Source organism: Sciurus carolinensis, chromosome 13, assembly GCF_902686445.1.
Source record: "Sciurus carolinensis chromosome 13, mSciCar1.2, whole genome shotgun sequence".
NCBI classification, from domain to species: domain Eukaryota; kingdom Metazoa; phylum Chordata; class Mammalia; order Rodentia; family Sciuridae; genus Sciurus; species Sciurus carolinensis.
The window spans coordinates 77,692,709-77,764,797 of record NC_062225.1 but is presented as its reverse complement, the minus strand read 5'-3'; positions in this window follow the sequence as shown (position 1 = coordinate 77,764,797).

The window sequence follows — 72,089 nt, the reverse complement described above, 5'->3', positions numbered from 1 at the left end:
TTATTTTAAGCTCTAAAGAGATATGAATGTAGCTCAGTGATAGAGCACCTGCCTAGCATGTGTGAAATCCTGGGTTCTATCCACAACTGTGAGGAAAAAAAGTTAAACTCTAAAGACATGGTTCTAAACTGAGGGTGAGTTTGTACACCCACCCCAGGAATATTTAGCAATATGTGGGGATATTTTTTGATATCACCTGGAGGGTGACTACTGGTCTCTATTAGGTGAAGCCTAGGAATGGAGCTAAATATTATACAGTGCACAGGAGAGTCCATTACAGTAAATAATCACCAGGCTCTTATGTCTTTAACACTGGGTCTGAGAAGCTATAAAAGAAGGTTGATAGCTCTGCTCAGAGGTATTGATTATCATAAGCAACCCTACAAGAAATCAAATTTTTCAGAGCATGGGATTAAAGGCTCTCCACTCATTTGAAAGAGAAATAGAAACAGATGAAAATAGGTAGAAAGAAGAGAGTACATATAGAATGAGAGAAGTGTGATCCAACCTATGCAAAAAGTAGGTATTTACAAAGAAAAGAATGATGAAAGAAACAATGAGGTGTATAATAGATAAAAAGTTACCTGAACTAAAAGACCAATTGGCTCTATAGGTTAAGAAATCATCATCATCTTTGGAACAAAAAGTGCTTAAAAATTCAGTTGTAAAATTTCATTCACAATAGCCTAAAATACCAACTATAAAACCTAGAAATAAATTGAACCAAGGAGGTGAGAGACCTCTGTAATGAAAACTATGCAACTTTGAAGAAAGAAATTGGAAAGACCTCCCATGTTCATGAATAGGCATAATTAATATTGTTAAAATGGCCATACTACCAAAAACCACATACAGATTCAATGCAATAAAAACACCAATGGCATTTTTCACAGCACCAGTAAACAGTTCAAAAATTCATTTGGAAAAATAAAAGACCTGGAATGGCCAAAGCAATTCTAAGCCAAACAAACAATGCTGGAGGTATCATAATACCTGACTTCAAATTATATACAGAAGTATGGAAACAAAAACTGCACGGTACTGGCATAAAAACAGACATATAGACCAATAGTACAGAATAGAAGATAAAGAGACAAAGTCACACATCCACAGTAATCTGATCCTTGACAGATGTGCCAAAAAACACTGGAGAAAAGACAGCCTTTTTAAGAAATGCTGGAACAACTGGTTATTCATATGTAGAAGAATGTAACTAGACCCTATCTCTCACCCTGCATAAAAATAAACCTAAGATGGATCAAAGCCCTAGAAATTTACACAAGAAAATATGCAACTCCTAGAAGAAAATGTAGGAGCAACACTCCAACATACAGGCACAGGCAAGGACTTTCTCAATAGCACCCCTAAAGCTCAGGAAATAAGGCCAAGAGTCAATAAATTGGGTGACATCAAACTTAAAGTCTTCTGCATAACAAAGAAAGTGGTAATGTGAAGAAAGAAACTACAGAATGGGGGAAAATATTTGTTAGCTAATAGTCTAATTGAGGGTATAAAAAGAAATACATGAAGAAGTCAAAAAACTTTACACCAAAAAAGTCAAATAAACCAATTAATAAATAGGCAAATGAATTAAACAGACACTTCTCAAAAGAAGAAATACAAATGACCAACAAATATGTGAAAAAATGTTCAACATCATTAGCAATTAGGTAAATGCAAATCAAAACTACAGGGAGATTTCATTTCACATCAGTCAGAATGGCAGTCATCAAGAATACAAATAATAATAAATGCTGGAGAGGATTTGGAGAGAAAGGAACACTTTTAAATGGTTGGTGGGATTTTAAATGAGTACAACCACTATGGAAATCAGTATGGAGGTTCCTCAAAAGACTAGGCATGGAACCACCATATGGCCTAGCTATACCACTCCTCAGTATTTATCCTGAGGAATTAAAGTCATCATACTACAGTGCTACCCACATATCCTTGTTTAAAGCAGCACAATTCACAATAACCAAACTATGAAACCATACTAGGTGTCCATCAGTGGGTGAAAGGATAAAGAAAATGTGCTATATATACACAATGGAGTTTTACTAAACCACAAAGAAAAATGAAATTATGTCATTTGTAGGAAAATGAATGGAAATAGAGACCATTATGTTAAGCAAAATAAGACAAACTCAGAAGGTCAAGTGTTATACGTTTTCTCTCATATGCTGAAGCTAGAGAGGAAAAAGGAAAAGAAAGGTGAATGCAGATCTCATGAAAATCAAAGGGAGATCAGTAGAAGAAAGGGACTGGACCAAAAGGCGAGAGTTAGGGAGGGTGGTGAAAGTGCTGAGGAGTGATACTGACCAAATTATATTGTTATATTGTGTATTGTGTGCACTTACAAGTATGTAACAATAAATCCCATCATAACATACAACTGTAATGCATCAATAAAAAAAATGTGGCAAAAAAGAAATTTAGTTGTAAAAATGAGATAGTTTTCAAATAAACAAAAATCAAGTTGGTAAAATGCCAAAACAAATATCACATAGACAAACAACAGAAATCCCTGGAGCAGTGTCTTTTGAAATTTAAGGAGAGGAGACTTCAAGAAAATAAAAATGTAGTTATTCTGAGTAAAAGGAGGAGAGGTACTGCAATATCATACTTGTAACTAAAAATTAATAATCCACTAAAATTATGAAAATCAAATGAATTATTTATTCATAGCTTCATAATTTTAGAAATTAATATTAGGAATAATATTTTTGTAAATCAAATGGTTATTACCAGTACTGTTTTAAACACTTTTTATCTTTTCAAAGTTCCTAGTATATATATATATATATATTTTTTTTTTTTAATTCACAACTTGGTATATGTAGCAAGAGAAGGAAAAGACAACACATAAATATTTTAAAAAGGAAATTACATAACTATCTATCAAAACTAAGATCAAATTCATCCATTTTTAAACCATCAGCTTACACTGAATAAAAGGAGTAGTTTTCCAGTGAAAAATAATAACACTATCATAAAGAGAAATTTCCATTCATGATATTTTTTTCTTAAATTTATAAAACCAAATCTATTGTGAATACAAGGTTGGGGTAATGGAACTACTCTGATTTTTAAAATATAAACCTGTTTTTTAAAATCCTAAACTTAGAAAAGAATAAAATACTTAAAAATGTTTTATAAACACAACACAATAATTAATACAGTGGAAGTTATTTAGATAAACCGAGTACTTTACCAGAAATCGATGATATAGTTACTTTAAAAATCCCTTTTAGATCACAAAAGAATCACTAAAAAGTTACAGAAATCTGGAAATTATCATATAATACTCTGTGACTTCAATGACACTTAGGTACACAACTGGAAATATTAATAAGAGTTTAAAGAACAAAGTTCAGTAGGAAAAGTACTGTGATTACCTTAAACATGTGAGGGAGAGAAACTTCTGTTAACAATTCAGCAATCATAAGAATTCTTTTTATCAATATTTGTGGAATATCGCCAAAGCTATGCTCAGAGGCAAATGTACAGTCCTGAATGCTTTCATTATTCATTAACAAAAATGAGCATCATTAATCTAAGCTTTCCACTTCTATAAAATAATGCAACAAGCCTGAGGGCAGAAGAGGAAAAAAATATTGAAATGAACTGATTTGATACATTCAAAGTAGGACATTTGAAAAATAAATTGGAGATTGATTCTGTGGGGTAAAGAGAATATAATGAGTCAAATAGGCAAATAGATTGCTGCTTTAATTAAGAAAAAAGAGCAAAATCCTAAATATATGAGTTATAATGAAAAGGTATATTTCAACAGATAGAATGATCATTAAAAATGAGATGTTTTATGTGAGACTGATCAAATAGATTTGAAAAACGATGAGAAAATATTTTTATGGGCATTTTTAACTGTTGAAAAATGAGTCAAGAAATCTTGAAAACAAAAATTTCTAGTACATATTGTAAAGTATGGAAAATAATCAAAGACTTACTACAGTCTGATTGCTTTACTAAGTATTTCACTTGGTTATTATTTAGAAAATAATTAAATATTTCACTCCTTGGAAAAACATAGAAAATTTGCCCAATTATTTTATGAAGTAATGTGACCCTGAGAAGCAAACTATCGTACTATCATTCACATAACTTTTAATTGTATATCAGTAAAATTTATCAGTGCTGTTGCAAAAATTCCAAATAAAATACCTACAAATATTATATTAGTAAAGAATTGATGATACCCAAGTAGGATTACTTCAGTAATGATATCAGGAAACTATTCTTTATGCTTTTTTAAAATTTTGATTCATTGTACATAAATGGGGTTTAACTTTTGTGTCTGGTTGTACACAAAGTAGAGTCACACCATTTCTATAATCATACATGTACATTGGGTGACAATGTTTGAAGGAAACTATTTTTAATATATATATATTTATATATAATCATGGATCAATGTGTTTTTCAATATGGCATCTGTTCTCAATTTACATGTTAGTTATGAGTTCTCAGTCATTAAAATAATATTATGACTACTGGCAAATACTTAAGGTGTTTTTACTTACATAATTTTATAATAAAATCCTCTACTATTTCTGCCACTATTTCACATTGTTTTAAATCTGTAACTAAGATCAGGAGACATGAAACACAAGTAGAATCTTCAGTTATTAAAAAATAAGACAAATATCAATGTGTATGTTGTTTCCATTAAATCATGAGGTAATGAATGTGATTCAAGATGTTAATGAAGACAAACACTTCTAATATACCTACAATAACAAATTGAAAGATAAAAGGAAAAATAGACCATGATGCAACAAATCATAGAACATATGGAACAACTTGATAAGAAAGATGGAGAACTTACGGAATTTAAAAAAATGACTAGGCATATAAGACATAATGAGATACACCACATTTCTAGACCATATTTCTAAATGAGGATCTAAAACATTGTGAGGATGTATGTCTACTAATATCAACGTAAAATTTTAAGATAACATTAATAAAGTTTTAAATTATATTGTTTTATTCTTTCTGATAGGACTAGGTTTATTATATTCATATTATATGAATATGATCTTTTATTCGTATAATATATAAAATTATAAAATTACAACATCTAAAAGATAATTGAATGGTGCAAGAGCAGAACACATGCTAACTGAATATACTAGTAAGTCTTAAACTACAGTACAAAATTTATTAGAATCCAGCTTTGATAAAGTAAACAGCACACATCAATAGGGAATCAAGAAATTAATCGGAATATGCTGTTGAGAAAATGGTATAGTATAAAAGAGAATAATAAAGTAAATTTTTCCACCATGGAATTCATTAATATATATTTTATATGTTTAAATTACTGTAACTGGTTTAAAAATAATTATACTCTCCCCAAAATCTAGTAAACACACTCATTGTACACGTGTGTATGTTTATATGTGTAGATAACATAGATGTTGAAGTATACGTCAGCTAAAATATATCTAAGACAAGAGTTCTGTAAAACCTGGGTTGGAAAATATACAGATGATTCTAGTTATGTTAAATTATAGGAAGAGGAAATATGTACTTTTATGTATATATGAAGATATTTAAAGGTATATGTTCTGCAATGATACACACAAAACTGATAAGATTATTTGGGAGGATAGTAAGATTTTAAATTTCTACTTTTGTTTTTCAATATCTTACAGTAAGAAAAATGATTTTATTTTGTTTTAAAGATAAAAATTAAATTTAATGGAAAATAGCATATCAAGATCATTGCATTAGATGTGAAAACACAATTTGTCAATTAAAAACAAAAATAAATTTATGAAGCAAATGGAAAATTAAGACATTACTCTATCACATATTTTCACCTCATAAAGACATTTAACAAAAATTTCTGACAAGTAACTCAGTACAGAATTGGTTGGTACTCAATATGTAAAATTTACAAAGGCCAGAAAATGTGTTGTAAAGATCAGTTTCACAAGGAATCAAGGAATCAGGGTTGCAAACTAAAGCAATATTGATTTTTCACTCATCACATTGAAAAAGATTTTTTTTAAATATATTCCAATACTAGAGGGAATGTATTTTATGAATAGTTCAATACATTGCTCTTGGGAGTGTGAATTTGGGTGCTCTTGGGTGATCTTACTGTAGAACAGTTTCTAAAATTCAAAAATTTTAGTAGAAACTTCTGGTGTTCCAGCTTTTTTTTTTTTCATTTTGACATATCCATTTATAAATTAAATACTTCAGGACTTTTCTGTACAGAAAAGCAAAGCTTCATTAAAACATAATTTTTTAGTGAATCATCCTTTTATTTTAATTTTTACCAACTGCATTTTGATTCCTTTAATGCTAAGTGAAATAAGCCAATCCCAAAAGTCCAAAGGCCAAATGTTTTCCCTGATAAGGGCATGATGGTCCATAGCAGGGGAGGTGGGGAGGGGGAGTGAGAGAAGAATAGAGGAAATTTAGATTACGTAGAGGGAAATAAGAGAGAGGAGGGGGGTTATGAGAGATGGTGGAATGCAACAGACATCATTACCCTGTGTACATGTATGATTACACAAATGGTGTGACTCTACAGTGTGCACAACCACAGAAGTGCAAATTTGTACCCCAGATCTTTGACTTTGATTATTCTATCTCATTTTTTAAAAGGAGGGAAATGGGTAAGTATTTGTGAAATGATGACTAATGATTTATCATTGGACAATAAATGAAAACAGTGAAAATTCACAGCAATAGAGAGTCACAAAATACAGAGTGTTTTGACCAGGCAAATTAGCTGCACTAAAAACCATGTTGTAAAAGACTATCTACCATCCTCACCATAGTTAAAAAGTAGAATACAAAACTGCCTGACATTTTTGTTTTATTTAATGTACACACACACATAAAAATACTCCAAAAAATATTTGAAGAAAGTAGGACAAGATGTCAAAGTCCCATACGAGTCAGTGTCCAAGTAGGTGCAGACACGGAATAAGGAGTTATAGATTATGGCTATCTATCCATATATGAAATTACATGTGATTGAAGTTTCTATTCATTTTCTTCATCAAAATTTTCTTCTCTTAACTGTTTCTCTTTTTAACTAGTACCCACTGTTTTTTAAAGTCACAAAAAGAAAATGAGTATACAAAGGAAATGAAGTACAAATGACGTTCCCACCCGAGAAGTTGCCTGTTTTGGTGACTGCATTCACTAAACATTCAAAGAAGCAACTTCTGTGACAGACCCTGGGGGTGCTTTGCAAGCATTCCTATGAGCCATCTAATGATTAATATTCATGAATTCTCACAATGCATTGCAAAGTAGGTAAGGAAGCATCCCATTGTTTCAAAAGCAAGCCCTGCCCAAAGCCCCTCTTTCACCAATCTTGTCAAAATTGTCAAATTTCCCCCATGCTGTAAATGACCATAGCAATCATTCTTCTTCTTCTCTTGTATTGAAAATAAAAGACTATAATAATCAGGAAGAACTTTACCCAAAGGGGAATCTGACATGTCCATGTTTTTCAGGACCAACAGAAGATCTTCACAGAGTTCCACACTTCCCTTCCACCAATTGATCAATGTTGGATCAGACACCAAGCCCTTTCATTAATTATTTAAACAAATATCTATTAAATACCTAGCTTCTAGGTGTTGCAAATATAGGAATGAGAAACAACAATGAAAAGCAGATAGAAAAAAATGATTCTGACTTTCAGGGGCTCATAGTTTAGTATATTGAAGATGAACCTTTCCCCCTTTTTCCCTTCCCAGACCTACAAATAACCCATTTAATGGTGTCCTTAAAGGGTTAGGTCTTTTCAAGTTCCCAGATCAATCTGAACATAAAATGAATCGGATACAAATAAACACATAAGTATTGGTAAAATTTAAACACATTCCTAGGCAATCTTGTTTTGGCCCTATCTACCCTAGCTGTGGTCTGACACTGTGTCTAGGTCTCCAGACTGCTAATCAGTCCCTAATTCTAAAGTTTCCATAACTGTGCAATATGGTAACAGTATCCACATGTGGCCTATAAAATTAAAATTCAAGTTCAGTTCTCATCACACTAGTCACATTTCATGTGTGAAAAACCTCTTGTGGCCAGTGGCTTGCATTGGGTTGTACAGACTTAGAACAGTTCCATCACTGTGAACCCTTTATTGTGTGACTCTGTTCTATAGTTTTATTGGAATCTTCATTGTTCACTTACTTTTAGTAGAAATTTTTCCTAACTTACAAACGGTTTCCAGATCTTCTTGTCTAGTCCTCCACAGTTAAAAACTTTTCCCCAACAACCCCAATCTGCTGTTCATTATTGTAATGCTCATATCACCACTGTTGAGTGCCTAAGGGTTTTCACTGTGTTCCTACCAACCATGGATCAGACCCATGCTAATTTCTGAACTGTGACTGAGTTTGCCATGCATTGCTTAAGAAAGCAGTATGGCCTACTTCCTACTTCAGTCCAATAATACCATCATCTATCTACCATCATTTGTGGTCTCACTGTGTTGTCAATCTGCCCTGAACCTCCCATTTCATCAAAAAGGAAATGGCTTTACCTGTAGACCTGACACTCATTCATAATTCTTTTAGTTCCCACGTGGTCTTCCCTTATATTGTACAACTTATATTCCTTGTATGAAGGCTTTCTCCTATTCCCTTCAAAGAATATCTTTCCCAATGAGCATGATTCTCAAGACTGTAGCCTTCTATTTTGCAGAAATTAATACTGATCACCATAAAGGACCTACATTTTATGGATTTCCTTGAACCCTACAATTTTTGCACCTTGCTACACTTACAGAGTCTTTGACCCGATGAGATTCCATGGCATCATGGTGGCTTGGTGGGAGGTCTTTTTCCAAGTTATCTTTCCTCAGCCACTTTTAGGTCCAGTTTGCTGCTAACATACAGGCCTCATATCTAAGTCTTGACTCATTCACTCCATAACATCAAAAGCTTGTTATTTTTGAGCACAGGGTCTGTATGAGGCAGTATGCTACATGTGTATGTACAGTAAGAAATGAAATATTCATGGAGATCACTATATATGTAAGTTACTTCTGTTATAAAGAGGAACACTAATCCAGGAAAGGAAAGTAGGAGAACATAAGAAACAAACAGACAAACTATTTAACAGGAATGATGACAAAATATAAAGTTAGATGTTTTGTTATGTAACTAGTCTTCACATGTTATGTTCATTTTTTTTTTTTTTTTTTTTTTTTGTAAAAATATCTATGGTAAAGGATGACCAGGGAAAAGAACAGAGCAAAATCTCTTATCCGCTTCAGCAATTCGAACTGGTCTAATAACCTGAAAACATTCTCTAGTTGCTCCTCAAATCAAAGAATTCAGGAACCTATTTCACCTCTAGATTGATATGGACCATGAGTAAACTTTTTATTCTTAGATTGGTCTCTTCTGAGCATTAATTATTAATTATTCAGAATTATTATTTATGATCTGGATATTAAGAATACAATGACCAAGAAAGCCATAGCTCTTGTTTTCATGCAAATAAACAGACACATAAATATTAAAATATTTGGTCACGAGAAGTGCTAAGAAAATTAAAGCAGACAACGAGAGAGTAACATTTATTTTTAGATTATCCAAGGCCCACCTTTTGGAAGTGGTCACATCTGAGCAGAGACAGAATGACATGAAATGGAAAACCTTGTGAATGTCCTGGGAAGAGTATCCAAGCAGAGGAAACCATCCAGAAAAACCCCAAAGTAGAAGAGTGACATGCGCTGATTTTTGTTTTAAGATTTCTCTGAGTTCTGTGTTGAATAATAGACTTGTGCAGAAAAGAAAGACAGAAGCAAATACACCATTAAGAGAACACACATTCCCAACTCTATTATCAAAGCTATTGTAAGTCGCAAATGGCCTTTATTTGTGAGTGATCTTGGTCCCTAAGTAGAATGTATTTTTCTTATCTATGCCCTGTAATCTAGTCTCAAGAATATACATGCCCATGCATCTGTGTTTTTGATGTGAAGCCTAAAAGCTCGATCACAATATTTTGTGAGAGAACAGGAAGAATAGTTCAATTGGATAGTGTGCAGCCCTCAATTATTAAATCATGGCAGTGTTGACTAGAAGCTGCATTGGCGACTCTCTCCTTGTTGTTGGTATTTTTACATGAAAAGGGCAACTCCAGCATGACCCTCCTCCTGTTGCCAAGAATAAACCCAGCTTTCCCCAAGCTTAGCAAGACTGCTGTGCTTCTCATCCAACTTCACAGCATTTGTGGGAACTGTTCTTTTTCTTTTCCTTTTCCTTTAATTCAGAGAATGCCTGAAGACATTTACCCTTTACAACTAAAGAACCCTGGGTAAGGCCATAAAATTTATATTCATGCCAACTTTCCTAATGAGAGTAAGCCTACAATTTCTTCACTTAAATGGCAGAATGGTAAACACAGACAAAACACATTAGTTACCACTAGCAACTGTATCAAAATTAGCAAATGTAGGTTATACTTGAAATATTGAATATTGAAAAAAATTCATACATATATATCATATTTTAATAATCATTTTCCCAGTATGAAGTCTCAATGTGGCTTGATGGGAAGATCTAAAAATAGACATATTCTTTGCATAAAAATCAGTTGCAATGAGTTAGCTATAAGCTGAGAAATCTTAAAACAGAGCTGGTAGTAAAATAGAGTGTGATTTGATTTTGCTTTCACAAAGATGTTATTTTCTATATTATACATCTTGAATGTATTGGTAATAAGCCTGACTGAACTTAAGTTCCTTTAATTTTACTGTGATAAATTGTTTTGACTTTAACCATTATGGGCTTTGACCTACAGATTATGAAAAAGATTTAGCTCTCTGCAACAGCATTAGCAGAGAGATTTAAGTTTAATGTTGACAAATCATTTATTATATTGCATGTCACTTTTCCTCATATGTAACTACATATGAGGATTTTAGCACTTTCCTATGTATATTGATTTTGACTAATGAAAGAAGCTCATAAAGGTGACTATTACGTGCTTAAGTAACGGGTCTATTTGTGGAAAAATTTTTCTTGACAGTTTAAGAAAGTGCTATTACTTTTTGCCATTCGCATGTTGTAATTAATATAAATAATTTAATAATTAAGTTTCATCAAAGTATTCCCTAGTTCCTAATATGGAGACAAATATGAGGTTTTTGCTTCTTGCTGAAGGTTCTCCATTTCACAATGATGTTCTTAGGAGTAGATAAAAAGTGAGAGATTAATGGTGTTTAAGGTAAAAAGTGGATAGCTTATTAACCTACATAGTTTATGTGTGGCTTTTGAAGATTTGAGACTTATCTAATCATGGGGATGGTTGAGGCCCTGGAACCTTGCCATCAGCACAGTGCTTTGCCTTAGATACATCCATTTTGGTCATTATTCTCATTAACTTGGACTATGTGGCAAATGAATCACAGTTGAGCTTTACTTCTGCCACTCACAGGTGAAGTCAGATAGCATGACATCTTGAATGCACCTTTAGGGAATCTTTGTACCATTTAATGAGATAGTCAACAGTACTTTGCACCAAATGGTTAGGAAAGTCATGTTCACAGTTCTAAATTTCTTAATTCACATAGCACAATCAATTTGAGAAGGCCATACTATATCATAATCAATGCATTTCTCATTATTTTATTTGTCCAGAATTAAGAAAATGCCATCTTTGAAAGCATGTGCATAATGCTAAAAGTGCTGGTGGAGAGAAAAGAATTGTGCATTAATTGAGCACGTGCTGTATGGCACACATTGGGATAGTTGATGGAACCCAACAGCAAATGCTTATTGGGCACTTGTAATGGATCTTTTCATTGTGTTACCATCTTGTCAGGATCAACTAAACTGAATGTGTAATCTAAAATATCAAGGAGAGAGTTGTGAGAAAGGAGGTAATAAAAATAAGGCACAAATTGGGGCCAAGAAACTTGGCAGGATAATGGATTCTGTTTATCTTCTGGGAAATGTTTTCCTATGTTGATGAACCAACGTGGAGGAATTCCCTGGGTGCTTTCACACTCCGCAATCCTCCACATCCTTCTCAAGAAAGGGTTACGTGGCCTTTCTGCATGGGTTATGTGGCCACTGCCAGAATGGCTGATTAAAGCCACCCCTTGTGTGCTCACCAAAGTGTACTGAAAACAATGGGTGACCTGGAGAAGGTGGAAAGCAGAAATCTTCAAGGCATCTGGGATTGGATTATACTTAATAGTTTTCCTTATATAGACCTGTGAAAATCTATTTCTGATCAACTCCACTCTTGGTGGAAGCCTTAGTTCCTGATAAACAGGAGGGGACAGAACAATAATCAGGGGGAATAGGGATACTGAGTTCCTGTTCTGCCTGCAGTCTGGAAGGCACTGATGGCTGAGCACTTAAACACTGATATGGTTTTATACTCCATGTCCCTGTGGCAATCCCCTCTGTCATGTTCAGAAATTAATACATTTTGCCACACGAATATAGTTGATTGATTTGCCATTTTCTTGTACATTTTTCTGGACAAGTTCTATGTTTGTAGTACATTCAACTCAGGAAAATGAATAACAAAACAAACTCAGTAAGTTGAGTATGTATTTTAACAAGACATTATTTATCTTTAGGATTACATTCTCATAAAAACCTCTTCAAATTCAACAGGGCAAGTGTCACAGTTTACATTTTCTGTAGATAAAAAAACTGAGGCTCAGAGATGGTAAATGATACCCCAAGGTCACATAGCTATTAAGAGATAGGAATTAGATAGCAGGAGATGTTTTTCTCATTGTCATGGAATCAGCCACGGTGTCTAGGAGTCCAGTTTGATTTCACCATGCTGCGTTCTGACCCTGCCTGAGTTGCTGTCTGTATTCCTGGTGTACATATTGCTGCTGAGGCTGTGTTCTACAGGCCTTTTAACTAGCTCAAGAGAATTAATTCTCAACCAAATAGCACCACATCTGTCACTAGGGGAGGCTAAAGAGACAAGGACACATGTTAGACTTCTAAGGAACTGTCCAAATGCTGATATTCACAATTTTAGTGTGCATAGAGAACAGAGAGAATTTGATTCTGTAGCTACTTTGCCATTTTGCCTGATTCAGGTAACTGTTTATCCTCATGTACTGGGAGAAAGACCAGTCTCCATGTGGAGTATTTTTTTTGGTGTCCATAAGTAGCAAACTGAGAAAGGAGGGCAATAAAGAGAAGAGATATCAGATTAACTAGAGGAAGTCTGCTACAGGAAGTCTGACACAGTCCACTAAAAGTGCACATTAACCTATTGAACTGGAAAATGACAGATGCTCAGAGGATCATGGGGCCTGTTCAAAGCACACAGGAGCCAACCTGTGGACATCTGAGCTGATGAAATCTGGAACAATCTGGGCCTCAAGATGGATAATAGAAATGGGTTATATCTGAAGAAAAAGCAACATCTGTGCATATAATTAAGTAAAGCTGGGAAGATTTTCCTTTACAGTGGAATGTTACCAACCTAAATGTTATAGAAGAAATGATGGAATTTAAAACTCAGTAATGGATATTAAACTTAGCAGATGAGGTTGGTGAGAGATAGGGGGTTTACATGATCTCAAACATAAACTAATTGATTTCTCTTCATAAATTATTCTAATTAAAAAGAGAAAAGAATAATCATATGGTAAAGAACACCAGTTTAACCAAGTGATCAATGCTAACATCACCAATAAAACAAAATTGTGCCTCTTGCTATAACCCAATGACATAGATGTAAAATCATATGTGAAATACTTCTGCCAAAATGTGTGACCTGAATCTATGAGTACATATTAGACAAACAAAAACAAAGGCAATTCTACTAAATAATTGACATATGCTCTTTAAAATTTTCCAGGTCAAGAAAGAAAAATAAATAAATAAAAGGCTGAATGATATCCAGATTAAAGGATAACAAAGATGCATGACAACAAAAACTCACATATATCTCTGGATTAGTCCTTGTTTTGAGAAAAAGTAGTTTATAACAATCAGAAATATTCTTGGGAAGCATACACTGAAGTACTTATAAATAAATTTACATGATTTCTCTAACTTACTATCAACTATGAGAAAAATAATATGTATTTATCCTGCAATATAATATATGAGAGGGAGGGAGAAAGAAAGAAAAGACAAAATAATTTGAATATAAATGATTGGAGAATCTGAGAAAAATCTGTGTTTGGTTTCTTATATTATTCTTGCATTCTTTCTTTAATTAAAATTTTATAAAAATTTTTAAAAACACAAAAAATAGGTATATTTTTTTTCCAATTACGTCCCATACGTGGAAGTTTTATGCTATAGTTTGGATCTTCAATATCCTCCCAACAGCTTATGTGTTAAAAGCCTTGGTCTCCAGATTGGTGCTTTTGGAGGTGATGGACCTGTTAAGAGGTGAGGCCTAGTAAGAGGTCTTTAGGTCATTGGGTGTATACCTGAGGGGAATATGGGACTATGGCCCCTTCCTCTCCTTCTCCCTTGCTTCCTGGTAAGTGACTTTCCTCTGCCATGTTTGCTGCCATGATATGCTGCCTTGACAGAGAAGCAATGAGGCCAATCAGTCATAAACTGAGATCTCCAAACAGTGAGCCAATATCTATCTTTTCTTTTTATAATTTGAGTATCACAGTATAATTTGTTTTAGGAACCAAAAAGTTGACTAGAACAGCAGGTAAAATTTCAGCTAAGTTGATGAGCTAAAGCACTACTGAGAATAGATGGAAAAAATGAAGTGAAATAAGGGATATATAGACCTTGTTCAGTTGGCTCAGACAGACAGAAGAATTTTCATGAGGACAATTTGTAGAACACATCTCATAATTAGCTACCATATTCATGTCTCAATAACTGAGACTATTAAATCACTTTTTCTTCAATTGTAAAATAGGATCACAATAACTAAGTCCCAAGGGTTTTGGTAAGTTGTTTAAAGTAATAGATACTCAGAAATTGAGAATGCGCCTGAAACTCAGAAAATGTTCAATGGATAAAGTCCATTTAATACAGCTATAGATTTTCTAGATTTTCTTTTATCACAAGTATAAAATATCTAGTTCCACCCAAAGGACATGCAGTCTCAAGCCATGAAAACCTCTTCCTGAGGCCCAGGCTACCATTTCAGAACCCACAAGATACAGCTTCTATCATAACCTTAAAGGGAAGAAATATAACACTTGTGAATTAGGATAATAATGAGCACTTTTCTTCCCATTTCAGAATTATTCAAATGTATAGTCAATGGATCCCAGTGGAAGCATATTTTTCTCTAATTTCTGCCTGAAGACTTTGTACCACGTTTCTCCCTTAGAACAAACATAGGAAAGTGTTCTGGGAAAGAGTATTTTAGTGAATCAATAAGTAGAATGTTTTCTTTAAAAGAGCTACAAATTCTTTCCATGTATTTTTTTTTTCCTTAGAAACATGGGTGCACATGTTTAGAATCTAATCAACCCAATTAATAGACTCCAGTGGCAGAAAAGTGAATTGTGAACTAGGATTTGGGCACTTCGGTATTCCTTCAATGATGGGCACTTCTATTGCTTGGTGATATTCTACATTTATCCTCCAAATGTAATGGGCACCAGAATTGTGTTAAACACGAAGGACGTGCAGTAAGAAGTAGAAAAACACTCCAGCACAAGTCATGCTATGTGGAAGATACACTCCATATTCATGAAGCATGAAAAATGCAGTGTGATACAAAAGGAAAATGTGCAACTTACAGCACATGCTGTACTGATCAGATCTGAGTGGACCAAATGGTGTGACCAATGATTCAGAGATCTGAGTACAAGGGGAGGGATGCCATCAGAGTTTTAAGATCCATGCTGTGTTAGTATGATCTCCAGACTCTTAGTTAGTTTCATCCATGTTACTTCCAGTTGTTTTAAGTATTCAAGTGATGTCTAAAATAATCAAGTGATTTGCTAAAATAATTTAGGGTGTGAATTTCTTAAGAATACTTGACTCTGGGTTTTGAGTAAGGTTGGCAAGTCTGTTGTTGCTCAACTTGACCTAGTTACTCATAAAAGTGCCTCCTTTCCTTTGTGAAGGCTGCGGAGTAGAATTTCCCACTTATGTCCATTGGTTCCCATGACAAGTCAATCAAGTAGCAAGCCTGGGGGGAAATAAAATTCAGTCATGCATTAAATAAATATCTGCTGAATGAAATAGGCAGTTTTGGGGGGATAGAAAGTAACATGGAAATAGGACTAAGTCCATAGCTTACTTTAAATCACTTTAAATTCTAACTCTTCCACCTTTAAAAAGTGTGACCTTGCTTATTGCATCTGTAAAATGGAAGCATTAATCCCTGCAGAAGCCATTGCACAGAATTTTTATGAAGGTGACATTAAATACATACACCTTGTCTTCCTAGATTTCCTTGTCTTCATTTTTTTTAGTAAAATCATATTATCCATGTTTTTCATTACTACATTTTTGCTTATTTTATACCTTTGCTGTGTATTATTTGGTTGCCTGATATCTGTGACCAATGCAAAAATAGAAATAAAACATATCAGACACAATACAACTATTTTTCAGAAAAGGCTAGATATACTCCTGACTGCACTGAGTGTCATTTAAGACTGAGGGCAAGATAGATCACAAAGGAAATAGTTCCAAAGTACAATGTCCTGGAGTGGTGTCCATAGAGCTTATAAAACTAAAATCCTTCCCAATAAAGACTCTCTAGGAGGCCCTGTCTCTACAACATCATAGTGGCTACTGCCTCTTGGGTCAAGTGAAATCAATTGTGCTATTGCTATTCTGGTCATTATTACCTGAGCCAAAGTCAGTTGTGTTTGGTCTGGCTTAAAAAAAAACAAAAAACAAAAAAAACAAAAACAAAAACAAAAAGGCTTAAGTTCTTGTTCAAATAACAATGTAATCTCAGTTCCCAGGTCAGTATTTTACACTTAATAGGTTGTTGAATTATTACTAAGAACATTCTGGTGAAAATTCTGCTCAGTGTGGTAGTCAATATTGGTGAGTGACAAGCTGATCCTCAAAGATCCTGTCTTTGAAGGTGTGAATGTTAGGTGACTCATGATAAGCCACTCAATATCATACAATTTATTGGTTGGTAGCCTAAATGTTTTTTTATTTTGTTTTGCTTTGATTTTTGCCACTGAGGAGATACAGTTTCATGACATGAGCTGTTTCTTCGTTCCAGGCTAGAATCTTCTTACTAATGTAACTTGGTAATATTTGTCCTTGCAATTATTTCAAACAGCAGAATTATTACAAAGATAAGAACAAATCTTCCTTTGGGTGTTCAGTCAAGAAGACATTATTGGTTGCATCTTATTGCAGGAGTGCTTTCCATACCATTTCTACCATTGCAGCATAGAACGTTTTGTATCAACCTGTGCACGAGCCATTTGTGAGAGGTACTAGCAGAGGGTTTGCACTGGACAGGGGAGGCCCTGACTAAATAGTTTTCTTTCTTGCACAGCAGCAATAATATCAGAAATGGCCAAAACAATAGAAATACCCTAAGTGAGTTATCTCATGAAAGCTAACGGTCTCTGCGCTTTACAAACTGAGTTTAAAAAATACAATTCTTTGCAACAAAAAGAAAAAAAAAAAGAACTTTCATAAAAAGAAGTGATCTTGCTGCCAGAGTCATGATAGAAGGAGAATTACAGAGTCAGGACCAGGAAACAGGAATAAAATCGAAATAGAAACCACTTCATGGGAAAGTATTAGTGTTATAATGAATACAAGATCCACAGTACAATTATTTCTGGATATCACCTTTGATTCGAAGGTGTCTGTATTTGGCAAACTGAATATAAATCAAATCAGTGGTGTGTGCTCCACAATCATTTTCAACCAAAGACTTGCTATCTTAATTTTGATATTTAACTTCTAATTTAGGGAGAGACACATGATCACCTGTACCTAACCAAAGTTGTAATTGCTATGTTTATGCCAATATTGCACAAGTAAGACACCAGTCCTCTCTAAAGGGTGTCATACAGATCAGGCCCCTTCTTGCTTGATAGGGCAGTGCTGTCCAGATGCTGAGTATGCAAATGTTTTTCCCTGGCCTCCTCCTTCCTACTCTCAAAATCTACTCACCCACCAAGTTCTGCTCACATCTTTCTTTCCCCATGAGGCTTTCCTCACCAGCAGAGCTGGAACCTAGAACCATCTTTAACTAAATTATCATATGCATTATTATCTACTTTACTTTTTATCATTGTTTTATAAATGCTCATATTAATTTTCTGGTGGAGAGTGGTCTCCTCAAAGGATAAGGATGTTTGTTGTTGTTTTAGGGAGTTTAGTTTGTCTCTATTTAGCAGAGAACTGATTCTGAAGCAGGGCAGCAATAAGAAGTCATTGTATGGATGGAAAAGAGGCAAATAACTATTTAAATGCAACTATGTATATGAACATATTTTCTTTGGGTATATGTAATGGAGAAATGGATGGCAGTGAAATAAACCAAAGATCAAAGAATTTCCTCTGCAATGTCACCAAGGGTCTGGTGCAAACTACTTGCACAATTCAGCATATGGAATTGAAGAAGTCACTTAGGGAGCAAAAGGGATGGATCAAAACCTTGGCAAAATAAGATAGAATGGTCCTCTTTTTCTCTCACGACCACCAGCCCAGAGTTGAAATGGTAGTGTGAGTATAGCACTTACTGTGTGTCATTTAGTAGCAACAGTTACTTGTATATTAAACAACTTTGGACAACTTTCTGTATGTGAATAATAATTTACTAGCTTATTCTACAGGGACAATTTTAATCCTAGAGGGAGTTAAGAGTCATGCCCAGAAATATAGCCTCAATCCCCAGATTTGTGAGAATATGGAGCCAGGGGAACAACTACTCCCTGCCCTGCAGCACCAGTTTGGCTCGTCTGCTTTGGCTTACCTTAAGTGCCCCTGATTGGAAAAACCACATGCAGATGAAGAAGCAAAATTGATATTCCTCTGCTCTGGCTTCCAGAAGTCACAATTATTGGACCAGGTGGTAGATATATAGTGATACATGGTTTACTTTACAGTGTTCCCAGTGAGATTTAAAAAAAATGAAATGATATTCACAGAATGTACTATTAACCATTTAAAATGAAATGTTCAGTGGGAATTAGTACACTCACAATGTGTATTCATAATACCTATTTACTTGCAAAATGTTCCTATCACCCTGAAAGGAAACCCCAGAGACATTAAATGGTTCATTCCCATTTCACATGGTGCTCAGTCATTGGTATTCATCAATGTGTGTTCTATCTCTATGGATTTACAATATGTCTGGTTTGTTTCACTTGTCATAATATTTTTGTGGTTTATCCACATTGTAGCATTTTTCAATGCATTATTCCTCTTAACATCTAAATAGTATTCCACTATATTTATATATTATTTTTTATCTGTGTGTCTATTGATGAGCACTTTGGCTGTTTCTCCTTTTGGTTATTGTGAATAGTTTTGCTAAGCACATAAATATATACATAATTATTTGATTAATGGTTTTCAATTATTTAGGTACAAAATGTACAGTTCATAGGATAATTCTATATTTGGCTTTTTGAAAAACTGTCAAACTATATTACATCATGGATGAATCATTTAATATTCCTAACCAAAAATATGAGCTCCCTCACCATTGTGACTTATTTGCCATATTTTGATCATGGTTATCCTTGTGGTTTTTATTTGCATTTACCTAACAGCTAATGAAGTTGAACATTGGTCTATATGCTTGTTAGTCATTTGCATAATTTCTTTGGAGAAATGTCAGTTCACGCCTTTTGTTCCCTTTGAATTGGGTTGTCTTTTGGTATTTCAGTCCTCACAGTTTTTTAATGTATTCTAGATGCAAGTCTCTTATCAGATACGCATCAAAGAATAGTATTTATGGCCATAGAATATTTGGTTCACAATCTGTGTTTAACTTTATTTCAGGAATTTAAATATGTCATTCATTTACTCTTGGCTTCCATGGTTCTGATTAACCATCTGATAATCTTACTGAGAATTCCTCTGAATGATGAGTCACTTACCTTTCTGCCTTCAAGATTCTCTCCTTGTCTTCGTCTTTTGACAGTTTGATAATAACGTGTTCCAGTGTGATATTTTTTGTGTTATCTTACTTGAAGTGTTAATTTTCATGTGTGTAGATTCATGTATTTCATCAAATTTGTGAATTTGGGGGTCATGATTTCTTCAAATATTCATTCTGCCCTTTTTTATCTTTCCCTTCTCCTCTGGGCATAATGCATCTCTTGGTAATCTTGATGACATCCATGAGTCCATTTTCTCTCTTCACTTTATACATCAAAAAAATTGAAAATGAATCAATAAGAGAAGGGAGAAGAAAAAAAGAAAGAAAGAAAGAAAGAAAGAAAGAAAGAAAGAGAAAAAAGAAAGAAAAAGAGAAGGAAGGAAGGAAGGAAGGAAGGAAGGAAGGAAGGAAGGAAGGAAGGAAGGAAGGAAGATAAAGAAGGTAAGGAAGAAAGAAAGGGGAAAAAAATCAAAGAAAACTTTCTAAATCTTTCTGGTTCTCCAACCGGATAATTTCAATTTTCCTATCTTCAAGTTCACAAACTTTTTTTCTCTTTTGCCTGCACAAGTCTGCTGGTGATCCTCTCTAGTGAGTTTTTTACATCAGTTGTTATTCAGTTCTAAATTTTCTACTTTATTTCATAATTTCCATCTTTTATTGATATTCTTATTTTGTTCATACACCATGTTCTTGGTTTCCTATACTTCTTTGTCTATGGTTTCCTTTAGCTCTTTGAATTTATTTAAAAGAGTTGATAAATTCTTTATCTAGCAACTTTAATATTGGCTTTTTTTGAAACAGGTCCTCTTGTTTCTTTCCCCTTATAAATGGGTCATGCTTACCTGATTGTTTGTATTTGGGGAGTGGGGGTTGAAAACTGAGTATTTTCAACATTTTATTGTAGTAACACTAGAAATCAGTTTTTCCTTCTTTAGCATTTGATGTTGTTAATATTTAACAGATTCAATGGTACATTCATTTAGTGGCATTTCTAATATATTAACAAAAATGACATTCCTCGATATTATGTCACTAATATCTTTTTTGTTATTTCAGTTATAAGATTTTTTTTAAATATGAGGAGCCAAAATGAAAGAAAAAAAAAAAAAACAGGAGTCTAATCTTTGCCTCTTGGTCTCTGAGCTAGGAATTTCCTCATCACTAAGCCAGGTAACCTCTAACCTTAACCTCCTGCATATGTGGAGCCCATAGATCCACCAGAGGTGGGATTCTCTGGTTTTCTCCTGAGCATGCATCTAGTCTTAGGCAGATGTGGTATTCTTTGTCCTGTATTTGCAATTGTCTTTGTGAGCTATAATCTATCCCCAGCAATCTTCTTCCTTGACCAATTCCATCTGGACTTTTCGGTTCTTTCTGACACTCATTCCATCTATTATCCTAACCCCCAAAGGGCACAGTGTATGTATTACTAAATTTTTTGAGAAATGTCACTGCCAACCAAAATTCCATTCCAGTTCTGATTATGATTTGAGGTGGAGGAGTGCAAAGCAAAAGTTAGCCTATATAGCATCAGCCACTTGGGGAATGACCAGGCATGTCAAAATGCATAGTCACAGTATTTTAAGAATAAGTTTCATTTTAGACTAAGTCACACCAGTAATGCCAGGCACCATATCATCCATAGAGATGAAAAAGTTTGAAAACAAAGATAAACATTATCTATGTATTTTTCCCTAGGAGAAAGCAAATAGGTAATATCAAATTTGATGATCTGCCTGTTGAACTTCTTATGAATATTGCTAACACTCATTTAAATAGATGATAGAGCATAGTGCCAGGAAATTTAAATATATTTTTTTCTCAGAATTGAAGTTGGGGTGTTGGACTCCATGGGACAATAATGTAAAGAATGATCACCCCAAGAAAATTAAATCTATCTTTTTTTTTTCTATACCAAATTGCTAGTTTCTGGATTAAAGGATTCCTATTGTGGTAAAGAATTTAACCAAGACCATAAAATTTGCTATTTTTAGAATTAAACCTAAAAATCCAGTAGAGACCATGAGCATTTCAACATGCTATCTTACATTTTATTTATATTTTTCTAGATTATTAGGTACCCTCTAAACCAAGGTATTCAATTCAAAAGAGAAAGGAAAAGAGAAAGGAAGAAAGAAAAAATACTGACTTCTTACTGAGGGATATTTTTTTCTAACCATGTTCCTATCAGAATATGTGGTACTTGCAAAAAATAACAACTAATTATGTGGTCTCCGTTATAAATTTCCTACCATTATTTCAGATGAATATCCCTTGTTATCTTCAAAAGGTTATACAGCATTTGAAATTCAAAAGGAAGGTGTTACCTGCTATCTTGCATAAATCTCTAACAATTGCAAATGGAATATATTATCGTCAGATCCGATTGCTTATATCCAATCTTGCCTCGTCTCAGCATTTGTAAAGGTAAATGCATGGTAACTTGCTTCTTATTTTCTTGGAATTCAAAATTGTGCATATAAATGAGAGTATCCATGATATGCAATTTTTTGCAGATTGTCTTTTTCCATTACTGCTCTCATACCAAGTACATTACATTGAATGGTGAGAAGGGCTGAAAAACTTTATTAACTTTAACTGAAATATAACAGCACATTCTTTTAAAATGCAAGTGGGGGAAAAGCAATATCCACTTTATTCCCACTGTTCAACAGAAGCATTCCAGATACACACAATGCTTATTTGCATGCCCCTCGAGTCCTTAAGGTCATTGGTATGGATTGATTAGCGTGAGATTTTATACTGAAGTCTTTTTGTTTACAGGCTTTCCGACTGTAAATCCATTGGAATTGTAATTTACATAGTATTAACACTATGGATTAGTAGATTGGAATTGCCTAAACTGGTCTAATAAACCGTTAATGGGTACCTACATGTTATCCATTACTGTACTGGGTGCTGAGGGAAAGGGAAACAGGGTCCTGTCCCTGTCAAGTTAGAGAGAAAAAGTACAACCTTAAAATATTAATATCCCTTGGGGTTTAGCAAGTATAATTAGAAGGGGAGTTGAACAACTTCAATACTAAATTTGACTAAGAATCAGAATCACTTGGGGAGATTTAAAAAAAAATAGCGATTGCTGCCTCTAGTACAGATTTACCAACCCAAATTATTTCAATATTGCCCAAAGATATGTGCTTTTAAAACACTGCTGGATGATAATGATGACCAGACAGTTTGAGAACCACCAGACCAGATGACCTTTTATGCCCTCTGACAGCTTGGGAGTCTAGGATTTCTAGAATTGAATTTGGGAAGATAAAAATGGAGAAATAAATTGGGCACAATAAAGTGCATACATATTCAACATTGTCAGAATGGGAACATGAAGCATTCTCAGCCCATTATCTACCAAGTCAATGAAAATCTGTGTTTTGGTAATATACCTGTCACCCACAAGAGGGCTCCCCTGAAAAAAAAAAATCTCAACCAAAATTTTTTAACATTTGGTTTGTTTAGAACCACCTTAGTGATGTATTTATTCATTGAAAAGAATATTTGCAATATATGCTGGACAGGTTTTGAAACTTATCTAAGAGGGTTCCCAGTAAAATGTTAAGAAGACGAGTGATTTCATTTATAATTTCTAAGCACAAAACCAGAGGGAGATTATTGTTAGAAAATATGGTAATCTGCTAAACAATAAGGACATCACCTTTATACTCCTATTTACTTTTTAAGTTTTCCTTATAGTATCAGTTTATGTACAGCTCATCTATTTTCTTTACAATTTTTTCCTAGTGCACTCAAGTGCTTAGCCAGTGTACAGATAAACTCTATTCAATGAGGGTGTTAAATTAGCAACATTATTCTCAATGACTAGTGAGTCCATTCAGAGTGAAGGTAAGATTTTTCAAGTATCCAAATCTGGTCCTTGTCCTTAATTCTGGGGCACATGTGTCCAGTGGTTAATCTATTGAAAGTGCTGAGTTTGGTGACTCTGAGCTCCCTGTGTTGTACCTGGCCATTCTGTGGTCTGAGTATCCTATCTGGGATTTCCTCCACCAACAGATCAGTCAAAGTCATAACAGGTTTCCTCACCCCTTTTATTTCACTTGGCTGTTTTGCTATATGTAGAAGGAAAAACAAAGTGGTTTTTCTCCTACTACATTCATTCAGCACAATATGGGACACTTCTGACACCAGAGGTGTGTTTAATTTGTTTTCTTCCCCACATATCAGTTCTCCAGCAGATATCAACTGGATGTCCTAAGATGAAATTCAATTCTTAAACTAATCAGGGTCAGTGTAGACCCCCCAGGTTCAGGATTCAGTCTCACGAGACTGCTTCCCACTTCAGATACCAATCTCAGGTCCCAGCTTGTGACCCGTGCTTCTCATCAACTGGCTATAAATTGTGAATTCCCATGACCTTCTCCTTGGGTTCAGTTATTTGCTAGAATGAATCAGAGGGAGAAAGCATTCCATGTTATTATAAATGATACTATAAAGGACACTATAAATGAAGGTATGTTAGCAGGGGCATGGAAGCTCCATGCCCTCTAGGAGAAGACCACCTTCCTGGCACCTCCAACATACTCAGCAACATGGAAGCTCTTTGAACCCTGTCATTCTGGGTTATATGGAGACCTCAATACTTAGGCATGACTATATTATTGGCCATTGGTGATTAACTCAACCTTCAGTACCTCCCCTAGGCTGTGAGTCTTAAGGTTCCAACTTTCTGATTGTACGCTTTCCCTGAAAACCAGTCCCTACCCTACAGGAGGCTGTCTAGGAGTCCCCACCAGCAGTCACCTTATTAGCATAAAAAATATTAATCAGAATTTCCAAGAGTTTTAAGATCTATATGCCAGGAAAGGGGACAAAACTAAATATGTATTTCTTATTAAAAATCACAATATCACAATTGCTTAAAATTTTATTCAGAAAAATTTCCTGAATCTGTGTGAGCCTCAGGATGACATTTAAATCGTGCTGCCTCTGGTCAGGGTTTCCCTTAGAGCTACCTGATGGTGGAGGCTCATGTCCCCATCCTAATTTTGCATCCAGGAGGGGCAGCTCCTGGGTAGCAGCTATGGGTCATTTTCTGGATGGAGGCATCTTTACACCTGAGGACTCTCTGGCAGTGTATCCTTCTAGACATCCTCTGTTCCCATCCTGCTCTCATTATTGATCTGATGTTCACATTGGACTTCTGAATCACATTTCACTTGGTAACTCCAAGTTCCTGTGCTGCATCTGGTTATCAGTTTCCTTGGGACATTAACAGGAGCAGATGATTTGGAATTAGAATAATCCAAGTGAAGTAGAGCTAATCGATTGACTACATCCCAGATTATCTGGTTATCTGGAGTAGAAGTGGCACTGATATATTCACTGTAAATAATTATAACATCATCGCAGGAGCAAATAAGGAAACCCTCTGAATTCAGAGAGTTCACATATCAGCAAACAGATTAAATAACCTGAGAGGGGAAAGAAGGAAACTGAACTCTACAAATTTAGAAGTCTATGGATTCTGTGCTGCAATATATATTGATTGGCTATTGTGGGACTTAAAACCTTAATCTTTTATGCTAACAATGTGCAAAGCTGTTGGACACACAATTTAGTGCCTATACATAACACGTCCAGGAATATTGTTCCACCTATCTCAAGCTTGCAAGCATTCAGTGAGTGAGCACCTGTTCTGGATTGGGTTCCAAAAGGATTTAGAAAGTGATTGACAGGTGAGTAGAGCACACTCTATGTACCTGTGAGGACTGAGAGTAATCTGGAGTAGAGAAGGTTTGTAGACACAATACATTAGCTTCAGCAAATGGATTCAGAAGAACTGTTATCTCCAGAGGAAACTGAGGTGTCTTCAAACTTCAGGGTTGAGACTTTTATGATTGGGGTGGAGTTGGATAGAAAGTCAAGAAAGCAGAGATTTCATGGTCAGGGGTTAAATACATGCCCGAGGTCATTTTAAAGGAATTGAAGCAGGAGTAGTATAGACACTGCCTCATATCACACTCCCTTTGATGGTACATTCCACACAGAAGTGCAGGCTGCCTTTTCCCAAGTGTTCTATTTCATTCACCAGAGTCATCATCTCCTAGGAAAGCACACAACTGTTTCTGGCTTGAGATTGAGTCTAAAGTTGACATGGTGGGCAGAATTTTAAGCTGACCCCATGATCTTTGACCACTGGTGTTACACCCGTGATCATGTTACCTTAAAAGATGGGAAAATGGAGACTATTCAGGTGGGCTTAATCGAACCACATGAGCACGTTAAAGGCAGAGATTTCCAAAACTGCAGGCAGAAGCAAAAGTCAGAGATATATTTCACTAGCAAAAAGAACTCAATGGGTCTTAGAAATTTGAAGACAGAGGTGGTTGCCGGTGGTGGGGTGGGAATCATGTAGTCTTTAGGAACTAAGGAGGCCCCAGCTGACTGCCAGCAAAGGAATGGAGACCTTAAAACTACAACAACACAGAACTGAATTCTGCCAACAAAACAAGCCTGGACCCTAAGGTAAGAGAGCAGCCTGGCACACTTTATTTTGAGTCTTCTGATCTCCTAAGCACAAAACTCAATTAAATCTGCCTGGACTTCTGATGTACAGAACTGGAGATAATAGATGAATATTGCTGAAAGTCATTGCATTTACAGTAATTTGTTATGCAACAACAGAAGAATGATAAACTACATTTGGGCATGTTTGCACTATGGTTGGTTTTCCATTTTGCATTTTTCTATGTCAGTTCCTTTGCATATGCCTTCTAAAATGACAGTGATATCTAAAGAACAATTCTGTTTTGTGCATAGACAAATGATACTCATGCCTCTACAACATTAAAGCACTTTGACAGTTTTTGGGGAGGTTGAGTTGCTGCACAATACACCTGCCTTGCTTTCTTGTGCCTCTGGAGACCACTAGCACCCATGATGATGGAAGTTCTAAGAACTCCAGGAAAAACCTTGACCAAAATACCCTGACTTTAGATTCAGTTCTATATGCTAAAATTGCCCTTTGAAATCACTCAGTTCAATGTGCTTCCTAAATTCTTAGTTTTTATATTTTGGTATCTTCCATATGACTCCAGTACATTTGTGTCTCCTGCAGTAGAAGAGTTGGTAATCCACATAGTTTGTTTCTATTCCACTTATTTTTATTCTGTAGAACACTTGAAGTAGTTTTGGGAGCCTGTGAGGACAGTTCCATAAATTTAATGCTTCCATAATAGACATTCCAGATGGCCTAACCATTTAGGACAGGAAATGCAGATCCCTGCCACAAGAATTTTTGGAAGTCCTGCCATTATCTCAGGATATGGCTGGGATGTGGGCCAGACCCCTGAAGGCTCAGACTTCTGCTAATACCTCTTTTTCCTTGCCGGGTTGCCAGAACTAGAGGAAACACTTTTATTTCCCTTCAGAATGAAGACACACTGTCAGCCTAAAACTTTTTTTGTAGTCTTAGGAGTCTAGTCAGTGCAGCTGCCTTTTGACTGAAACTGGTTCATATGTCTTCAAAATCCTCTCTCTTTTCAGTTTCTGCAAAGTTTAACTCCTTCTCCCTTGTGATCCTACTTCTGCCAGAAGAATGAACAAGTACCACTTTGAACTTTTGACCTGGTACTTTCTGTGCATTTGAATCCATCCCATGCAGGGAAAATGGCCTTTGCCATCGCTAATGTTCTCCTGCTCATCAGCTGAGTGGTAGGATAGAGCAGTTCCCCTACAAGGCCAGGGGGTGTGTGTTCGAGATAGCCAGAACAGGGCTGTCCTTATTCAGCTCCAAGCAGAGCATCCAACTGCCCAGTCCCCACTGGGCCATCCTGAACAATTCTGGTTTGTGGGGAATTTCTCGGACTTGAATCTCAGGCGCCTCGCAAAGAAACTCTCACAGAACATTTATGAAAGCTACTTTTTGAACATAGTAGGAGCTGTGGATTTAAAAGACCTTGTTTCACTCTTTTATGGAATACAGAAAGGGAATAGGCTTTTGGACAGAATCTTTACAGCAGGGTCCCACTGCCCTGCTACAATCTGGGATTGCCTCACACTTTGTTTTTGTTAAGAAGAAGGGAACGTGTTTCCTTCCTATTTTACAGTTTGTGAAACTGAGGTTCAGAGATTGGTTTTGTTTCTTAGGGGTGTTTCATGAGAAAACAAATGCCTCGGAGGCAGTAGCACCTTTGTTTTGTGGACTCAGTTTTCCTTAGTCAACTCAAGCTCTTCATTCAATCATCTGAGCAAGTTGTTGTTGTTATTATTATTATTTTGTGGTGAACAGTCAACCTCTTTCCCCATTTACCAAGGAGTCTCTGGGGTCATGCCATTGGAAAGAAGCATCACCACCTGTGCTTGAATACCTGTTTTTATCAGTGGAGTTAATTTAGTATCTCAGTAGCCTAGATTTACTGGTGGGTTTACTTTTGGTTAAACTACTTGCTGAAAGAATACTTTCAGATTATTGATTTTATGTTTTTATCTCTAGATATTTTTCTAGCCTTTTGATTCTCAGGTCAAATCATGGCACTTGGATCTTTACTGTAAATTTCCAAAAACTTTTGCTACCTTAGTGAATAATTGTATGCAAAGATGTATAGCTTAAGACCTATCAGATTTAAAATCTGTAAAGAGAGTTCCTAATCACTTGTGAAAAACACAGAGAGGGAAGGTATTGAAAATTACTCATATCCGTGAAGGAATTGTTCAGAGGGAGAATTTAGTCAGATTGTTATGTTCTAATATTAGTGACTAACAAGAAAAGAAGTAATAAACTGGATAAAAGCGTCATTATTTTGTATCATCAACATGGTTTCTTTTAAGGAATGTCTGAAAGTAGAAAGAGCTTAGATTTTTTAAAAGGTAAATTAATATGGAAATTTTATTCAGCATATCAAATCCTCCATTTTTTCATCTGCAAATCAGGTCTACTGGCCTCAGAGAATGATCCTGCAAATTTAAGGAGGTGATGCTCATATAGCACCTTACAATGCATTTGTCATATACACATCATTCATTAAATACCAGTATCTACCACATTGGTTCTTATTTATACCCCAATCAACAAATTACCAATTCTTGATTGAGCATCTACAGTGATCTGGGTGCTTAGAAGAATTCATGAACCTCAATGATTTTTAGTATGTTTTTAAAAAGAAGAGGGATGATGCAGAAAAATAAAGTCAGTGTCTACCTCACCTTTCCCACAATCACAGGAAAACTATCAGTTCCATCTCTCATTTCCAACTGGCTGCATTGTCCTTAGGAGAGAGGAATTCCCAGTGGTGTGAAGTAAGGGCCCACATGTGGACAGCTTCTCTTTCCACAGAAAGCTGACAGTGTCCCCACGCTCCCTCAAGTCCTGTGGTGAGTTCAGTCCACAGTGGACATCTCACAGGAAGAGCATGTACACTCTGCAAGGCTGTTTATGATAGTTTTGCTTTTAGCGTATGGTCTTTTATTTTACTTTTAAATGAATTTCAGAAAGGAAAAAATGACTTGAGGACAGTTTCAAGGAAAAATATTTGTTACTACAATATTTAATAATTTAGTTTCTCAACTAATGTTGAAGTTCCTAAGTTCTTTCTTCTGGAACAACTTCCCTGTGCTAACAGCACATCTCTTAAAATGGAGACTCTCAGGATTTAGGTTTTGGGTGGTTTTCTGAGGTCCTAATGGCTCTTTCCTGTGACTACCAGTCAGATGTACAGAATCCAAGGCAACCATGTGTAAGTAGATTGAAGTACCTAATCGATAATATTCAAGTAAATCTTCAGTAAGGGAGAATTGTTTTCTTGTTTTGTTGTTCTTCCTTTTAATTTTTATTTTCTTCTTTTCCCTGAGAATGTTTACTAGTACAATACCCATTGGAAGTAATCATCCGAACATTAAAAAAAATCAGATTATTTAAGGCAATAGTCATTTCAAATGTTTTTTTCTGTCTTATGTTTTGGTTTGGTTATAAATGTGCCCCAAAAGCTCATGTGTAAGACAATTCAGAAATGTATAGAGATGAAATTATTTGATTGTGAGAGCTGTAAGTTAGTGGATTAATTCATTTGATGGGTTAATAATTTGAAAGGATTACTGTACTGGGTGGTAACTATAGGCAGACAGGATATGACTGGAGGAAGTAGGTCACTGGGCAAGTGATTTTGGGGTTTACATTTAGTCCCTAGCATCTGGCACTCTGTGGTGTGTGTGTTTCTGGACTTCCATGAACTGAATTATTTTCCTCCACCTTGCCCTTTTGCCATGAAGTTTTGCCTTACCTTGGTCCCAGAGTAATGGAGTTGGCCCAATGTAAACTGAGACTTCTGAAGGTGAGCCAAAAATATTCTTTTCCTATTTTAAGTTGTTCTTTTCAGCACTTTGGTCACAGTAATGGAAAACTGACTAATTGACCTTACAAAAGCAAAAAAGTTTATAATACACATAACAGTTCAATCATTCCCTTGAAAACCATTCATGGGTGCTCAGATATGAATTTTGGACAGGAAGGAGGGCAGTGATACAATCTGTTTTTATGGAATCTGCAGCAAAATGAACAGAATAGAAATAATACCTATCATTTTGAATATTTAATGTGTGCTGGGATTAGTTTTGAGTGATCTGTATGGATTGCCTTCTGAAATTTTATGTATATCCCATTTTACAGGTAGGGAAACCGAAGGGCGGAAGCATAAGTAACTTGCCCATGATGATATAATGGCAGACTGTAGTTCTGGGCTAAGAGTTCCTTGGTCTAGTATAGATGTGAAAGATGCCATTCCTTGCTAGTCTATCAATGGGGAAGTAAGATGAGGGTGAGTGCATGAACTGTCTACGTAGATTGATAGGGACCCATGTGTGAGGCAGAGCTTACCTAAAATGTTAAATAAAATCAAGTCAGGTCACCAGAAGACCACACAGCCAGAATCCTGTCCCCTGTCTTCACCAGTGCAATAAATCTAATAGTTTCTTATATATGTGACAGGTATTTCCCATTTCCCATTTTGCACTGTGAATTCCTTAAGAAAAGGAGCTGTGAGCATCTTTCATGGTTCTCCATCAGTACTTATTAGCTCTTTTGGGTCAAGGATTATATCACATCTTAGTTAATTCTTCCCTCCAGTGCCGGGTCTATCAACATGTCTGAATGGTGCGTATTAAGAGGTCAGCAAGTGGCATATGTAGCAATGAGAAGATAGAAGTTACATTTCAAACAATTATCTAGTAAATCAAGGATACGTGGGGTTCCCTTGGGGAAATAGCAGTGGGTATATGCTAAGGTTTGGATATGGTTTGAGAGTGTCTCCTTCAAGGTCATGAGCTAGAAGCTCAGGCCTCAGGGTGGTAGTGTTGAGGCAGTGGGACCTTTAGTATATGGGGCCTAGTGGGAGGTAATTTGGTCACAGGGATACTCACTGCCCTTGGAAGGAGTAACTGCTGGTCTCTGGAAGTGAGTTAGTGTTCATGAAAATAGATTTCTAATAAAGTGAGGCCACCCCATGTACTTGGTCTCTGCAGCATGTAGTTGATTCTCCTTTCTGTTTCTCTGAAATGTTGTGATGCAGCCAGGGAGCTTTCTCCAGACTACTGGTACCTTGCTTTTTGGACACTCTAGCTATCAGAATCATGAGCCCAATAAGCCTCTTTTTTTTTATAGAAAGTGTCTAGTTTTAGGCATTTTGTTATTGCAAGAAAAAATAGCCTAAGGCAATATCCTTCATCAAACTTTTCTGCAGCCTACCCTGACTTATACTTGTGATTATAGTAAGCTGTGTGGCTATAAAAATGGGCACAGCATATAAATATTTAAAGAAAACACGAAAAAAAAATAAGTTGTAATGTGATTAATGGAGTTAATTATCTAATTATATAATAATGGAGCATTATGTCAAAAGTACTTCATTAAAAAAAGAACAATTACCTATAATTAAATTTTAAATTTGATTGAAGAATGTTGAATTCATTACTGCTATGAGGAGCTCCCAGGATCATTCCTTTCTCCGATTAATTTGGTTTCTTTGAGGATAAGCTGTCATTTCATGTGTAAACATTTTTTATTTTAATAAAAATTTTATTTTAAAAATAATATTCAACCAATGACAGAGTCAACTGTGGACAAGAAATTATAGTGTTAAATGATGAAAAATTTGGTCATTTCTATAAGAAGCAGTGCATCTAGTTAAGAGCTAGGGGTCCTCCATTTGTCAGTATCTCCCTCTAAAGTGGGAAAGTATGGGAATAAATGCCAAATATAACCTGCTTGAGAGGGCAGACCTCCTCCAGCAACTAGTGAGACCACTTAATGGCATGGAAAAAATGGATTTCTTAGTTGTCAATGAATATTTCTGTGTGATTATTCTATAAACCCAGAAAAGTTGTTCTAGGCAGGCAAACCTTCTGGAACCCTCACTAGTTTCCAAGTTTCCAAGGAAACTGCTTAACTATAAGCTATTAATAATTAATGAATAAGAAGTTACTGTTGCATTTGTAATCATGGCGGTAGGACACCCATCACCCCCAAGGGAGAAAGGACAGGAGTCCAAAGAGCCAGACTTCAACACAACTCTCCTGCAAATGGCTTGACCAATGCATAGCTTCTTCTATCTGAGACTTTATCCACAAAAACAAGGCTGGTTTACCTCCCTGTCCACTTCACAAGGTTGCTCTGGCTGTTGAATTGGTGATGTACATGACCAAAGCTTAGAAACTACAAGGTATCGTCCCCGTACGAGCTGTCACATGAACAAAGCCTACACTTCAGCTGTTTTGTCTGGAATGCCAGCTGACTGTAGTAGCTCCTTTATAAATACTGAGGACCTGAGTTACAGGTAACGTTTTTCATAATTCCAATTGCCATCAAGAAGTATCGATGTCTTGGAGAGAACATTGATTTTCCTGGTGGTGTTTACATGCATGCTTTCTGCAGCCATTAGTGGTCCTCATAGAATTGATGGCTTTTTGAACCATGTCAATGAGATTATTGATTCCTGGATGGGCCTTAATCTAGGAAAACTTTTTAAATGTTTGCTATTGGCTTTTATTAACATATAATGTAGCAACAGGATTGAAAAATTCAAGTATTGTGTGATTGCCTGGAAATCTCAAAGTAAAAATCAATGTAGGTAATCTATTTAATAAGTCATGAAACACACACACACACACACACACACACACACACACACACACTGGAGGAAATTCAGTCAAGATTCACTATCAAAAAAGCAATTTTGGGTGAATGTTATTTGCTATGCAGGTAGCTTTCCAGCCAATACTGCATGCCTAGAAATCTTAGCAAGAACCTGGTATGCCAAACTTTCTGGGCTCTCTTATGGCTTCCTCATGCCCAAACCTGACTCTTACTTCCATACCTTGTCACATATAGGTTCCCAGTCCCTCCCTCTATTCATTCTACAGTTTCTTCCTCTAATAACCAAACAGATTGCAAAACACTATTAATCAAGTCTCTAATTCTGCGTGAAGTATGCATCCTACCATCAGACAAGAAATGGAAGCTGCAGTTTCTTTACAAACACAAGCTCAGTGATGGTTCATGATATCCAGGGCACTGAGCATGGAAAAGTCACATACAATAATTTTAAAAACCAAGATAATTAACATTTAAATGTCCAACGTGATAGGGAATCAGACACAAAGTGCTACAGGGCACAGCTTACTTGCCACTAAATTAACAACCAAAGGAGTGACCCACAAGTATCTCTCTCCCTCCAGCACATACTCTTAATTAACAGAAAGCTTGTTCACCTCTTTTTCTTCAGATCCAGAAGAGAGTGAACAATGTCCTCTTAAATAGTTATATATTGTTTTTTACAAAAATGTTATAGGCAAGAGAAATTAAAATGTAGCTTGGGCAATAATCTATTCACAGTGAGGAAAATCTCCCAAGTAATAATTTTGGAATTCCTACTAAGTTATCAAAAAAAGAAGAAAAATTCAATTCCATTCCTCTTTACAAATCCATTTATCTTTAGTGCTATGGAAAACAATGAAGTACACTATTAAGGCGGATAAATCTGGGTGTCCCTTGGAGATAATAGAGCCACAAGGGGAAATAAAACTGGGCAAGAAAATGGGATCACTTTTATATCCAAATTTCAAAATGGGTGGCTAAAGGGTAACCAGTGGTTATAATGCTCTGATTCTTAGAAAAGCCTATTGAGGCAATCTTCAAAGTCTCAGGGAGTTAATCTGAGCTTTGGGCATCTCATTAATAAGAAGATAAGAAGGTATCCACTAAGTAATGTATCTATTCGTCAGGCAAGGAAATGTCTCTGGAAGTTTTACCTAATACATGCACATAGTCATAGCACATGAACATTCAGCAATTTTGGCAATTTGGACAAGAGGTAATGAGAGCTACAATCTGCAGAATTGAGAGGGCTGGCCAGCTATTCCTGGAGGATGGTAAAACAAATACAATGGTACAGTGTAGGAGACCATCTTTCCTCTCTATTGATACTCCCTTTCCTCTCCACCTCTCAACACGCGCTCACACACACACACACACACACACACACACACTATACGGTATGTAGTATAACAGTGTGAAGAGAAAGAAGAGGAAATATCTGGGTTTTACAGATAGGTTTGAATATTAGGTTTTGTGCATGGACACATTTTTGATCCTCCCTTACCAAGTATCACACCCTGTTACCACCAATACAGAACACAGGGAGTTGTGAGCTACAGGGGTCCCACCCTTGCTGCCATCTTTGAGCCACTGAACGGCTTAGGTACATACTCATGGTTAGAATGGAGGCTTGATTGGGCATGCATGGCAGAGCTTTGACAGGGTGACTTCTTTTCAGGATGACATGAGACTAGAGTGAATATCAATCTCCCTGAGAAGAACTTTACCACTAGGTTCTTTCTTTTCTTCCTCCTAATTCCTTGATTCCAATCCTGAAAACATTCCTCCTTTGAGTGGTACATAGTGCAACAGAAGAAAGAGTAAGGCATACTCTGAACAAGCTGACAGTAGTTATTCCATGAAAAAAAATAAATCCTTCCCCTAGGAAGGCAGAAGACCCTGGAGAGTCCAGTCAGAACTGTGACCTTCAGGTTCTTCATCTGCACAAACCAGAATTAATTTTGTAATAAAAATTATTGTGAATACCTTGTGAAGTGATTCGCAAAATGTTCCTTCCTTCTCCTTTATCACAATGAATCCTCACAGCATTTTTTTAAAGTATGATTTTATTCATTTTGCAGATAAAGCAAACAAAACCTAAAGTATCAGGGCTTTGCTTTAAATCACCCAGCTTACTGATGGCAAAGCCAAAAATGGGACTGAGATATTTTGATTCTTAACCTAATCTTATTTTCTGTGTTGCTAAAAATGTTGATCAGGAGGCCTGAATTCCAGTTCTGGATTTGCTTCCATTTTCTCTGCTAGGCTTTGGACCAGTCACTCACCCATTCCTTCATTTCTTTTCCATTTTTAACAACAGAGAGCAAATAAGCACTAATGCTTTTGTTTGTTCAAATATATATTTGGGAGCACATATCCTATCAAAAATGGAGCAAAGGACTTTCCCTCACAGGGATCAAAGACTAAAATTAAGGACATGAATCTCCTATGGGAGGATGTCAGGAACTACCAGTTGGTTAAAAGTTAATCAGTGAATATGAAATATCAGTTGCACCCTAGAAGATTGAAAAACACATGGGCAATTTATGTTGAGGCAATAAACAATGTAATAACTTTATTTATTTATTAACTACCATGTGTAAGAAACAGAGTTACACATTTGAAACCAGATACTAATGTAAGATATTCACAGTGCATAAATCTCAAAAATTAAAAACATATAATGTAATAGGATTTGTGGTCCATTATTGTGTAAAGTGCTATGAAATTTCTGTGTACAAGATTGACAGAAATTTTACAAAAGAGCTTATGATTCAACTAGACATAAGATATCAGAAGTATTTTTCCATTAGATGTAGATTTGGAACTAAGGACCTCCAGGCAGAACAAATAACACATTCAAACAAATGAAAAATAAATATGGCTGTACCTTAGAATACACATTGAGAAACCTCAAAAGATGATGCTAGAAACTTTTCATAATGATGTCAGAACTTGGTTGTAAGATACAATCTTGCCTTGCTGGGGAGTTTTGTATTTATTCTATAGGAAGTATGAGTTAGCAGGGTTTAAAATAACACTTACATTGTACTTGAAAAACAAACATTTCATACAGTTCATCCTTCTATCAACATCTGTGAAATTTAATGTCTAGGTCATGTCATCCTCTCGAAGCATAGATAGATAATTTGACACAATGGGTACTGTCAATCATGCTCACCACCCAGGATGGGTTTTACATACAGAATTGATTTTGTAATAAAAATTATTGTAAATACATTGTGAAGTGATTTGCAAAGATTTTATATATATGGTTTTGAGCCAATTGCTGAACTTTTCTCAACGGTTATTTTGTCAAGAAGGAAATATTGCAAATATGAACCATCAGAGGGGAAAACATAACTCACATAGAAAGTTTAAGGAAATACACTCTGTGGAAACGCAGAACATGGCAGTGTTAAAGGAACTTCAGAAATTAGGGATGATTAAAGATAGCTTTATACTGAACTACCATCAGTTTGTAGTAATCACTTGCAAAGAGACAAAACCAAATCTACAACACAGACAGCAGAAATGGTCTGGTGACTCAAGTATCAGAGTTTTTAAAGTTTTTGGAAATCTTTTTAAGATGACTGAAGATCAAGCAGCTTTAGAAATGACCAATTATAAGTAGAAGACCATAGTATCAATTCTTTCTTCAGGGAAAAGCACTTCAACCCTCTAGAATCAGGCACCACTGTTTGGTCAACTCTGGGAATAGATTTCCTACAAACACATACAGGACTTTCTTCATGCTATGGCCTTTAGGCTTCTGCTAAATAAGTCTAATCACTGCTTCTGGATCTCCAAAGAATGAGGAAATGAATCATGTCTTTAAAAAGCAAAGGGAGTTAATATTTAAGCTTTAAATCATAAGTACATGTAAGGCATATTATATCTTTCCTGCAGATTATCAATTTAAACATGTTTTCAGTTGTCTGAGAAGGTCCTACTCCTGGTACTACGTAAGTCAAGACTGGTATGGGACTTTGAGTAGATAAGAACCCAAAGTCAGGGGAGCATGCAGGCTTCAGCATTGGCATATGCTCCCCCATTTCTAAGTGAGAACAACATGCAGGGACCTCACGATACCTGTTTCCCTCTCTGGGGCAGCCTCCTCTTCTGTCAAGTGTTCTCATGCTAATTCCTTGAACGTTTTTCTACTCTCTTTCCAGTTTCCTCCCATTCCATTTACTGTTCAGTGAACTTTATCAAAAGTGTTCTCATCAGGTTACCACCTCTCTCATCGGGTCGCCTCCACATTACCAAAGTTAATGAGCTTTTAAAATTTATCTTCCTAGACCTTGCCGTACCACTTGGTAGTACACCTTCCTCATTTTGTTTCATGAGATAACAATGATAGAACAGTGGCTGAAAGCAGTATTAACACTCTCTGTGCTCTGATATGAAACCTTCTCATATTTCCTGGCACACAGGTCTGGACATATGTTATACAGTAGGAGTCGAGTAAAGATCCTTTTGGGGCTCAGGTATGCCCCATCATAAGATCCTGGAGATCTTATTCAACAGTGTGTCACTGATGCCAACCCCATTTGCTGGTGCTGCTGAGTCTCTGATCTTATTCTCTTTCTCATGATGGTTTGGGATGGGGGCAGAAGCTCCAGATAAAAGTCCTCAATGAGCAAGAATTAATCCATCAAGCAAAATAAAGGATGCAGGTATCTGTGACATTTCCATGTCTTGAGATTTATGTTGACTATCATTTCCTTTGAGATTCTCTCCATAATGGCTTTTGTTCTGAACTTCATGTCACCACAGAGAGATGAGGTAAAGCTAAAATGGTATGGGTTTCACATTCCACACATCCTCACTTGTATTCTAGGGAGCAAGTGTCACATGGTGAGTCCTGGCATGACTTATAAGGCTCAAAGAAAACACAAATTGATTGTGTTTGTTGATGTTGAGAAGCCATCAATAGAAAAGAATGCAATAATTGATGCAGTATCTCTGCCAAATGACTCTGTTCTTTGGCCTGGCAAAGACTAACAGCCAGAGCCCTAAACTTAGAAGGCCATATTGTTAGCTCACACAGTTCCCCACATGCTCTGGGGCCTCCCTGTATCATTAAGGCGGTTTCTTTGTAGTCTTCATTAGCTGTATAATAACTTGCTAATGTGTCTGTTATATCATGTTCCAATCTGCTTCATGTTTTCTCTCTCTTGGTCTCTAGTGATATTTACTGGAAATACCTTCAAGTCCAACTGAAATAAAATTTCATCAAATTTATTTCTACCTAAGGACATTGCTTTTCCAGAACAGTACTATATTCCCTGACTACATTCAGCTTGTTCATGCTATATCCTTCATCAATTTCTTTAAATAACAGGAAAATAATAAATTCAGGGAAATCATTTTGCATCAAGAGCCATGAGTTTTTCTTCTGGCTTGTGAGACAGGTAATTTGCAAGATTATCAGGGGAAGAAGCTAATGCATGTTCCATGTGCATAGACTCATGTGTATTCCTGCTTCATAGGTATGTGGGGGCAACAAGCTAAGGTGTCAAAATAGTCAACATGCATAATAAGGGCTTTCTTTGCTGGATCATGCTGCTATGTTGTGCTTCAGTATGGTGTTCTTTATTCCCATGAATATCCACAGTAGCTTGGCCAAGACTGGATTATCACCCCCATTTTACAGATAAGGAACTGGAGCTCAGAGATACTGAAGGAATTTTCTAAGACCATGCAGTTGATAATGGGTAAAACCAATGTTTACACTTGCGCCTGTCTTTCTTCAGAGCTCTTGTTCTTCCTTCTGTGAGATCATATGTACCTCCACACCTGGTGTATGAGTTTAAGAGCCCATAGTTCAGCTGAAGGGGCAGCTGAACCTCCCCTGGTAGGAGAGAGGGGCAAGGTGAGGTGAGCCATACACAGACAGAAAGGTAAACAACTGGACAGCTCCCTGCCTTTGCTATTCTGCAGGGTAAAAAAACATCCCTTCATGCTCAAAACACTAGAAAAAATTGGGGTAATGGGAACATTCCTAAACATTATAAAGGCCATCTACGCTAAGCCCATGGCTAATATCATTCTAAATGGTGAAAAACTGAAAGCGTTCCCCCTAAAAACTGGAACAAGGCAGGGATGCCCTCTTTCACCGCTTCTATTCAACATCGTCCTTGAGACTCTAGCCAGAGCAATCAGACAAACCAAAGAAATTAAAGGGATACGAATAGGAAAAGAAGAACTCAAACTATCCCTGTTCGCTGATGACATGATTATATATTTAGAGGAACCTGGAAATTCCACCAGAAAACTTTTAGAACTCATAAGTGAATTCAGTAAAGTAGCAGGTTACAAGATCAATGCTCATAAATCCAATGCATTTTTATACATAAGTGATGAATCTTCAGAAAGAGAAATTAGGAAAACTACTCCATTCACAATAGCATCGAAAAAAATAAAATACTTGGGAATCAATCTCACAAAAGAGGTGAAAGACCTCTACAATGAGAACTACAGAACACTAAAGAAAGAAATTCAAGAAAACCTTAGAAGATGGAAAGATCTCCCATGTTCCTGGATAGGCAGAATTAATATCGTCAAAATGGCTATACTACCTAAAGTTCTATACAGATTCAATGCAATTCCAATTAAAATCCCAATGATGTACCTCGCAGAAATAGAGCAAGCAATTATGAAATTCATCTGGAAGAATAAAAAACCTAGAATAGCTAAAGCAATCCTCAGTAGCAAGAGCGAAGCAGGGGGTATTGCAATACCAGAACTTCAACTCTACTACAAAGCAATAGTAACAAAAACGGCATGGTATTGGTACCAAAATAGACAGGTAGATCAAGGGTACAGAATAGAGGACATGGACACAAACCCAAATAAATACAATTTTCTCATACTAGACAAAGGTTCCAACAATATGCAATGGAGAAAAGATAGCCTCTTCAACAAATGGTGCTGGGAAAACTGGAAAACTATATGCAATAGAATGAAACTAAACCCCTATCTCTCACCCTACACAAAACTCAACTCAAAATGGATCAAGGACCTCGGAATCAGACCAGAGACCCTGCATCTTATAGAAGAAAAAGTAGGTCCAAATCTTCAACTTGTTGGCTCAGGATCAGATTTCCTTAACAGGACTCCCATAGCACAAGAAATAAAAGCAAGAATAAACAACTGGGATAGATTCAAACTAAAAAGCTTTCTCTCAGCAAAGGAAACTATCAGAAATGTGAAGAGAGAGCCTACAGAGTGGGAGAATATCTTTGCCAACCATACCTCAGATAGAGCGCTAATTTCCAGAATCTATAAAGAACTCAAAAAACTCTACACGAAGAATACAAATAATCCAATCAACAAATGGGCTAAGGAAATGAACAGACACTTCACAGAAGAAGATGTACAAGTAATCACCAGATATATGAAAAAATGTTCAACATCCCTAGTAATAAGGGAAATGCAAATCAAAACTACCCTAAGATTTCATCTCACCCCAATTAGAATGGCGATTATCAAGAATACAAGCAACAATAGGTGTTGGCGAGGATGTGGTGAAAAAGGAACACTCATACATTGCTGGTGGGGTTGCAAATTAGTGCAACCACTCTGGAAAGCAGTGTGGAGATTCCTCAGAAAGCTTGGAATGGAAACACCATTTGACCCAGCTATCCCACTCCTTGGCCTATACCCAAAGGACTTAAAATCAGCATACTACAGAGATACAGCCACATCAATGTTCATTGCTGCTCAATTCACCATAGCCAGATTGTGGAACCAACCTAGATGTCCTTCAGTTGATGAATGGATAAAGAAACTGTGGCATATTTATACAATGGAATATTACTCCGCAATGAAGAATGATAAAATTATGGCATTTGTAGGCAAATGGTCGAAATTGGAGAATATCATGCTAAGTGAGATAAGCCAATCTCAAAAAACTAAAGGACGAATGATCTCGCTGATAAGCGGATGAGGACATATAATGGGGGGTGGGAGGGGCTAGCATTAGGTTTAGGGTTAGGTTTAGAGTTAGGCTAAGGAGAGCAGTAAGAATGAAGGAAAGAAGGACTGTGTAGAGGGAAAAGAGGGGTGGGAGGGGTGGGGGGGAGGGGAAAAATATAATAAACATCATTACCCTATGTAAACGTAAAAAAAAATAAATAAATAAAGAATTAAAAAAAAAAAAAAAAAACAATGGAATGAGTAGTATTCAGAGAAACAAGAGAGAATATCGAGAATGGGGTTGACCAAGCACCAGGAGAATAAAACAGAAACTAATGAGCAGAATGTTGCCTTTCTCATCAGGACCACTTCTTGAATGAGTTAATGAAGAGAAGATGACAGAGGAACACTGGCTCATGATCACTGTTTTCCAAACCTTTGAACTTTGTAGAAATGATTACAAACTTACATTCAGATTTGGATGAAACATATGTTAACAGCGTCATAAATAATAGCACTGGGATTATCTTTTGCCTTAATTCTTAAACTTGGCTGCATTTGGAATTATGTAGGGGTGTTTCAAACTATATTTATACCCAGGTCATAATTTATGCCACATCTCTAAGTATCTCTAGGGGTGAGACCCTACAGTACTAATTTTTGAAGCATCCCCGGATGTTTGCAATGTGGTGCCGAGGTTGAGTTCCAGAGCTAGATCTTTGTCTTCCAGCATAGCAAGGTGTGGTGTGCCTGTGGTAAGGGCCTTAATGTGGTATAGAGCAGCAACTATTTGGGGAATTTGAAATAGGCCTGTAAGGAATTTGGGAAAAGCTGACTTTTCCAAAGTGCAATCTGCTAAGCATTAGATCTATGATGCATTAGTAAGAAATATATGAAAACTGGGGTCCATTGTCAAATACATTAGGGAAACACTGAGTTAAACCACAGGTGTTTTTGGTGGTTGTTGTTGTCATTTTTGTTGTTTTAACTTTAAGTCTTTTCAAAATCTTTACATTTCTTATATGCCTTATAACTATCAACAAATATCTAATATGTAGTGCTTTCTATTTCATTATGGACATTTGAACTCGTGTTTCACAGAATATTTCAGGAAATAAGAATTAAGATATTGGTAAAACCAAGCATAGTTTATTGAGGTCTATGAGTCACTTTAAATATATTCCATTGTTTAATTTGATCCACACAACAGTGCTGTGATTTGACTTAGCGTACTTATTTTATGGATTAGGAAATGGGTGTTCTAGTAGTTAAAAAAAGAGTTCTCATAGTAATTGACAGGGCTGGAATTCAAATCAAGCCTTACAATTGCTGGTTCAGTGACATTTCTTTGCATGAACATCTTTTTTTTTTTTTTTGTAGTTTGAGTTCTTCGTTCAAACAAAAAAATTTCTGAATCTCACGCACCAAGCACAGGAAAGATACTGCCCTTGACTTTTTTTACACTGTAAAATTTTAATAACAAATGATAGATATAAAATCCATATGGAACCAATCTCATAAATTACAGCATGTCCAGGCAATATAATACTTTTTGTTTCTTTTTATTTTTACAGGCTGCATTTTGATTCATTGTACACAAATGGGGTACAATTTTTCATTTCTCTGACTGTACACAATGTAGATTCACACCATTGGTGTACTCACACATGTACATAGGGTAATTTTTGTCTGTGTCAGTCCACTGTCTTCCCTTGCCCATCCCTCCCTCCTCATTTCCCTCTATGCAATCTAGAGTTCCTCATTCTTCTCTTACTCCCCTCGCCACCTGCCTCGGTTATGTATGAACATCTTTAGAGCAATTACACCCTACCAATGCTGACCACCACCAAGTGCTTTGTTCTCTTCTGGGCAATTTAATATTGGCATTTAATTTTCCTTTTAAAAACTGTCTAGATTCTGTTCAAATGAATAGAAATGCTTGGTGTTTGCATGTAGAATCACTGCCCCCAATTGCCTTCAGCTACCCTTTTCTCCCCTAAAGAAGACACGAGCCCAACCCAGGCCTCGCATGGCCTCCATCTCTTTTCCTGCCTCCCACCAGAGCTCTTAAATTCTTAGGTGGTATCTTCAAAGAACCAAACTCTGACGACACTGACTCCTTCCTTTTTTTATTTCTTTTGTATTGTAATGATTGAATGACTGTGCTGGATACTGTGGGAATATCCATGAAAGCTTAATTATATTTCCTGCCTCTCTGAGTGAATGCTGCATAGAAAGCTGGCTCTGCCTATAGTGCAAAACATCACAGAGATCACGTCGTTGGTTCCCCTGCATTTGCACATGGCTGATAATCTGCTCTCCACTTAAACAGGCAGTCAGATGAAGCCAGTTATCTGAAAAGGTGTCGGAGCCCTGTTAGCAACTGTATCTGTCTTGACTTTATGCTCTCATAGAAAACTGAGCAGAGCAGCTGGCTGAGCAACCCCGATCTCCTATTGATTGGGACTAGTCAGCGATGCTGCCTGGAAATAATCAAGACAATAAGATGTCATTTTCCAGGAATCATAAGAGAATCAACTACTACCATGAGCAGATTTGTGAGATAACCAAAATGTAGGCTTCTAAATGCCCAAGCATTAAAACACATTCACATTTTTCCAATTGGAAATGTTCAACGTGCACAGAATGCTTTTTTTGGTACAAACACGCGTGACCTGAGCACTAACTGTTTTCCAGGTTCTGATAAAATAAGGGCAGAAAGGCAGATGATATGTGAACACTCAAGAGTATTTTTCCTTTGCATACAGTACAGATTTCAATTCATGGGCCTCTCTATTTCTTCCATTCTGACTGTGGAGGAGACTTGTGTTTCCTCTGATTCTCAGCTCTGATGGGCAAGAGTGTTGGAGAAGTGACCCTGAGATTAAAAATGAAAAGAGGTGTTTTGGTAAATAGACTGCTATTCATTCCACAAACCATATGCATATCATATATTAATGATGGACCATATTATGTTAAATAAAACAAAATGCCTTTCCTTCTAACAGAGGAGAGATGCAAGCTAATCGAATCATGCATATTGGCATATACCGAGGGCAGTGGGAACGACAGAAGTAGATCTACATTCAAATAGTCATATGTTTATGCAATTTCCAGCTATTCTGCAGGGGCACAATGGTACACTGCGAGTGGAATCACATTAAGAGGAGGCCACAGAACCCTCTGATCTGCTCCTACTTAAATTAGTGCAGCTTCTCCTATCACAGAAGCAACTGACATCATTTCTATTCAGTTGTGTGCTCACCAGCCTCCTTAATACAGCTTCAGGGATTAAATGTTTCCCAATAGACAATGCAGGTGTCACTTCTGAGAAACGTGCACACTCTGTTAACACTAAAGGTGGCAGCCAATTCTGGGACTATAATTGGAGCTTTTCTTCTCCATTCCAGTTGCATGATTTCTCTTTCTCTTCAGTGACTTCCCTAACTTTATAAATGAATACAAAGGCTCAGCCTCGTGCCGCAGCAACGATATTTGCTTAATCCCTTTAGCCATCTGTAAAGCGGGAGTAATGCACTCTATCAGCTCATCAGTAGTGTGTGTGTGAATGCGCGTGTGTGTGCGGGCATAGTGCAGAGAATACATCCAGGGAAGCCCACCTCAAATCACATTCATGTTTATTTAAAGATTTAAATAATACAGGGCAAAGCTATGGCCTTTGAGTCTAAAATAACCCTCAGAGCTGGCTGTTCTCCTTACACATTTGCACATGAATACGGTCATTGGTCTTTAATTTTGATTCTAGGTTGACGATGACATATGCTTAAGGAAGTGTACTGTATGCAATTCTAGAATTTGCTTTAGCCAAATTCAAATTCTATGTGGTGTTAACTCATTTGTTTTTCATTAAGTTCTTTATTAACAGCCAAATCCCTTGATTATTACACTTCTCTGAACTTTCTTGTTAATCTTACTTACAAGTCACATAATGCCTGAATACATTTCTCTGAAATGTTGTTGAGATAAAAGAGCTGACAGTGACAGTAATTAACTTCTAAATAAAAATTAAAATGAGAGGGCATTATAAATACCCCTGGTGCAAAGGATACATGACTAAGTCCCCAGGACATGGGGTGGCCAGTCTATCACCATTTGAGCTGAGGACAGCTCTGCTGCTGATTTTGGAAGCTGTTCCTTTATACTATTTAGCCTACTTAGCCTCTTCTTTTAGTTCTTGATTTTAGCTAAAACATATATTTTATAGTTTGCTTTTCACACATTTGGCCGCTTTACCATATGTTCTACTATCCAATTCTCCTCAGTTTTCTTGCATATATAAATTTCCCTTCAGTGGGGACCAAATTCCATGGTTTTCTCTTCCCACCGCCCACCCCATCATGGTAGATCCTCGCACACCGCCTGCTGGAAACCCAATTGGTGCTACACATGACTGTGTTGAATTGAGGTTCATTTGCTCACAAGATATTCATCTCAAATCTGTCAAACAAAAACTGTGAAAGTGACATGTGATTGGCTGAGGCTGTCTGTGCCACAGGAAAGTAGAAATCACACCAGCACAAGCGTGAAGTCTGGCATCTGCCTGGCAGAGTTGAAATATTAGTTCTGACCCTGATTAGAAGTAAGTTTGGACAGACTACTAAATATCATCAAGTCTTCATTTCCTCCTACATGAAATGTGGTAAAACAGTACTTCTCTGCTGGAGATATTTGCAAGTGTTCAATGGCATAATACAAGTAAATTGCTTTACCCAGGGCTTGGCGATTGGTCAATTGTAGGCAGCTCTGTCAGTTTTCATTAGGAACTCAGATGAGAGATCTTTGAGTTGTGGTACTTTGAGAAAACTTCCTGGAAGAAATGAAATCAGAGCACCTTTAATAATCTAGATTTACCTCTGTATTTTTTTTTTTTCTCTATGATATCAGCAGTAAGAGAGATGAGGCTGAGGCCAGTTTCTCTAGGGAGTCTTGTCTGTTAGCTCCGGGGGGGTGATGTGATATTGTTTCTCTCTGATCCTTCGCTATAACCTGTACACATTTCCTGGGGGACAGGTATGGCAGGGGGTTGGCCAGCACCCTTCCTGTCAGTAGTTTTGTTACTCAAGTGGTGGCAGGTGGCTCTAGAGGGCAAGTTCCAAACTGCTAATGGAAAAGGAAGACACTCAAAAGCAATTTTCTTTGAATATATCAAGTACACAAAATCTAATAATAGAGGAGGGCAAAATGCAGAGATAAAATGCAACTAAAATATGAAAGAGGAGATGTAGGAGTAACAGGCAGATGGAGTAAACGGCTTTGTGGATGCATTGTGGAAATGATGTGTGACGACAGATGTGATGCTCATGTGTTCCTTGGTATGAGTTTTTGTGGGTAGATCCACAGTATTAAATAACTGTCTTCTGCACTTGCAGAACTCACTACCCTACATGTCAGGCAATTTAAGAGTAATCTGTGCGTAGAGCTCTAATGGGGTGCGTGTATGCATGTGGTGTGTGTGTGTGTGTGTGTCTCTCTCTCTCTTTCTGTGTTTTATTTAAACACTATAATGCTGAACATCAGGCAAGTAGAATTGGCAAGAGGTCACAGGGCCTCCTCTGTCCTGTTGAATAATAGCTTAATTAATTCAAACAGGGAAATGCCGGAGCAAGTAAGCACATAGATTGATGAGTGTACCCAGCGTGGAGCATGTAGGGGCAGGGGGCACACAGCTACAGAGAGACCTCTGTGCTGGCTCTGAGGTCACCCTGGCTTCAGTCCTGGCCCTGCCACTCATCATTGTGATTTGGAGTAACTGCTTATCAAAGGGTGGTCCCCAGCCAGCAGCATCAGCATCAACTGAGAGTGTGTTAGGAACAAATGTCCAGGTCTCACCCTAGACTTAATATGCTGGGGCAGGGCCCAGGATATTGTCTTAAGAAACCCCCCACATGATTCTGATGCACCCTTCAGTTTAAGAACCACTCTAAAGTGGCAAGACCTTTGGGGAATGCTAGTATTCTCTTGTATTTGCAATTTGTTTGCAGACCATTATGTGTTCTATCTGTTAAATAAAAGACTTATTGAGAGTCAGTTTTTCAGTCACAGATAAAATCATCTTTTCTCTTCTGTCTCCTGTGTTGGATGACCTTCTACCATGTCTATATCCCCACAAAGGACAGTGATTGGTAACCAGAGCTCAGAATCTGAAAGGGTCCTATGGACAACATTCTCAGGGTTTGGAGAACATCTTGTTCCTTCTTTTGGAGAGGATGAAGATAGCATCTCCAGTGTGCCTATGGTTAGCTAGTAGTACCAGGGACTGCTGGCTGTAAGATCTATTTTTTCTGGGGTTGTCAAAGATCTACTTTACAAGTTCATTATGGAAATGTAGTCAGTGATGGCAATAGGATTTAAATTTCCCCCATTTAATTTGCAAATCTATTGTCTAGTTCTTGAGTCCTAAATTAATCCAGATTGTGGTAAAACCAAGAGACATTCTTTCAAGTCAACACAGAGTTTGAACCCTCTATCTAGGAAGAGAAAAGAATATTTTCAACAGAATTAATGGAGTTTGGAAGATCTGACCAGGAACATGAAAGCAAACTGGTGGGCTCTCTTGTCAACCTGATTGTGTCCCTTTCAATGAAATGTGTCTGTGGGGTCTTGGAGGGTCCAACTTCTTCCAGAAGGAAGTCAGACTGGCACTTTTAATTTCATAGTTCTCTTCTGTCCTTGCCTTGGATTTATTTCTCCATCCATTTTTCAATCTTGTTTCTCTAAATTCAAATACTTCTGCAGTACTAACCTGCAATTTTTATGTGCAACCATTTATAATTTTTCACTTTTCTTTGAACATTTTTCTTTCTCTCATGTCATAGTCCTTCCCCTCCCTCATTTTCCTTACTGCTATTTCATTTAATCTTGTTTATCATTTATTCTGTAAATGTGTTCCTTATAATAACCTTATATGAGATGTCATTTCTGTGATGATACTGGAGCAGTCATTCAGGAAATATTATTTCTCCATCTCTTTGACCATTTCCCATAAATTATTCCTACCTATTGTTGATTAATTTGTAATCAGCACCTTTGAAAGCAGAATTCCATCTACAGCATGAACAAAAGTGCAATTTTAGATCGTTTGGCAGTGACACACATTCTTAAAATAAAGAATTAAATGTACTTAAAACTGAATGATAGAGGTGCCTTTTCAATAAAGTACAAGTTTTATTTTCAGATCCTTTATAATTTTTTTTTCATTTTTCATGGTCTGCTCACTTCATCCTTCATTGTCTTCAAATAACCTTGTAAAATACATATGGTAAAATAGTCTCTTGGATTCTATACAAATAATTAAAAATTAAGGCATTCTGCAAACTTTTATGTAGTGCTTATGGCCAGGTAATGAGCTGCTATGCAAATAGTGCTGGACAGGAAATAAGGGAGCAAAAGTTTTTTTCTTACCCTTCTTTTCCTCTATTCTCTCTCTGTCTCTCTCTCTCTTTCCTTTCTTATAAAACACTATATTCATTGCACATATTTAAGGTATGCAACATGTTTTAAGTACACATAGTGAAAGGATTGCAACAAAAACTGCACATATCTATTTTCTCACATAATTATATTTGTATGTGAGTGTTAAGAGCATCTGAAATCTACTCCTTCAGCAAATTTCCAGTATACCATACGATATTATTCACATACTCTTTATCTGCACATTAGATCTCTAAACTCATTCATCCTACAGGACAGCAACTTTGTCCTCTTTGACCATCATCTCCTCACCTGCCCCCCACTCCTGCCTCAATGACCACCATTCTACTCTGTTTCCATTTGTACGTTTTTTTTGTTGACTCCACCTATAAATGAGATCATATGGTATTTGCTTTTTGGTGCCTGGTTTATTTCACTTAGCATAATGTCCTCCACATTCATCCATGTTTTTGCAAATAGCTGGGTCTTCTTTTGTTAAGTCTTAATTTTCTGTATTCCATTTTGTATGTGTATGACACAATTTCTTTATTAATTTGTCTTTCAATGGATACTTAGATTATTTCCTAATATTGACTGTTGTGAATGGCACTGCAATGAACATGGAAGTGCAGCTATCTCCATGGTACTGATTTCATTTCTTCTGGATATATACATATTTGGGTCACATATTTCCATTTCTCCACAATTTTCTGTATGAACATTGGTGGTAACTGATGCAAATAGATCTCAGTGTTGTTTCTAAAATGTTACTTTCAGTCCAATGTCCCATGGGAATCAGATAATATGACCCACCAGATTGCACTATGTGTTGTTAGGGTTTTAGTTACCTACTGGAATTTACTACTTGGAAGTAATGGATCCCAAAGTTCACTCTAAACTCACCATTGTCTCCCCAACCTTCCTCTCTATTTCTCATTTCAGTACATGACATGACCAAAAGAAACTCAGATGTAACTCACTTTCCCTCAACAATCATATCCAATCAAGAATTCCGACTTTCTACTATTTACAATTCTCTGTAATCTATTCTTTTTCATTCTAGCTGTAACTACCTTAGCTGCCTAATTCCACACATTGGATGATGGATGTGACTTTTATCCTAGCCTCACTTCCAGTCCTGCATGTCTTTAGTCTGTTTTATTTACAAAACGAACTGGAGATTGAATGATTCTTCTATGTTACAAATATTATCCTTTTATTTATTATTTAAATTATTTAATGGCTTCCTCCTGCTTTTAAGGTATAGTATAAATACATTAACAAGTCTTAAACACTGCTCTTGACTGGCTTCTAGTTATATGACATATTTGTTCTCCTGATATGCAATGTTTTCCCTCATATGGTGGATTTCATTCTGCCCCTCCATCTTCCTGGATGACCTTCTTTCTACTCAACCTCCACTTCTATTTTCCTATATACCTCACCAAATCCTACTCATTTCAGCTTAAATATTACTCTCCATGGGGAGCATCCCTGAATTACTATGCTTTCTCTGCATAGCATACTGTGTTTCCTTGAGAGTTCTTAGTTCTGACATTAATAACTTATTGAAATAACTTTCTCCAGGACTGTAATCTCCTTGCAATAGAGGAGATATGCCTATCTTGCTTGTCACTGTTTCTTCAGATGCATAAATGGGTCGTTATAATTATTCAAATGAACGCAAGACATGGTTTCTTCCTTCCAGAATCTTGAGATAATTAAATGTTGACAAATAACTATGATGTGAGTTAACCTGGGAGTAGGAGGTAAGTGGGAATGAAGGTAATAAAACAGTGATCATTCACCATGTTTGCTCCATTGTAGGTGTGCACTAAGTCCTTCGTATATCAGCTCATTTCACCATGATTTAACAAACCTTCAAGGTTTTATCATGACAGCACTGTTATTTTCATCTCATGTAACTCTAAGAGGGGGTCAGTGACTTACCCACAACACCCAACTGATGTGTGAGGCCCACATTCAGACATTAAACAGTCTGGCTTTAGCGTTCATGTTCTTAGCCTTGAGGTTACACTGAGACCTTCAGTAGTGGCCAGTACACATTTGTTGAAGGAATGAGGTGAGAAAGGAAGGAAAACGTACAAGGAAAAGGAAGAAAAAGTGGAGAAAAGCAATGGTGAGAGGACAGAAAGATGGAGGTAAGACTGGATCTCTCCTGCATATGAAGTATGGGTTCAGTTTTGGCTTGGGAGAGTGAGAGATGGTGTGCTACTGTGAGGAAATGGGCGTGTAAAGTGGGAGGAGCCAAGGGACTCTTAGTAGTGGGGAGTGCACATTTTATAGTATTACAGTCCAAACCACTCATCTGATTTCTAAACACTTAAATCAAACAGACACTTGGATGGTTTAATCTACACTCTCTGCTTGAACACTTTATAAGCATATGTCTTGACAGATTTAAAACAATGTTACCCTGCCTCCAAATTTGTATGCCTTGCCATCTCCCTATTTCAGTTACTGGTAAGTTCACCTTTCCATGAGTTCAGGCCATTAACTCAAGATCATCAGTAACTCCTGCTTTTCAGGAGAAGCTCTTGGCTTCACCTTTAACACATACCCATAGTCCTCCCAATTCCCAGTGTCCCCTTCAACACTTAACCAGGTGATGCATACAAAAGTCAGTCAGATGGCCTCACTCCTCTCTTCAAAACCTTGAACTGCAGAATAAAAACCAACATTCTTAGAGTAGCCTACAAGCTCTTACATGACTGGGGCTTCATTATTTCAATGTCATCATTTTCTATTGCCCATCCCCTTTCTTACTCTGCTTCAGTCACACTGGCCTCCTTACTGTGTTTCAAGTGCATTAGGTGCTTTAGGGCCTTTGCCCTGCCTGTTCCCTTGGTCTGAACGGTTTTTCTTTGACTACAAGCCAAAGAAAGTCTTTGCTCAGATCTTACCCTCGTAATGAGGCCCACCTTGCCCAGCCCATGTCTTGCTGCCCTCCCATCACTCCTCATCACTGCTTTTTCTTTCATTCTTACAACTTCGTGCTTTGTGACATGCCCTATTATTCTCCTATTATTATGCCTGTCATTTATTTTCTGTCACCTACATCTACAATAAAAGGTTCATGGGGAACGATATCTTTGACCAGGAAGCAGAGCCAGCCTCATGGGCATGTGCTAGGTAAGTTGCATAGGAGGACCCTGAGCTCAGAAGAGCCCTGAACTTTAGCTTAATCCTCTGAAGTTTCTGTCTTGAAATTCTTAGTACTTTAATGTGTTTTGTCAGTGAAGTCTGCTGGGACAATATAATATGAACTTGGAAGAAGCTTTGTGCCTTACTTCACATTCTGTCCTAACTTCTTCCTCCGCCCTGCATTTCTGAGACAGTTTTCAGCTTCCTGCTTCCTCTCACCGGCACCTTGAGCCCTGCCTGTCTTTCTCTTATCCTTAGGTGGTGGTGGCACTGAAACCTAATTGAATTTCACCAGTGCCCTCTGACCTGATGGGGACCTGAGTGCCAGGTGGGGTCAGATACAAGACCAGGGAAGTTTCAAGGTCAGGCATCAGTGGCAATGCCAGGTGTGAGCACTGAGCAACTAGTTGGGGGACATTCACCCATCTTTATCCAGGCACTGAGGAGGAATGTTCCTGCAGAGGTTTTAGTTCTCTGTCTGCCTGTTTGTGCTTAGTTAGTGCAATAGGTCTAGGGGCAGGGAGAACCCAACCAGAATCCTGGGAATTTTCATTTTGTATTGGCCTCCACAAATTTTTGAGAGCAGGCACTATATGAGTGTCACTGCCAAATCCTAATTGCCTGGGTTTGAAGATTGCACCTAGTAGGTACTCAAAAAATATTAATTGGAGGCATATCAGGTATCAGGATCAGGTCCAAATCACCTACAAATCTCTGGAGCCACAGAAGAGGGGCTGCTTTCATAAAGATAGGCAATTTTAGTTTAATTTTGATCGGATTAGCTTTTAACATGTATGTATTTGCCAACAGAAAGGGGAGACTTCAGAGTATTATGGGGCGCAACTTAAGAACAGACCAATCACCACTGAGAAGTCCAAATTTGAGAGTCTTTATTAAGCCGACTGGCTGACTGTCTCACGCAATGCCCCCCAAAAATGGCTATTGGGAGAACAGCCCCAACCATAGGGTTGTAGGGGTTCTTATACCAAAAATCACATCAATCATAAATGTCTGTTGCTATGATTTGAAATTACAAACTAACATCATGAAATCATCAGCAGAGGGGGAAGTGGGTCAAAATGACCCTTACCTAGGTACAAACTAAAGAATGGTTACTAACATCCACACAATCACTGTTTACATGGTACATTGTTTAGGAGTAATAGGAATCAATAGAGAGCAATATTTCTTTACATAGGAATTGTCATTCTGTATGGTTAAATGTGTCACACTAAGTAATTGATGATGGGTTCAGAGGCAGGGTGTTCCCATGGGAGAAGCTTATTTCCTACATAACATGGAGTCTCAGAGCAAAATGGAGTCTGTTTAGTCAATTCCCTTACAGTCTGGTCTATAACATTCTCATGGAGCCAGAACTGTTAGTCCATCACACAGAGCATATTTGGGAACAGCTGTGGAAGAAAAACAGTAGTGGAGTTTTGTGTCTGTACCTTCACTACTGAAATGATAAAGTAAATTGTTTTTTTTAAAAAGGTAACTATCATGGTGGTTAGGTTCCTGCCTGGGAAGATGTCAAGATGAGAGTCAAGTGCCAAATGACTTGGAATTAGAAATTGAGAAAATAATAAGGAAATAAGAACCTAGACATGCTGAAAAATGAGTTAGAAAGAAAAATGAGCAGAGACAAAGAAGGAGAGCTATGGGGGAGGTTTTAGAGTCAAAGAAATGGCAGTTTGAAGGCCTGCCAATAGACCAGGGGCCTGTGAGGCCTTGCCTGTAATCCTAGAGGCTTGGGAGGCTGAGGTAGGAAGATGGCAAGTTTGAGACCATCCTCAGCAATTTAGCAAAGACCTGTCTCAAAATAGAATAATAACAATAGTAGTAGTAATAATAATAATTACAATAATATTTTTTAAAAGGACTGGGAATGTGGGATAGTGGTTAAGCAAGCCTGGGTTCAACTCTGGTTCCCCACACCACAAAAAAGTGTTAGGCTTCCAGGGTGAAGTCACTGTGGGATGCTAAATTGTAACCTAAAAATGAGGAAAGTAGTAGTTCAACTTCTCTTTAATGAGTTTTTTCAGTATTCAGGGAGTAAGTATATTGGAACCTAAAAATAATGGGGAGAGTCAAATTATTCTGGTGTTCTGGGCAAAGTTCTGTTTAATTCTTGGGGACTATAATATAGGTCATAAAAGATGACTGCCTTCATCCACTGTAGGGGTGGGAGAGGGATTGCAGCAAAGTTGCAGCCCATGGGTTGACACAGAAGCTCTTTCTTCCCACCCTGCACATCACGTGAGTCTGTTTTGTTGAAGATAGGATCTAACATTAACTTGTGCTTCACTTCAGATTCTCTTTTTAGATGCTCGCTGGCAATCTTGATATCATCTTCGCTGGCTGCTCCATCTTAAGAGGAATTAAGATGAATTAAGATGAGTACTTGCTGGTTGATGACCTCATCCCTAGAGGGCTTACTGCAGTTCCTGTTTTGCCACAACAGTGCTCAGATTGGCTGATTCACTGGGAATTAGCTTTGCTCAGGGTTTTATAGCATCCTACTATCATAACTGGGAAAGAACGATCCTAACTAGCCTATTTCTCATGACTACTAAAGGGACAAATGCCCGCTTGCAGACTATGGAAGAGGGCAGAGAAGACCCAAGCTAATACTAAAGTATTTGTGATGTAGTAAGATAGACATTTCAGCTAAGGTGGTTGTGGGCACATCCTGTATGTTTGAGAACTGAATGGAGTCCCAAACACAGGAAAGATCAGGGTATTTAGACATAACCTAAATGTAATGAAATCTCAGTAGGACCCAGAAAGAGACTGATTTCATGCTAAAGATACTACTGGGTGGATGTGTAAATGAATCAGAAATACTAGGAATCCACTCTGCCCCTGGGGTCAAATGTCAAACAGCCCCTAATGCCCTAAAACCTGAGCTTAAAACTGTTCTACCTTAAAAATCAAAATAATGTATATGCACCCTTTGAATCCTCAAAATAAATGCCCCAATTTATATCTAAACTATCCTCATTATTTAAAAATCTCAAGAGCTTCTAAACTGCATAATTGTTCATATTTATAGCTTATATTTACATTATGGAAAACTTATCATTTCTTCTTTTAGGTAAAATCTTTTACTTAGTTACTCAAAATATGCCTTTCAAAATATGTTGACAAATGAAAAATCACAATGAGAAGAGTCTATATAATGAGAATAAAAATGTTTGTGCCAAAAACTATTATAAAATTAAAAATGTAGTCATAAGTCTAACAATTATTAAAATTATTTAATACAAATAATTACAACAAACCCAGAATATCTTTTAGTGATTTTCACCTAAGAAAAATATTAGATGATATTTCAAACATACTAAGTTAATCTCAATCCAATTTCTAAAGGATTTTTATGGATTTTGACAGGATGTTTCTAAAATAATCGGAAAGGGAAAATGCATATGAATAACCAAAACTTAAGAACAAAAATATGTCTAAAAACCTACCAGATGCCAAAAGATATCACTATCTTTGATAATTACTTGTGAATAGTACTAGTATATAAGTTGATCAACCCAGAAATGGAATAGAAAGATAGTCCAGTTGTAGACAATCTCATATTTTAAAATGCATTTCTGAATTCACAAAAAGTGGCAAAATGATGACTTTTACATACTAAAATAGTTTTAAAATTTATAGAAAATATTTAAATTTCCTGAGAAAATAAAGTGTCAGTTAATTTTTTAAATTTTGCATATCATGAACTTTAAACTACTAAAACTAATATGCCAATTTACTTGGCATATTTGTTTGTTGAATGAAATGAGTAGACCAACTTCTTATAAAATAGTACAACTTTTCTGGAAATTAATTTGGCAATAGATAGCAAGGGATTAAATTCATTTTTAATACACTATAATTTGACCCTGTAATTCTGCTTACCAGAATGTGTTCTAAGGGATGATCATAAATATAGATAGGCAATGTATGAAAAGATTTTTTTATTTAAAATAATAAAAATTCAATTTAATGAGATTAAAGAGGCCATAGATATTATATTTTATCATTTCATATTTGGTACTATCATTTGTAAACTGTCATAGATTTTCAGAAGATTCATTAGGATCCAACATATGAAAGTCTTCAGATTTGCACAAACCCTTTGAAATAGTTTTTCACCTGAATTTACCTAGAAAATGTAACTGCAAGGATCCATGTATGAAACATGTCTCCAAATCTCACTTTCCACATGGATCAGCACACTTTTGCTTTAAGATGAAAAATAGCAAATTTTGAAGTTATACAGTTTCTAAGGAAAATATTGTAGCCTAACAGGAACTGCAGTCAATGTGTAAAATATGGGTGTAACTATGTTCCAGTAGGACTTTATTTATAAAACAGCCTGTGATGGACTGATCCCTTCTCTATTTAATCATCATTGTAACCCACAGAAAATGCATTTTCTTTGTTTTTTTGCAGGTGATCTAGTCTTCTTGAAAAGCCTTCATTTATAACCAATCTATTCTAATATGTAGACTGAGATAGTCATTATTTAATTATGGTAGATAGTGTTTATTATTGGGGCAAAAAATAAAGTTCATTCTTTCTTATGCTTGTGCCTTAATTCTGCTCTACTCAAAGATGCATCTTGTATCTATGTTGGAAGTTCTCAGACTAAGATGCTTCCAGATTCATTTCGGGCTTGATTTTGGAGGCATCTATGGACACATTTGGACTGATCTCATTGGCTCTGGTTATCTTTTGTTGCATTACAAACCACCCCCAAATTGAAAGAATTAAAACAAAAAATGATGTCTTTTACAGTTCTGTGGATGTATTGAACTCAACTCGTTTCAGATCTCTCGGGGCTGTAAGTTCAGTACTTGAAACATTTAAAGACTCAACCAGGATAAATATTCAAGTGGACTCACTCAGATGCTGACAGCTGGTGCTATCTCTGGTTGAGAGCTCGTTTTAGGTTGTCAAATGGACAGGCCATGTGTGGCCTCTTCAAATATCTACGGCTTCTCATAACATGGTGACTGGTATCCCAAATCTACATAGAAGAGCCAGGACTTCTAACAACAAGAATTTCAGAACATCATTTTCCACATTCTATTGGCCAGGTAAATTCCAAAGGGCATCCCAGATTCAAGTGGAATAGAGGCATAGGTTGTGCCTCTTAAAAGAGACATTTTCAGCATATGAAGTGAGAAAGGAAAGATGGTGACCACTTCGGAAACAAAGTACCATATCATCCATTGGCATTCTGTGGCATCTTTATCTTCAGTTGATAAAATATAAATCAATTCATTCTCATTTCAAGCACTCTCTCTCTGATCATTCAATTATGCTTAACTATAGTTCAGGTTCTTGATATTTTTGTCTCTGAATCATTTTCTCCATCAGGCAACTGATCATATTATCATATTATTCTATCTCCAACTATGCCACACAGTGTCTAGGCTAAAGATGAATTAAGGGAAATTTATGAAATCAAACTAGAATATTCTCTTTTTTAATCTATCAATTATGCAGGACTCCTTACTATATGTAAAGGACCAAATAATGAACAGTTGACTCCTGAGTCCTAAAATGATTTTTTCTTCAATCACTAGGACATATATTTATCTCTCTGAGTTAAAGAAATATTGAGAGACTCCTCTGACCCATCTGATCAACTACTTCTCCATTACCTTCTTTCCTTCTCATCTTGTAACCTCCAGGACTAGAAAGGTATATTTCTCTTCTTTATTTCACCTTTTTCTACTTCCTGAATCCAGTCTTGTGTTTGAGCTGTGGTGAGGGTGAGTATATTTCTCTGAAGTAAGGGAGAGAATATTTGATATCAGTTGGTCAAGCTAATTTCACAATATATCTAAAGATTCCCAGCAGTTTTTCTTATGTTAAATATTGTTTGCAAGGCAGTTATCTTGCTTAAAACATTTTTACTTTCTTCTTCTGAGAATATATATAACTTTTGACTTAGATTTTGAGATGAAAGGCTGAGACTGAATTAAATTAGGAAACTTTTAAAAACAAAAAGTGGATTTAAGTAAATATTCCAAAACAGAAAAATGATTAAATATTTAGGTTTTTTTTTTAAATGTTTGCTTATAAAGAAGAAAATAGAGGAGGGTGTTAATTATTCAACATTGAGCTTAATAGTTGGTATTTGACATGGAGTAACATAATGATTTTTTGTAAATGATAACTACTGTTTCTAATTGTGCCTTCTTCATTTATTCATATTTCTAATTCTGCACTCTTAATTAGAGATGATTCCTGGGGGCCACTCTTTGTTCTTTTCCAGTGTCTATCTCAATAATCTAACTTGGCTCCATGACATCAACTATCATATCTAGGAAGAAGTTTTTATGACTCATCCTGTTGTCTGACTGCTCTCCTGTGCTTCAAACTTTGTAACTATGTACCTGCAATTCCTTTTGAAAATCCCATCTCTCTGGCCAACTTGTGCCAAACCAAAGCTATCATCTTTCCATCAAGACTGACACCTCTTTGTGCTTTTCCTATTTCTCTCGATAATAATCTATTTTCCCCATTTCCCAGGATGTATGGTCTGTAATAGCTTTTGACTCATCCTCTCTTGCTCTTGTCTTCAATTTCTGTACCTATATCACAGAACCTTGTCTCCTACCCAAAGCCACTCCTCTGCTCTATTCTTGACAAAAGAAGAAAAATTTACAATAGCAAAGGCGAGTCTGTCCTGTCTCCAGGTCTAAATCATGAAAATTGTAAATTAGGAACAACTTTTCTTCCCTGATTCATGACTGGTTAATATTGAGCATACCATAAAATTCTTGCTGCTGTGTTCTGAGGGTACTCATGTTTAGGTATTATAATGTGAAGGTATGATACTTGTGACCATTAAAGCCATCTCCAGACTGGAAGGGGTGAAAGCTCAGTATGAAAGTAGACTTGTTGAACATAATGGGGAAATATGGAAGTAACTGGGGCCCTGGGTGAGATATGAAAGTAATCAAACTTCTGTATCTTTTTGATTTGTTTGATTACTTCATAGAAAATCCAAGTATTATAGTATGCAATTAGTAATCTGAAAATAAGGTCAAACCTCGCCTCTACAACTTAAAAGTTACATAGTGTTGGGAAAACTACTTAGTTCCTATATGTTTCTTCACCAATAATTAGGAATCATACTACTCAAACAGTCATTTTAAATAAAGGAGAATAATATTACTTTGAAAGGCTAAAAGTACCATATCTACATAAGATTAGCATTTTATCTCCTGAGTTTCTGGATGGATTGAGCCAGTTCTCCAAACCCACTGCTCACATTAGGTCTATGTTCTATCAAACTTTATGGCAAAGATCTGAATGCTGCCTCCACCTGCATTTTCCCTGGTGTCCAATGCACCTAGATTAATATTTATAAGAATTTACCTTTTTGAGAAATGTAGTTTGCTAAGAGGGTTGATCTTAAATGTTCTCTCCCCACCCCCCACCAAAATTAAAGAAAACTATGGTAATTTTGTGAGATGATGGATATGCTAAGTAGGTTGGCTGTTGGGAACATTTCAGAGTGTGTATTTAGAGCAAGTCATCACATTGTACAAGTTAAAATTATACAAACTTTAATTGTCAACTTATCTCAAAAATTTGGTGAAAGATAATGATTGCTAGACTAGACTTTATTTAATTGGTAAATTTTGCACTGTGGGTCCTATAAACAAAGATTAAAATGCTTTTCAATTTCCTTTGTAATATTTAGGACCATTACTGCTCACATTGTACTCAATGAAGAAAATCTAAACTACAGACAGAATATACACTATATACACACAAAAAATTCTATATAGTTTTTATTTAGTAGTGAATTTTCCAATACTAGTTCACTAAATAGTTAAACACAAAAGGTACCTTGTTAAATAATAATTTCATTTATTTTTATGCATTAAAGTATTATCTATCAATAAGAACTATGCCAAATATTGTAGCAGAAGTTTTTATATCAGAACAAAGATATAACTGGAGAAAATCTTATGACCTTATATGATTTTTATCTTAAAAGCTTATAAAATCTTTAAGTAAGGTTATAAAAAAAAGTCACACAGTAAATCTTATGAGTCTAGAAGAAGTGAACTTCAGAAAAACAGGACTATGGTTAATACAATTAGAGAAAGAGATAGTAGTATAGTGATTTACTCAATAACTGAATTTTTAAAAAGAACCCCACAAAGCATCATCAATTAAAAACGAGAGTGAATATACTGTTGCTAGCATAAGTGGCAAGGAGGCTATAACCATGGCTACAGAGAGAACATATATATTTTTTCAAATTAAAAACACTAGGATAGGAGTGAATTGCACTTGTTTCTGATGCAGAAAATTGCAATAGACTATAACACTCACCCCAAGCACCAAAACAAACCTGAGAAACTATAATAGCATAGTTTTTGAAAACCCATCAGAGGGCTGAGGATACAAAGAAACTGAAATAAACTAAATAACAGAAACTCAAGAGCTTTCCATAAAACAAGAGACTGCTGCACTTGTCCTTGGCAAAGCAGAAGGAGGAATCTCATAGGAAGAGGAGAACCAGTGGCACCTTTGACCTTGTGTGAACTCATGGAGTATGACAGTGGAGATTCTCCAAAAGCCCAGTCACCAAGCGGGCTCCTTCACCTTGCCAGTTCATTCCCAGATGGCTTCATAGAGCACTTAGAAAATATACCAGAAGTCAAGAGCAGTTAGAGAAGTAGTACTGAGAGGGGCCCGTTTCCCAGAGCAATAAGGTCAAGGGGCATTCCAGGGGAACTGAGTCATACCATGAGTGCTTCTGACTTCCAGGCTGAAGGTTTAGAAGGAAGACAGAGGACGTCCTAACCCAGCACTTCAGACTTTTAGCAAAGGAAGACGAGGGCAAAGCAAGGAAGTCCAGAGACAAACCTGGGAGGGGAGTGAATCCCTAGTGGCACAGGCAGGATGAAGCCTCCTGGATGGTGGTTACATGGGCTTAGATATAAATAAAATTCCAAAGGCAGTGCAGTTATATTATGCACCCCAAAGCATAGGTGTTTTTCCTCAATGGAAAGCAATGCTTTTAGGAAGAGGACTTTGTGGGTAGCATGTTATGCAGAATGAAGGGAAAGAGCATATGTGCTTCCCCCAAAACACTGTACTCCAGAACCTTAAAATCAAATGCATTTTCCTCAAATATTTAAATATAAGGATATTATTATTTATGAAAGCAACATTTGGAAAATGCCTGAATTCAAAACTACATGTGATTGGTTGAATAAATCATGGCACATGTTTTGTATCACAGTATATAGTCACCATACTTGCTATTATGGACGTATATTTAGCTGTACAAAGATTCTGCTATATGAAACATATTCTGTTCATATGATCCAGTAATCGTGATGCCTGGTATTTACCCAAAAGAGTTGAAAACATTTGCCTACACAAAAACTTGCACATGGTTGATTATAGCAGATTTATTCAAATTGCCAAAACTTGTGTGACCAAGATGTCCTTCAGGAGATAAAGGAGAGATAAACCATGTTATGTCCAAACAATGAGATATTATTCAGCATTAAAAAACATGACTGGTTACCCCTTGAAAAGATGTAGAAGATACTTAAATGTATATTACTTAATAAAAGGAGCCAATATGAAAAGGTTACATACTATATAATTCTGATCAACCACCTTCTGGAAAGGCAAAATTATGAAGAAACTAAAAAGACCAGTGGGTTTTCAGGAGTCTGATTAAGAAAGGGATAAAGAGGCAGAGCACAAAGAATTTTTAGGGCAGTGAAGCTACTCTGCATAATCCTCTAATGATGGATTCATGTCACTATACATTTGTCCAAATCCACAGAATGTTTACCACCAGGAATGAGCCATAATGAAAACATGGAGTTTAAATGATATTGATGGGTCTGTGTGAATGAAATATATAAATAAAAATAAATAATCTATTATAAATAAAGATGTTCCAGATCTTGAAAATGCAAAAACAATCACTAACAAAATTTTAGACGACCTAATACTCTAACAGTGATTCTTGCTTTGCTTCTTCTCTACTGTCTGATTTGTTTCTGCAATAAGCTTATATTACTTGTTAATTATAAACAACTTATTATAATAACAAAACAAAATAAAAACATGATAAATAAGATGAAGAGAGCAAAGAGAAAGAACTGATATTTTAACATAAATGAATGAAGTCGTACAATTCAGTATTATGCAACACAATAATATTATATGTAATTTAGCAGTTTGAAGACCAAAATTATGATCATAATGACACTGGTGGCTGAAAAGCCACTTACTAAACTTGGGACAAGTGGCTATTATTTGATTAAAAATATACAAAAATCAACCACTCTGTTTCAAATTATTCATCAAAGTAAATTATAACTTCTCAAAAACTTAAAACCATAAAGAACAACTAAAGATAAGAGTAAAAAGTGTGTCCTTTGGAGAGTAGGGAAAGTTTTTCTAAGCCTCAGACCAAATGTTGATACCATAATGTTTTTATTTTTAAACCCAAACATAAACAATTAAGTCTTTAAAAATATCTGCAGTAATTTAACAATGGGAGTGACCATCACACTGTATAAAACATTACAACAAATAGACAATAATGAGAACATGTACTCACAAAAAGATAAATTAGCATTAAACATGAAAATATTCAACTTTTCTGATTCATAATGACACCTACAATTTGAACCAAAGTGAATTAAACTGAGATTTTTGAACTACCAAAAATGGGGAAAAAATAAAAGATCATCATTTCTGGTGAGGGTTTAGGGAAATTGATCATCTCAGTCTCTCTGATGGGGCAATGCAAATTTGGAAAATCTTTCTGGAGAGTGATTTAGGATAGCATAAGTCAAAATCCTTAAAAATATGCATATCCTTTGATCCAGTCATTCCACTGCTAAGAACTGATTTTTCCTAGAGGTATGTTTGAGAAGATAAATTTCATACAGCTTTGTTTATCACAGCAATTTTTAAGAATAGAAAACAAACCATTTACCGAAAACAGAATTGAATAAATATCTTTTGATATATCCCTACTAAGCAATAATATGAAACCATTAAAACTTATTTGTTGTAAAAACTTTATTATGTAAAGACATGTGGCAAACAGATACTAAGAAAACAGAAAGCATAACAATTGTTTAGCAGACTCTGGAGTACAAGTGCCAGGCTTGGTTCTCAATTCTGTCTTTTATTACCTGTGTATTTTTTGGCAAGTTATTCAATTTTTCTGATTCTCAGTTTAGTCATCTGAAACAGGCAATAGTAACTATTCGATGAAATTGTTATTTTTGTTAAGTACAAAGGAATCATACCTGGTATGCATTAAGGACAAAAAATTGCTGTTATCAATAAGTATTGTGAATTTGCTCTAGAACATGAGTTTTATCATAATCATGTTCAATATCATGGACATAGAGTGACTTATAAATGAGTAGAGATCAAATATGAACCCTTCTGCACAGCAGTAAACCCTTCCTACTATGAATAGTAAACAGAAAATTCCTTGTGTACAGGCACTTTCAGATGTCTGCTGGCATACTGTGGTATTTCTCGGCATTCCTGCTAGATGTGGGTCCTTCATTGCCCTCTTATCTGTCTTGGGTCTGTGCCCCAGACCTCTTCTCTTCACCAGAATTCCTCTATTTGTTCAGACTACAGGAGGCCTTCCGCATTCAATTTATGTTTCTAATATAATCTTTTTCTATCCTCTCCTGATCATGGACATTATACATATATATATATATATATATATATATATATATATATATATGAATGAAGGAATGAGATTAATTCCTGGATCATGTTCTTATCTGATCCTTAGTACCTACTTTCTTATTCATATAACCATTTGATTTGCCTAAAAAAATGTCTCCAAGAATGGACTCAAAGCCCCTTCTCTATGAATCCTCTTAGTACCCAGTATAAAGGCTATATAAACAAATTTAGCCATCTGTTTTCAAAATAAATTTAAAGCACATCAGTGTTTATATGTACATTCAGACCTATGATATATATGGTCCAATCTGTAGGAATATTAGTTTTTCTGGAGGCAATCTCAGAAGGCTTCCAGACTGATTTTGACAGAGATCAAGAGCCCAGACTCATACAATAGCAGGACTCAATTGGGAAATTTGTGAAATAAGAAGCCTTCCTGAGATTTATGTCACGCTGTTCCTGTCTCTACAGAATCCACAGATTTCTTCAGATATTGCAGAATTGTGCTCACTCTCATATAAAAACTAAGACGGAGAACATTTCAGAAAGAGACATGTGCACTGTGCATTAGTTCCTAAGTTGTCTGAAGGTTTAGGAAGTCAGAGAATGGTCTCAGTTTAATCAGAACAGGTTTTCTCATCATCCTCTCAAATAATTTCATGTACTTGGGTGGTTATAGGGACTCCAAGGACTTCAAAGTCTAGCTAAACCTGATCAACTCTCCAAAAAGAGTCCTTACACACCTCTCAGACTAACTGCAAATAACTTTCCATTTATCTGAACCAGGTGAACAATATGAAATCACATTATGTTCATGCAGGAAGCAATGGAAAGGCAACTCTTTAGCTCTGAATGCAGAAGTTGGTCAAAAGTCTAATATTTTCAAAAGCTATATCATTTTGAGAAAGTGAAGAAAATTGCATTTTTCTATCGTTCAAAAGAATATAACAGTATCTTTTATTGTATTTTTAAGGTACCTGGGTTGCTTCTATGATGTTGAAGGAACAAATCAAGGACACGAGGTTGAGAGATTTAATGTGGGGGGTTTCAAGTAGGAGAACTAACTATTGCTGCTTTCTTTTTTCTTCAGGTAAGGATTAAAGTAATAGGAGAAATATATAGATGGGTAAATACAATTGAAAAATGCAAGAAGGTAGTATAAAGCAGTATTCCATATTAGCAATGGCTAGGCATCTAATAGTCTCCCTATTCATCCACTAATTCGTTTTTTAAAATGATGTTATGGAGAAACCATTGGACAGGTTCTGTTCTAGGTGCTTAGAGAGCAGCATGAAAAAGATAGACATGGTCCCTGAATTCAGAGAGCTTAAAATCCAGCTAAGGAAGAGTCTATCTTACAGGCTGTATTGTTCATCAGGAAATAACAAAGAAGCCCTAGATGTCAGCAGAATGAGAATGACCCTGGAGAAAAGGCAAAGTTGTCATTTTAAGGCACTTATACTTTTCTACTCAGGTATTTGCTTTTATCTCCCATAGAAAACTGGGAGGTTATCAAGGGCACATTCTATATATTTCAGTACCATCTTAGCACCTGGCACAATTTTCTGCCTGATAAGCAGAAAAAACCCTGTACCCATATAAAGCATTTTAATTGTGTTATATTTAACCTAGTAGACATGCAATAAACATTTTAATGCTAGATCATATTGTTATATGTCCTTTTTAAATCCATATAATTGGCTCTACTTTTCACCACTTACATATTCCAGAATTCCCTGAGCTCCAGCCCCCATACTACTGAGACACCTCTTCCAGTGTCCCTTTCATTCTTTCCCTGTCTGGCCCCGTGTGATTCCTACTTGTTCCTCCAGTGCTTCTGTAACTTCACAACTTAAATATCTTGTTGCCCTTCTAATTGTTTGACTACTTTTCTCTGTTGCATTTGATAACCCTGTTCAATTGAGTCCATTTTAATGCAATTCAATGAAGTTTAATTAATATTTGAGAATTTACTATGTACTGGATACAATTATCACCTCTATTTGTAATACTCTAAAATTCTGCCCTCAGCTATCTGATAGGTCTAATCCAAAATTGTGAATTATGCATCATCTCCTGGTTGACCTATAATCTTCTCACTTTCATCATTTCTAAAATTAAATTTATCATTTTATTTTGAAGATAAAAACCTACCTACTTCTTACTTAGGTTAATGTGATGTTAATGTGATGGATATATTATTTAAGCCAACGATATATAAATTATACTTACCTATTTCCTCACAAATTCCCTTTTAAATCAAAGTTTATTTTATTTCACAGATAACCAACCTTCAATCACAAAGTGCTCTTAACTTGCCACACCATTCTTACCATCTCTTCCACCCCAAACTACCCAGTATATGCTGCTGGATTAAAAATATAAGACAGCTAAATGATACTCAACTCCTACAGAAAATGTAGATAACTATGGTTAGGGGATAATAGGTGTAATATCTTCACTATCATTATTTCACTTACACCACAGTTATACTTATGTTCTAGACTCCTGGGAGAATTCCTTCTTACTGTTGTGAAATTTCTTGCTTCTGAATATTTCTTCAGTTTTTCTCATCCTTTGATATACCTGCACATCTTTAGGGTGATTGTCAATATTCTTTTCACCATTTTTTTTTCCAGAAGCTAAATATCCAGGCTTATTTATTTAGTTAGTTAGTTAGTTACTTTTGAGACAGGGTTTCACTAAGTTGCTGAAGCTGATCTTGGACTTGTGATCCTGCCTCAGCCTCCCTAGTTGTTGGGTTTTTAGGCATGCACCACCAGGCTCAGCTCTTTCCACCTTTTAAGTCTTAGTTTAAGTCACACCTTAATGATTACATACTGTGGTGAAAAATTAAATTTTAAAAGATAAAAAGAAAGTCATGGTCTTTAGAACCATAAAGACTTGCATTAAATCCTGGATCCATCATTTTGTTTGCTATTTGATCACTGATAAATTGCTTAAAATTTTGACACTACTCTAAGGGAAAATATTCTTCATCTTCAAAATGAATCTAATACCTATATTATACTTTGGAGTTAAGAAGGTGTCTATATAAACTTATTTTACTGAAATAACTATCAAAATGCACATTAAATCCTGGTTTTCAACTGTCCTGGAATTTAGGAGATTATTGTACCTCTGATAAAACTTTACTATTCAAAGTATGCTTAAATTGTTTGCAAAGACAGAACAAAATTGTACATTTTCACTCACGTTCATTATGACAATAATCTGGCAAACAAATTAGTAAATAAACTCCATTATTTCATCCCCATAAACCCTGTACTACATATGTGGGAAATAATTTCTGAAATAGGGATATTCCATCCCTGAAAACCTCTTCATCCCCATTCCTAGCTTGAACACCACTCCATACATTTATTCTGGAACTGGAACTTCAAGTAAGAATCCTGGCCAATGTCTGAGGTGCCTAGGCCGTGGCCCTTCAGTGAACTGTGGCCAGGATGCTTTCTGTTGGCATTAGAGTCTAACATGCTAATTCTGGCAAGGAATTAAATACATATTCCTAGCTCCCTTTAAAGAAATGAATATGGGGCTAATGTTGGTTGGCAGTTCATGTTTGAGTAGGGGCAAGTATTTGATTAGATCTCTAATTTGCCCAGTTTAATAATCATTAGCTGAAACGTCAGTGGATAGAAATAGTTATTCACCAAATTTCCAGTATCATGTGATCAGAACGATCCTTGCTGTTTTGTTGTTGTTTTGTTTTATTGTGGTTTTGTTTTTGTCTTCTTTTTTGATAAGGCTTTTAACATAAACAAAAGGCTTATGAATAAACAAAATGCTTAAGCATAAACAAAAAAAGTTTAAATATAAACAAAAAAGTTTAAACATAAAAAAATGTTTAAACATAAAAAAAGTTCAAACATAAAAAATGTTTGAACATAAACAAAAAAATTGTTTAAAAGCTTATTAAAAAAAAAAAAAGCAGTGACAAAGATAAAACCAAAAACACACAAAACAAAATAAAACAAAACAGCAAGGACTGGTCTGATCACATGATACTGGAAATTTGGTAAATAACTCTGTCTATCCACTGACCTTTCAGTTAATGATTTTATAACCTGGGCAAATTAAAATGGTCTAAATACTTGCCACTACTCGAACATGTATTGCCACCAAACATTAGCCCCAGATTCACCTTTCCACTGGATGACTAAGCGAAAATATAAATACCTAAAAATAGTTCATGATATAAAATTATACTCAATTTCCAAAAGATAATCTGGCTTAAAATAGTTACTATAGGAAGCAGAGAAAATCTTACCATCAATTTTGGCTTCTCAATGAAATAAACACACATCTAAAAAGACACAAAATAAACAAAACATAAAATTAGGAGAGCTGAAAGCAACAGATTGACCAGCTAATTCAAAAATCACTTTATTTTCCTACAGGTTTCTACTGGGTTTTCATTTGTCCTCAAAAACTTCAAATTTTTCCAGGTGTGGTTGCACATACCAGTGATCCTAGTGACTCAGGAAGCTGAAGCAGGAGAATCATGAGTTTTGAGGCCAATCTGGATAATGTAATTGAGAAATAGAAAATAATTATTAAATAAAAAATAATCATTAAAGGGCTGGAGATGTAGCTCAGTTGTAAAGCATACTTAGGTTCAATCTCCAGTACCAAAAAATTTTTTTTAAAAATTAAAAGCCCTTAGATTTTTCTCAAATGAGATATAAAATAATTTTTATTATTTATATTTGGTAATTTTCAATGCTTTTATTCTTCTGAAAAAATTATTCCAACTTTTCTCTCTCAGGATTTCCTAAAAAGTTTCTGTTTTGGATTCTTATTTCTAATGAGTATATAAAAATATCATTTCTTAATGATTCATAATTTCAGTAAATTTCAACTGCAAAAAGAAATAAAAAATGAGCTCAGTTTGCAATCTTGATCCAACTCCTCCATCATATGTTAATTTTGTATGCAGGAAAACAATACATGTTACTTTAAAAATATTGTAATGATTATGAATCAGTTTAAAAGTTAGTCTTTATGTATGTGAAAAAGAACAACCAAGTGGAAGCATTGGTTTCCCAGTGCTGATCAATACAATGAGAGATTTCTGTGTCATGAAAAAGAAATTTTGCTGTAGACAATACTTTTTCTGACTTAAATTGTAAATTCTTCCATTCTCCATAATTTATTGTTTTACTCTATCCTGCTGTAAAAAGAGAACTGTTATTTTCTCTTTTTACAAGATTCACAGTAACATCATCAATACATATGGTTTTCTTCCATGGGTATTAGGGTCAGTCTTTAATTTAAATATCAAATATTTATCATGACACAATTGAGAAAACAGTAAGTACCAAAACATGAGTTTTAACCCTGTATTTCAAATCCATTCCACATTTTTGGAAGCACTTACTGCTAATATTATTTTCAAAGCTTTTCCCAAATGAGATTAAAATATAAGTGATATTAACGCTTGTAATGTATATTGTATCTGAATATGTCATACTTTTAGATAATATTGTATCTTCTGCATCTGAATAATGAAAATACCAATAAGTATTACAGTCCAGTTCTAGATCATGAAGATAGCTGTGTTAACCTGTATTGCATTGCTGTGACCAACAGGCCCAAGAACAACAATGTAGAGGAGGAAAAGTTTATTTTTGCTCACAGTTTCAGAGCTTCAGTCCATCATTGACTGACTCCAAAGCTCTGAGCCTGAGGTGGCAAAAGGGCACAGTAGAAGAAGCTGCTCAGCTCATGATGGTCAGAAAGCAGAGAGGACTTGAGTGCTAGAAGCCAGGGATAATACTGTCTGGGGCATGTGCCTCAGTAATCTACTTCCTTTACACCCTTCCTGTGTACAGTTACCACCCATGAATCCATTTAAATGGATTAATCCACTGATTAGGTTACAACTCTCATAATCTAGTCATTTTGCCTCTGAACATTCCTGTACTTCCTCACACTTGAGTTTTTGTAGACTTCTCATATGCAAACCATGATACTAGTTGTATTACACAATACCCCCATGCTTACCTGAGACTTACCTCAAGCATATATTGTAATTTACTGTGGTTACCTATTTACATATTTATGCCTACATGCATAACACACACACACACGTTTCTTATTCATGTTTCATTGCAATATTGAATGCAATATGTCAAACATTGCTTGTATCATACCTTATTCCCAATTCCTGTTCTCTGCTCTGTATTGTAGAAACTGAAAATCTTTTTTTACTCCCTTTATCAGTTGACTTCTGGTTAGGTCCCTGCAGCCAAACTAACAGAAAAAGAATGGAAAAATTGGGGGTCAGATAGCATGTGTAGTTTGGAGTGAATAATTAGTTTTATTTTCTCAATTTTAGGGTCTAGTCCTGGGAGGAGGCAGACAGGACTCTCTCTTCTTTCTGATTTCTGGGTAGCACTACCATTCACTAGTATTCCCTATCACCCTTTCCAACAATTTGCAAATGTTTTTAAATTCCTTTCTGTATTCTTGGAATGATTTTATATTCCTGACCAGATCTGACTGATGCATGTAATAAATTCATGAACTATATTAGTTGAGTGAGGATATGAACTTGGATCAAGCTGTGGAGTTGTCCAGAGTGAAGTATGAATTAATACTTTTTTTCAGTAGGGTCCATTCCACCTCATCTACAGGAGGAACCTGACTACTTTGCTATAGATGTCAGTCCCAGGGATCCCACCATGTTCAGAGATAGATGGCTCTTCCATATGCTTGCCAACTCATTGCCCCTCTTCTGGCTGATTTTGGAAGCCCATCTCTCAAAGAGTGCCTTTTATCACTATCTGGATGCTGTTTTACTTCTGCACCGGTAACTGATGTGGCCTTTACATGGCCTTCGTATCACCACAAAGCTTGAAAGATGTGGACAAAAGTGATGTGCCCTTTGAGGTAGTATCTGTGCTAAAAGCAGGATTGGTTTCAGATGAGATGTCATATTTCTCATGTGCAGCATTGCCTGCCTGATCCACTTTGTCATATTACTTCTCTCAGTATGTGTCACATTATGTTAGGTCATGCCATCAGAGTTAACAATGAGACACACTCTTGCCAGATCTGCAGCACACAGCTTGCCATAGACTCAAAAAGTCCCTGGTTCTTATATAGCCTTGGGAGACACATGAGCTGGATCTTGTAGCACTGAATACCGTAGCCACCATATAAAATGTATCATATTTTTCTAAGAGGGGAAAAAATGCAGTCAATAGACTTGAAGAAATCATGAGGTTACATTCCACAGAAGACAACCCATCAATACTGAATTTTGAGCTCCAGTGCTTTGTCAAAGCAACTTCTTTTTACATTCAGCTCCTGACTCCTAGCAATGGAGTCATTTTGGATAAATTGTGCCTTGACGCTTCAGCACCAGCCAAATTTGCAGGAGTGTCTTTATAGATTTCAAAAAGATCTTACCTTTAAAAAGATAGGATAGTCTGGGTCTTGCCACTTTGATTCACATTTAGAACCAGAACAAATTTCTCTTTTAGTTGCTTGTGGAAGACACTTTCTCCAAATCAATGTCTGGAATTGCTAAATAAATTTCAAAGAATAGATTTTTTTTTCCCCTGACCTCATTTGAATGTCTAGACGTTTGTGGATTATTAAATCTAAGCCATCTTAAACATCAAGTGAATGTTTCCCAAACCAAATTTAACCTGTAGTTTAAGAATGAAATCAAGAATTGTAAAATCGGAGCTTCTGTGCCAGACTTGATAGGAGAGAACTAGAAAGTGCAAGAAAAAGAAATGATCCTGAAAAACCATCCAACTAAATGGAGAAAGCAAGGGGGCACAGACAAGCAGAGAATGCTCGCTGACCATTTATTAGTGCTGATATTAGGACAACAAAGCTGCAAAAGCAAGAGGGGATTCAGAGAAAGCTAATGTAATTGGCAAAAGGGCTAATTACACCTGTTCTCAGATAATACATATTTACATGGAAACATGTTTGCATGCACAGTGCACTTATCAATTTCCCTTAATTTGAAATTCAAACCATTTTGAGCCTGCTTTATTCTATTAGTATTCGTGATTAGATGATATTTTAAAGGAAAATTATGCGATATAATGGACCATAGGAGGAGGCTGTATCAGCAGAGTTGAAGCTGGAGAAAAATCTTCTTCCCTGCAAGCAGCAGATTGCTAGAGGGACATTCTGGTAGGAGGGGGTCTTTTGAAGGGGTGAGGGTCCCTGCCTGTTGGAAACCTTCACAAATTATTTCCTGTTTTTAACAAGTATCTCCCTTAGTCATGAGAGAAAAAAAAATGCTATTTCCCTTCCAGCCCATATTTAACCATCGTATTTGTGCATATGATTGCAGCTCTTCTGAAAGGGCTCAGAATGAGCTGCCAGGCTGCCAGGGATTGAATCGAAAGCCCCCTAACAGTTAAAGTGTCCATTAGCTGCTCTACACTTAGCATCCGTCAGAAAGAAGAAGGGCTGGGAGCCCCGGGCGGATTTCTAACTAGCCTAATGAGGAGAGAGATTCTGGGAGCAGAAAAAGTTCATTTGCTGAATTTCCAGCAAGAAGTCACTTCAATATTGCTTCTAGGAAACACTGACAGGCTTTGTTGGTAAGAAATCATTATGCTGAGAAAGAAATGGGATATTGTTATATGAGGTTTTTAAAGAAAATTCATTTTGATAGATGTCTAACTGTGCATTC